Source organism: Mus musculus, chromosome X (assembly GCF_000001635.26).
Source record: "Mus musculus strain C57BL/6J chromosome X, GRCm38.p6 C57BL/6J".
NCBI classification, from domain to species: domain Eukaryota; kingdom Metazoa; phylum Chordata; class Mammalia; order Rodentia; family Muridae; genus Mus; species Mus musculus.
In genome coordinates this window covers 61,145,141-61,217,229 of record NC_000086.7, presented here as the reverse complement: position 1 = coordinate 61,217,229, position 72,089 = coordinate 61,145,141, and the positions used below count along the sequence as shown (strand labels likewise).

The window sequence follows — 72,089 nt, the reverse complement described above, 5'->3', positions numbered from 1 at the left end:
ATTAAAGAAGATCTCAGAAGATGGAAAGATCTCCCATGCTCTTGGATTGGCAGGATCAACATTGTAAAAATGGCTATCTTGCCAAAAGCAATCTACAGATTCAATGCAATCCCCATCAAAATTCCAACACAATTCTTCAACGAATTAGAAAGAGCAATCTGCAAATTCATCTGGAATAAGAAAAAACCTAGGATAGCAAAAACTCTTCTCAAGGATAAAAGAACCTCTGGTGGAATCACCATGCCTGACCTAAAGCTTTACTACAGAGCAATTGTGATAAAAACTGCATGGTACTGGTATAGTGACAGACAAGTAGACCAATGGAATAGAATTGAAGACCCAGAAATGAACCCACACACCTATGGTCACTTGATCTTTGACAAGGGAGCTAAAACCATCCAGTTGAAGAAAGACAGCATTTTCAACAAATGGTGCTGGCACAACTGGTGATTATCATGTAGAAGAATGCGAATTGATCCATTCCTATCTCCTTGTACTAAGGTCAAATCTAAGTGGATCAAGGAGCTCCACATAAAACCAGAGACACTGAAACTTATAGAGGAGAAAGTGGGATAAAGCATTGAAGGTATGGGCACAGGGGAAAAAATCCTGAATAGAACAGCAATGGCTTGTGCTGTAAGATCAAGAATTGACAAATGGGACCTCATGAAACTGCAAAGCTTCTGCAAGGCAAAATACACTGTCAATAAGACAAAAAGGCCACCAACAGATTGAGAAAGGATCTTTACCTATCCTAAATCAGATAGGGGACTAATATCCAGTATATATAAAGAACTCAAGAAGGTGGACTCCAGAAAATCAAATAACCCCATTAAAAATGGGGCTCAGAGCTAAACAAAGAATTCTCACCTGAGGAATATCGAATGGCTGAGAAACACCTGAAAAAATGTTCAACATCCTTAATCATCAGGGAAATGCAAATCAAAACAACCTTGAGATTCCACCTCACACCAGTCAGAATGGCTAAGATCAAAAATTCAGGTGACAGCAGATGCTGGTGAGGATGTGGAGAAGGAGGAAAACTCCTCCATTGTTGGTGGGATTGCAAGCTTGTACAACCACTCTGGAAATCAGTCTGGTGGTTCCTCAGAAAATTGGACATAGTACTACCAGAGGATCCCGCAATACCTCTCCTGGGCATATATCCAGAAGATGTTCCATCTAGTAAGAAAGACACATGCTCCACTATGTTCATAGCAGCCTTATTTATTATATCCAGAAGCTGGAATGAACCCAGATGCCCCTCAACAGAGGAATGGATACAGAAAATGTGGTACATTTACACAATGGTGTACTACTCAGCTATTAAAAAGAATGAATTTATGAAATTTCTAGGCAAATGGTTGGACCTTGAGGGCATTATCCTGAGTGAGGTAACCCAATCACAAAAGAACTTAAATGATATGTACTCACTGATAAGTGGATATTAGCCCAGAAACTTAGAATACGCAAGATAAAAGGTACAATTTGCAAAACACATGAAACTGTAGAAGAACGAAGACGAAAGTGTGGACACTTCACCCCTTCTTAGAATTGGGAACAAAACACCCATGGAAGGAGTTACAGAGACAAAGTTTGGAGCTGAGACAAAAGAATGGACCATCTAGAGACTGCCTTATCCAGGGATCCATCCCATAATCAGCGTCCAAACGCTGACACCATTGCATACACTAGCAAGATTTTGCTGAAAGGATTCTGATATAGCTGTCTCTTGTGAAACTATGCCGGGGCATAGCAAACACAGAAGTGGATGCTCACAGTCAGCTAATGGATGGATCACACGGCCCCCAATGGAGGAGCTAGAGAAAGTATCCAAGGAGCTAAAGGGATCTGCAACCCTATAGGTGGAACAACATTATGAACTAACCAGTACCCCGGAGCTCTTGACTCTAGCTGCATATGTATCAAAAGATGGCCTACCATTGGACTTGCAAACTTTATATGCCCCAGTACAGGGGAATACCAGGGCCAAAAAGGGGGAGTGGGTGGGCAGGGGAGTGGGGGTGGGTGGATATGGGGGACTTTTGGTATAGCATTGGAAATGTAAATGAGTTAAATACCTAATAAAAAATGGAAAAAAAAAAAAAAAAAGATGGCCTAGTCAGCCATCACTGGAAAGAGAGGCCCATTGGACTTGCAAACTGTATATGCCCCAGTACAGGGGAACGCCAGGGCCAAAAAGTGGGAGTGGGTGGGTAGGGGAGTGAGGGGGAAGGTAAGGGGGACTTTTGAGATATCATTGGAAATGTAAATGAGGAAAATACCTAATAAAAATATATTAAAAAAAAGAAAGTAATCGCAGGAGAGGGGGTGCAGAGGGAGGGAAAGACCTAGGTGGGAGAGGGGACAGGGAGGGGAAGAGAGGAAAATGATCAGGTATTGGGGAGAGGGAAGGGGACTGAAGCTCTGAGGGACAGCAAAATAAACAGAAACTGGCAACCTCAGGAGATGGAAGGTGGGAGACCCTCTAGAATGTACCAGAGACCTAGGAAGTGAAAGACTCCCAGGACTCAAAAGGAGGGACCTTAAATGAAATGCCCTACAGTGGGGAGAGGGAACTTGTAGTAGAGTCCACCTCCAGCAGAAAGGCAGTGCATCAAGTGGATGGATTGGGTTTCCATCCCATAGTCAAAACCTCTGATTCAGAATTGTCCCTGTCTGAAAGAACTGCAGGGACAAAAATGGAGAAGAGACTGAGGAAAAGGAGGTCCAGTGACAGACCCAAATTCGGATTCAGCTCAAGGTTAGGCCCCAAGGCCTGACACTATTACTGATGCTGCAGTGAGCTTTCAGACTGGAGCCTAAGCATGGCTGTCCTCTGAGAGGCCCAACAAGCAACTGAAAAAGTCAGTAGCAGATACTTACACCCAACCATTGGACTGAAGTCGGGGACCCCTGTGGTTGAATTAGGGAAAGGCTTGGAGACACTGCGGAGGAGGGAACCCCATGAGAAGACCAGCAGTCGCAACTAACCTGGACCCCTGAGATCTCTCAGACACTGAGCCACCAAGCAGGCAGCATAAACCAGCTGATATGAGGCTCCAGACACATACACAGCAGAGGACTGCCAGGTCTGGTCTCAGTGAGGGAAGATGTGACTAACCCTGGAGAGACTTGAGGCACCAGGGAGTAGGGAGGTCTGGTGGCGTAGTGGGTGTTGGGGACATCTGTCCTGGAGACAGGGGAGGGGTTCTGGAGGAAGAATGGGATGAGGAACTGTGGGAGGGAGACTGGGAGGGGAATAACAACTGGACTGTAAAAACATTAAATAATAATAATAAAAGAATAGAAACCAAATTTGTTCTCTCTCTCTCTCTTACTCTCATTAAATCACAAGATTAATACCCATTATACATTCAAATGCCATATCTTTAGTAGTCAAATAAGCTCTAACTATTGAAAGAACAACCCTAAGGCAATTTGATTTCTTGCACTAACACTTTAAAAGATCTTTCTCTAATGGCTGACTCAAATGGTAATTTAATTATAATTGTTATTTCCCATATCAGAAAGTCTGCCTCCTTTTAGCTTTATACTTCAAATATTAAATTATTATGAATTTATCCAGCACAGAAATTGCACATGGAAACCAGCTTTGAGGCAATGAAGTGTAAAACTAGAAACTGCTTCTTAATTCATTTGTCAATTAAAGAAAAATAAAAATAAGTGAAGATCACGGCCTTGCCATTTTAAAAGATGTTTCCGAAAATGAGGGTTGTAGATCAATATGCTGTGCTCCATACACTCAGGAAGGACGTGGAGCATCTATCTACTGGAGTAAAACAGAAATTGTCAAGGTTTCTCTTAAAACTACTACACTGCTGATTTACATGTAATTTTTATATTTATCACGGATAAGAAAAAGTGAATTAATATTTTTTAACAATTTTTATTAGATATTTTCTTCATTTACATTTCAAATGCTATCCCAAAAGTCCCCTATACCCTCCCCCTGCCCTACTCCCCAACCCACCCACTCCCATTTCCTGGCCCTGGTGTTCCCCTGTACTGAGGCATATAAAGTTTGCTAGACCAAGGGTCCTCTCTTCCCAATGATGGCCGACTAGGCCATCTTCTGCTACATATACAGCTAGAGATATGAGCTCCAGGGGTACTGGTTAGTTCATATTGTTGTTCCTCCTATAGGGCTGCAAACCCCTTCAGCTCCTTGGGTGCTTTCTCTAGCTCCTCCATTGGGGGCCCAGTGTTCCATCCAATAGATGACTGTGAGCATATTTTAAAGATGAAATATTCAAGAGCAAATTCATCAGTCCAAGCCTATTTTGTACTTCCATCTTTAATATAAGTATCTTCTTGCAATAAAGCAACCATCAGTGCTTCCCAGAAATTCACAATTGAGCAAATAATACATTTCCTATTATAGCTTTACTTAATCTCAATACTTGACACTAGGGTAATGAATAATTATAATTCAACAGATAGCAATGGGACAGTATAAATAAGTATTAGCATTCTCAAGAATTAACCAGAAAAATCAGTTAATGACTCACAACACATGATGTAAATCTTAGATTCAGTCTATTATAACTAAAATACCCTCAGACTATGTAGTTAACATCCCATAGCTCAAAAGCAAAGAGCAGCTCACACCCAGGAGTTAAGTGTTACAGAAAATGAGTCTTCTACATTCTTGGCAGTTGCTTGTCTGCTTTTGAACTTCATCAAAAATATTGTCAGAAAAATTTGGTTAATTCCAATATTTTTTTCTTAAGCAAGTCATAATCTACAGTAGGTTTCACTGAGAAAATGTTCAATTCATGAATATTAATGTTCATGATTATTAATTTATACTATCTATTCATCCATTACACATGTATATTTGGAAGAAATATAACCTGGGAGAACTGACATATTACAGGAATTTTCAACTATTTATAAACACATTCTTTTTTAATATCTTCTTAAAGATAAATCAATCTATCTCTTTCTCCTCTCACTCCTCTCTCTCTCTCCTCTCTCTCTCTCTCTCTCTCTCTCTCTCTCTCTCTCTCTCTCTCTCTCTCTCTCTCTCCTTGTTTTTTAGAGACAGGATTTCTCTGTGTCGCCCTGGCTATCCTGAAACTCTGTAGACCAAGCTGGCCTCAAATTCAGAGAGGTCACCCTACCTCTGCCTCCTGAGTGCTGGGACTAAAGGTGTGTGTCACCACTGCCTAGTTTCCCATGCTTGCTAAAGGTAATTATACCAACTAATTTATCCTAGGAAAACTAAGTCACTACTTAAGCAAATCAAAAAAATTATTTTTTAATCATTCCAAAGGATTTTTATTAGATGTTTTCTTCATTTACATTTCAAATGCTATCCCGAAAGCCCCCTATACCCTCCCCCCACCCTGCTCCCCAACCCACCCACTCCTGCTTCCTGGCCCTGGCATTCCCCTGTACTGGGGCATGTACCCAAGGGTCTGAAACCCTATAGGAGGAACAACAATATGAACTAACCAGTACCCCCAAGAGCTGTGTCTCTAGTTGCATATGTATTGCAGAGGTGTGTCTCTAGTTGCAGAGTCTCTAGTTGCCTAGTCTCTAGTCTCTAGTTGCCTAGTCAGCCATCAATGGGAGGAGAAGCCCTTGGTCTTGCAAAAAAAAAAATACTTTTAAAATGTAATTTCATAGCAATGCCAGGGACAAGGAACTTTTCAGTGACTTGAGTGATTGACACTATAAAAGCTTTCTAAACTTTTCAGAGCAGGTAATACAAGCATATAGTGACCAGTCAAGCAGTTTTCTTCTGGATTTAGCAGCAATTCTGGTACAGTGATTTCCTTGAAGGCCACCTCAGCCTTCTATAATCCTTCATTAAAGTGTTTGCATGGTGCTCAGTACACCGAGGCCAAGCACTTCACCAGCATCAGCAGGGCCACTCACTGCTACTTCTCTGCTTCAGCTGCATGTTTGCTCAAATAAGCTGACTCGTTTGTCTGTTCAGTAGATTCTATCTAGGACTATATCATAGAACTGACTGTTCTATGTTGGTTTCATTAGGGGAAAGCTATAAAGCTGCTTAGCCATGATGTTTATCCACCACTAATATAGCCTGTTATCCTGCTCTGCTTGTTTGGGTATCCTGAGGGAAAAGCAAACTGGAGAGCTCATACTATATTGATCTTCCTTTTGCTACTCATGCATTATATTACCACGGCAATGCATTATGATAAAAACATCACCTACATTCTAAGAGACTGGACCTCACAGTCAGGCAAAGTTAATAATATACCCTGAAGGTTCACTTAAAACTTAAGACTGTTATCTTACTTTGTAATCAGCCTGTTTGTTTAACCTGTCTTTCAGAGAACAATGTAACAGCTAACCTTACTTGTTTTGAATTTCCCATGTGATCAATTTTTATAACCTAAGCTAATGCATTGTTGTAATCTTCCACCACTTCCCCGACCCAAGAGTAATGCAAGTGTGCTTGCATGTGTGGTATGACACTCATTTGCTAGAAACTTGAAATAGTCTGAAAGCAGCCTTATAAACACTAAAAGTGGCATTCAAGGGTTGCCAGAGAGTGTGTGTTTATGTGGTTCAGCTGGGATCAAGACGAGTCAGAGTCTTACCCTTACAAAATTCTGTTAAAGATTTCTATAAAATTCCTGTCTGATATAGGGTTTCCATTGCTGAGAAGAGACACCATGACCAAGGCTCTTATAGGGGACAATGCTGGCATATTTGGGGCTGGCTTACAGTTTAGCAGTTCAGTCCATTATCAGCATGGCAGAAAGCATGGCAGCGTCCAGGAAGACAAGATGCAGAAGGAGCCGAGAGTTCTATATCTTGATCCAGTCAGGAGAAGACTGTCTCATGGGCAACTAGGAGGAGGGTCTCTTCCACAATGGGCTGAGCATAGGACCTCAAAGCCCTCCTACCTAGTGACATACTTCCTCCAACAAGCCCACACCCATTCCAACAAGGCCACACCTCCTAATAGTGCTGTTTCCCATGAGCCAAGCACATTCAAACCACCATAGCACCCCTCATTCCCTCCCCATATGATGCTTTCTTTGCCGTTCAATAAAAGAGACAGCAAAGCCTTTTGTTGTGGACACACACACATAGGCACAGATATATAGTGACCCATAGACTCCTAAGATGGCATTCAGGCAGGCACAGATTCAGACTCAAACAACAAAATGGCAAGGACAGCAGAAAACAACGAGCAAAGTAGAGAATTCACATCTGGGCTGGTTCTTGGAAAAATGACAACAAAGTATATGCTTTTATTCCTTTCCTTAATGCATCATTGATGCATTATTAGTGCCTCAAAGTTTATTAGTAATCCATGCAAACTTACAAATATTGTCTGAATCTCCCTTTGCTACTGGAGTTATAGTTTCTTTGTTTTAATTTTTACCAAGCAAATCTGTAAGGCTACTTGAGATAAAAAATTAGTGGTAAACATATGAAGCTCCTGAAGCAAACCAGCTGAGTTTATAAGCTGTCTGCTATGGTTTTAAACCTTGTTACCTCCAAAACACATGATCACAGTTAACAGCACTGTGTCTGTGTTGGCATTGAGGGGAGAGAAAAACACAAGGACTGTTATCAAACGGGGAGGTCAGGTTCCTTTCTTTCCCCTTTGACCTTCTGTTACTAGTTAGCTATCTGAGCTCTTTTGTCTCTACCAAGACAGAAGTCACAGGTAGACAGTGAACGTCTTCAAAAGGTCTGAGCACTCAGCATTTGGCATAATTGAGCAAAAAGAGCTGGCTCTTTCTGGAGCAGTAGTAGGTAGGATTCTGTAGCATTACAATATTTCAGTACTTGGGTAGGCTTCAGAGTGAGACCCCTGGATATACTTGTTTCAGCTATTCTTGTCTAGGTGTAAGTCCGCCATTGTAATCTAGGCATAGGAAGTTGCCATTCTTTAGCCCTTAGCAGTAATCAGTGTCATGAATCCTGTGTTGTCCTAGGCCTGTGTTGTCAGAGACCCAATTCCTAAAGAATTGACAGTCCCTTGAAGCCATCCCAGCAACCATGACCTGCTGTTTTTCTTCTCTACTTCCCTATACAGGCTATCCTTATATGTTGGTAGACCACCAGAGCATTCCCCCTGTCCTAGCTGGAAATGAATATATAGTTACCTATAGCTCACCAAAGCACATAAGAAAACATCAGCACAAATTGTGGCTGAAGCTTTAACTTCAGGAGCTGAAGTAATCAGTTGTATTTATTGGGTAGTTTTTTTCAAGGAACCTGTGGCATTTCCAAAATAGTCACTGTTGTCATTAGGTTAGTTTTACTGGCTGTCTAGCTGACGTTCTTTTTACTTTACTAAGGCAGCAAAGGAGACTCTTATAGCTGCCAATTATGAAGTCAAACTACTCCATCCATAATGTTTTTCTTACTTACAGGAAAATGAACATAAGAATAAACACAATACAGTATTAAAGAACTAGACATTAACATGAATATCAAATTTTGCCAATGCTTTAACAATTGTCAAATACCTACCCTGTGCCTCAGATAGAGGTGGGACACCCTCTTCTATTTTAATTTCACCATGCACTTTATGCTGATCCAGCATGAAGGCCTTTACCTGATTGCCAGCATCCTGATCTGAGACATATTGCTTTCTAGAACTGTGATATGGTAAGTTTCTATCAACTATAAACCACTCTTCAAAATATCAAATATTCCAGAGTACCACACAAAACAAATTAAGACACCAACTTACAAGCTGGGTGATTTGAGGCAAAGTACATATAAACACTCAATATTGATTTCTACATATTATCCGATATTGACTAAGCCTCCATGAACACTAAGACAATGTTTGCTTAATCAAAAAGCAGTCCAATCAATGTCATGAGATTAACTACACATATTTATTGGCTATTGTACTTCAGAAAATACAGATAATACAAAAAATTTAAAATGAAACCTTTCCCCATCTAACTACCTAGCTGGAAGTAGTTAACTGAAAAAGATGTCTTCAAAGAATCATATGCTTTTCAGTGATTAATTTAATCTGTACTCAGAATGTGAATCTATCCTATGTATCATAATTTAATCTGCAATGTTACAGCAGAACAATAGCTTTTTTGCTATCTCAGAAGAAAATCCACCATCCCATATTTAAAAAGAAAGAGTTATTTTACTACCCATATTATTACAATGGCATGAGTCCAGAAGTAAACTAACTCTCCCTTGTTTAAAGAGAAAACCAATAATGTCAGATAGCAATACTATCATGGTAATCATAATTACAAAACATAGTTTGCAAGTCTTATGGTTTCTGCTTAGGAAATATGCTCTCATTAAAGAAAGTTAAATGATATATAAAAGAGTTTCAAAAACTATTCTAGCTTGTGATAAAATACCATGACCAAAAGCAACTTGGAGAAGAAAGTGTTTATTTGGTTTATATATTCCAACCACAGTTAGTCATTGAGGGAAGCCAACACAAAAACAAAGGGAGGAACCTGGAAGCAGACACTGAAGCAGAGGCCATGAAGGAGTAATTTTTAATACAACACAGTACCTTGTTCCCAGCAGTAGTACTACCCACAGTGGGCTGAGCCCTCTCTTAACCATAAATCAAGAAAATGCCACACAGATTTGCCTATGAACACTCTAATGAAGACAGTTCTTCAATTGAATTTCTCTTCTTCTTCTTCTTCTTCTTCTTCTTCTTCTTCTTCTTCTTCTTCTTCTTCTTCTTCTTCTTCTTCTTCTTCTTCCTCTTCCTCTTCCTCTTCCTCTTCCTCTTCCCCTTCTCCTTCTCCTTCTCCTTCTTCTTTTCTTCTCCCTCCCTCTCCCTCTCCCTCTCACTCTCACTCTCCCTCTCCCTCTCCCTCTCCCTCTCCCTCTTTCCCTCTCCTTTTCCTCCTCCTCCTCCTCCTCCTCCTCCTTCTTCTTCTTCTCCTTCTTTTTCTTCTTCTCCTCCTTCTTATTCCTCCTCCTCCTCTTTTTTCTTCTAAGATGGCTCTAGCTTGAGTAACCATGCTACATGCCATAGATCCAAAAATAAAGCTGAGTAACAAGGAGGGCCCAAGGGAGGATTCTTGAGTCTTACTCAGAAAGGGAAATAAAACAGACACCCAAGGTCAATGAATGAAGGGAAGTGTGTGCAAGAGTGGGTGGGAGAAAAAAGAAAAGGATCAGGTGTGGGGATGGAAAGAAGGTAGGGAGAGAAAATGGAAATTGGTGGGGGACATCTGTGGGAAAAGCTTGAGACCTGGTATTGGGGAGGCTCCTAGGAGTCTATGGGGATGACCCTATCTCAGACTCCTAACAACTGGGGGTATGGAGACTAAAGTGGCTATCTCCTGTAGTCATGTAGGACATTCAGTAGAAGAATGGGGAGAGCAACCTACCCACAAAACTTTTGACCCAAAATTTGTCCTACCTGAAGATGTGCAGGCATAAAGATGGAACAGAGATTAAGGGAATGACCAAGCAATGGCTGGACAATTAAAATTCACCCAATGGGAGAAAGCCAACCCTTGACGGTATTAATGATACTCTGCTATGTTTACAGACAAGAGCCTAGCATAACTGTTATCTGAGAGGCTTCATCCAGCAGCAGATGGAAACAAATGCAGAGACCCACAGCCAAACTTTAGGAAGAGCTCAGGTAGTCTTGAGTGGGCAGAAGGATTGAGGGAGCTGATTTGTCAAGGACCAAAGAAGACCTATACTCCCAACTAACCTGGACCCATGGGAGTTCACAGAGATGAAACCATAGCTCCCCTACACATCTGTAGATGTATAGCTTTGTCTTCACATGAGTCCCCTAACAATTAGAGAGGGGATTCTCTGAGATTCCTTCCCCCTAGTCGTGCTGCTTTGTCTGGCCTCTGTGTGAAAGGATGTGCTTAGTCTTGATGGGATTTGATGTGCCAGAGTGGATTGGTACCCATGCAGAGCTTCCCCTTCTCTAGTGAGGGTAATGGGAGGAAGTTGTGAGGGTAAGACTGAGAGGATAGGAGTGAAGGGCCTGTCACGGGATTTAAGGGTGAATAAATTAATGAAAAAGGCAAAATAAAAAATAGTGCAAAAACTAACTATATAACCAAGACTACCTTTAAGATTGGATCTCTCAGCTGGAGATAGTGGTTTCCTGAGTTCAATTCCCAGCAATTACATTGTGGCTCACAGTCATCTATCCTGGAATCTGATGCCCTCTTCTGGTATGCAGGTGTATATGCAGATAGAGCATGTATATAATATATTTTAAAATATTTGGGCCTTTAATCACAGCACTTATGAGGAAGAAGCAGGTGGCATAATACATGCTCTATATCCTATATAATTTGCAAAAATAATTAAAATAGGCTTTAAATTATTCCCAATCATAAGTAATGTTCCATCGATATTTACTACTATCAAATAAAAACAGAAACACCTTTCATCAAACTTATAACACATGTTTGAATATAGGTTGCATGGAATGCATGAGATTTGTCTTGTGGATAAGATAGGAAACACTGGCAAAGTAGACTCCATAGAAGCTGCAGCTGAGATCAAACAGGATGCCTACACAGTTGCTAATTGAGAAAGTTCCATCATATCCATAAAACAACCACGGAGGGGAAAAAAAAAACAAGCAGTACTCCACAGGATCCCCCTTTTCAAACTCATAAAGTCAGACACCACAAATTGCAAAAGTACTGCCTTTCTATTTAATTTTTTCTGTAATAATGTGGTATTGTACAATAACAGTATAAATAATACTTAAGTTTAGGTCATTGGAAATTGACTTTAGCAAAGCTAAAGGAAAATAACCACAAACCACCTGAAGGCAATGAGCAAGATGAAAAGCAACGCAAAACTCAATAGAGGGACAAACCTCAAAGGATAAATGAAGAATAAGAAAGACTCAAGAGAATACTGTTTCCATGAAAGAATAAAATGGGTTACTGTGAAAGAAGATGTAATTGCCAAAAAAAACAGTTTGTAGATAGCATAATATATAATACAATTATAAATACAGATGCTATATTACAAAAGATAAGTTTCCTCTGAAGCATAACTAAGCAAAAGAAACACAGCTGGAAAGCAAAAGAGACGTTCCAAAGGTCATTCCAAAGTATGCCTTTAGAAGGATTTGCAAAAAATGAGAAGAAAATTTCTAAAGAATCTTTGGTGAAGTATAGCAAATTATGAGTAGTCAATATCTGCTTAATACAAACTGTCCATGATGAAAATCAAAAAGAAGAGCTAAGAAAATGTAATTAAAGGAGTAAAATCAAATGTGCTCCCCTGCTTAAAGAATATTGCTCTGAAGCAAAATGCTGTAAAAAGCACATATGTTGCTTACAAGAAAGGCTATAATTATTCCCCCCAGATTAAGCAGCCCATAGAAAGTAGAATCCATTTCACTACCTTTGGTATCAAAATGTAGGTACAAGGAAAATGGTGCCAGTTTAAGAGATCTCTCAAGAGACTTTACATGCTTCTATGATTACATAAAACCCTATGATTTAACCAAGCCTTGGTTAGTCTGGGGGGTTCAAAGTCATGGAGAGCATCAGAAACCATCACATTGGAGCCTCTCCTATCACCCAGCAGATCAACCAGGTGGTTATCAACACATAAATGGCCAAAGGCTAAACCAAAATAGTCATCTAGTTGAACTCACAGATTTGAAGAAGCCATATGAGCTCTCTACACATATATACAATGAATGGAATATTTCCTGGGAAAGGATGAGTATATGTAAATGCCTTAGGGTAAGAGCCTTCAGTTTCTGAGGAAAAATAAAGATAGTTTGGACAGAGAGAGAATTAGGGGATGAAGTGTTGAGAAAGTCTGTAGTGGACTATGAAGATGGCCACTCATCCTTCCTCTTTTTAACTTCATGCCATAGACTCCCATCAAAGATGCTCTAGTTCTGCCCTCCATGCACATGAGTTGCTAAGAAACATGACATACTTTGGCCAACTGATACTAGAAAATGTGTTGCATTAGCTGGACATGATGGTGTATAGCTTCAATCTCAGCATTCAGGATGCAGAGGCAAGTAAATCTCTATGAGTTGTAGGCTACTGTGGTATACCTAGAGAGTTCTAGGCTAGCTAGAGCTACACAGTAAGATTATCTAAAAAAGATGAGCTACAGGCAGAATAATAAAAACACTGGTCAATCAAAGTTCACTCTCTTCATTATTTGTCAGAAGTCTGCTATGTCATAAATATAGACAAGTGTGTTTCTTTCCACAATATAAGAATTTATTGAGTAACAATAAATGAACAAGGTTTAGCAGTTTCAATGACAATAATTTATCATAAAGTTCCCCTGCCTTGGTACCCTAGCTAAGGCAAATGAAAGTTGTTGTAAAATTAATTACTAATAGTAACTCTCAAATTTATATACATATTACATTAGTTACTTTTCTATTGCTATGGTGAGACATCATTACTGAGAAAATATATAGAGTCTATAATAAAGAAGATCTTACTTGGAATTTACAGTTTCAGAGGAGGAGTCCATGATCACTATGGCGAAGATCTTGGCAGGAATGATATTGAAGCAGCTGAGAGCTCACATCCTGATTCACAAACAGAAAGCAGAATAGGAATTAGAGATGACAGGAGGCTTCTAAATTCTCAAAGCCTACATCCAGAACACACTCCATCCAACAAGGCCAAACTCCCTAACCCTTCCCAAATAGTTCTATCAATTGGGAAAACAAGTTTTCAAACATATGTGCCTCTGGGAGTCCTTCTCATCTAAACATATATCCAAAGCAAGACCATAACCCAGCAAACAAACATCAAGTCCTGTGGCTCCATGTCCAGTGTCAAAGGGCTTAGAAGGCTCTGCCCTCCAGCTTTACATCCTGAGTTTGGTTTACTCTCTGCAGATCTTCCTGGAAATTGTCTCATGGTTCCAGCATCTCCAACATCTTGTAGTTTCCATTGCAACCAAGGCTTCACCTACATAGCTTTATAGAATGGCCTCTTAGGGCGTCTTGGCCCATTAATTTTTCATTTGGGGATTCCCGTGCCACAAGCTGAAACTACAAAAGAAGAGCCCAGAGCCCCTTCATGTCTGTAGTCTTTGTGCCCCTAAAGTCATCATCAGAAAGATGATACTGCTAACTTGTGGTAGACTCTTGCTCCCTTGAACCACATTAATTGCAACCTTTGTTTGCAATTGCCTAGGAGTAGAAAAGTCCATAGGGCCTTTTTACACAAGTTGAGAGCTTAGCTATTATATGAGGATATAGAATGTTACCAGTAATTCAGAGATTCTACTTGAAAATATCCTCAAATCAAAACTGTATAAATTAATATTATACAGTTGTATTAGTTGTCAGGCCTTCTGTAACAAAATCCTAACAATGATATATCTGAAGCAGTAAAATTTTACTTTCCCACAGTCATAGAAAATAGATGTTTATGTCTCATGTCAGAAGGTTTGGTTTCTTTTTTTCCCCTTGCCCCCCCCCCGAATTCTTGCTTCTTTCCCTTTTTATATTCAGGCCCTTGCTGTGCAGGTAAGACTATGCTGAAACTTTCATTCATCTTTTTTTCTTGCCTCATCTTCCTAATGTAGACATTACAGGTGTACATCACTACACCTGTGTTAGGATGTCCTTTTTTCACTGTATCTTCCATGGTCTACTTTTGTGCATGAATACCCTTAGTATTCCTCTGTGCATCTCTATTGCTTCTTTTAAGGATGCCAGTCACATTGGGTATAGACCCTCTAATGGTATCATTTTAATTTAATTACATCTTTAAGGTCCTGATTTTAAAATAAAGCAACATTCAGAGGTACTGTAATTAAGCCTTCAAAATATGAATTGGAGGAATGTAATTTATCTCATAACAGTATTCTCCTTAAATGATGATATGATGCTTATGGATAAAAGGAGGATAATTTGGGAATACTTAAGTATCTCATGTCTTACACAATTCTCCCCAGTATGGACAATGCTAATAGCAACTGTACTCCTACAAAAAAAAAAAAAAAAAAAGAAAAGAAAAAAAGACTCTAAAGCCAATAGATGCATATCTTACCCTTCTTAAATTGATTTTAGTATAGTAAGATTGTCTTTGTATATAAGGTAATCATGAATATAACAGATTGAATATATATAATCATGACTTGAATGTGTCCCACAAAAGTTCATTTTGCTGGAAGCTTAATGGGTTCCCAGTGTAGTGGTATTGAAATGGTGCTGCTTTTATGCAGTGGGGCCTAATGGAAGATAATTAAGTCATTGGGGGCTCTCTCTTCATGAATGCATTGATGTTGGACTCCTGGAATGAGATGAATCTTTCAGAAATGATTTAGTTTCCATGAGAACAGGTTATTATAAAAAAAAATAGGTCAGATCCCTACCCAGTTTCTTGTTTCTTGTCCTGCCACGTGATCTCTCCTTTTGCTTGCACTACCACTACAATACCATGCATGATGTTGCAAAATGCCAGAAAGTCCTCACCAGAGCCAAGTACATATTGTGAGAATGCATTTGGAACTCGGAATTTGTAAGTTAAATAGACCTCCTTTCTGTATAGTGTCCAGTTTCCAGTTATTTTGATACAGGGACAGAAAACATACTATTATATCTAATCCTAGTGTGTAGGTGGTGTACATGGGTGCATTGTATGTCTTCCCACCAATCCTTACACCTGAGATTCTGAATTGATATTAAAGCTGGGTCTGAACGACTAAAACATCCCACTGCCAGTGCTAAATTTGGAAAGAAGTTAGAAAAATTAAAGAACAACTGCTGATCTGAGATAAACTGTATAGAAATTCAATACTCCACGGCATGAGGCTGTTAAATCATTCTGGGTTTTCTTCAGAGGGACAAGCTATGTAATCATGCATTTAACCATTTCCTTAGATGGAATCAGTTCGTTCCAAATAATGAAGTGTGCATAGGAATTGGTAGATAGAAAAGGTGAGAGTGTAGCAAGGAAAGATTTTAATTGAAAGTGAAAAATCTAATTTTGTGCATTTAAAAGATCTGAGGATATTATGCTTCAATGTATGAAACAGTTGTTTTGCAGCAGCAATCAGAACAAGACCCATAGATATGGGCTACAGTAATTCGTACAAATAATAAGCGATCATCGTGTTTTCTACTTAAAGAATTCAGAATAAAATGTTTTCTGTGAAATAAAGAGTATTTCTATATGCAAAAGTAGTTATCTTGAAACAATTCAGATGAAGAATTAAATAGCCAACTACTGTGTTTCAGACATAATTTTTTTAACAGTAAGGCTTCTATGATGGTTAACAGTTGTTTCAAATAAAAAGAAAACAGTTGTTGAGATGCCCAGAAATTTTTTTCAGACTTTCACGTCATGGTTAGAAGCCTTTGTGGGATTTACCCCTTTCCTTTTGTGTCACGTTAAAATGCTGGCCTGATGTTCTGGCATCTGTGGCAACTTACACATGTACAAAGTAAGTATGTAGCAGGAATACACTGAAAAGCACTCTGCCTTTCTTTAAAAAAAAAATGCTTTTTAAGAAACCTAAATGTTAAAAGTGGTTTTTGATTTGGGAAAAATTCCCAACAGATATTATGAATTGACTTTTATACAAAGGTATTTCTGGGGAAAGACAATGAAAAATAGAAGAGAAGGTCAGCTAATAGCAGGGAAATTGTACTGAAAGCTTCCTCTCGCCCAGGTTTAATGATGCATATAGAGAACAGCAGAGAGAGAGACATGTGACATGAGAAACTTCACAGAAAATCAAGGGCTGGAAAGACAATTACCAAGTAAAGCCACACTGGAAGGCAGAATGAGATTGGGGCCAAAACCTGACCTACTCCATGGGATGGGTGGCAGTGAAGAAGAGTCATTCTAAATGGAAAGTTAAAAACAAATGACTGACCTTGTCCATGTCCTAGCACTAAGACCAGAGCCTGACAAGCCTGTCTGAATTTTCAGTGAAATCATACACAGTAGTGCTTTGTGGATTTTCTTGACTGCTTTGCTGGCCCCTGTTAATGTACATGTCTTGAAATGTGACTTTGCAGTTCCTCTCATCAGAAAGTGACTTTTGATTCTTCAACCTTGAATAAGAATTGGCCCTGTGAATTGTTTTAGTCACTAGTATGTGAACAAATGATAGTATTCCAATCCTATCTGTAGGCATAATGAGAACTTGGTCATTTCTACACCCTCTCTGGGGTGTCCTGAGGGTAAACCTAGGCTAATAAGGAACATGTGGAACAAAAATTAGATTATACAGATGTAACTGACTGAGGCCAACCTAGAGACATATAATCTCTCTCTCTTTCTCTCTCCCTCTTCCTTTCTTCTCCCTCCCTCCCATGTTCTTTTCCTTCCCCCTCTCTCTCCATATATATGTATACATACATACATACATACATACTCACACACATATGTATATATATATATATATATATATATATATATATATATATATATACATCATATACATATACATGAGTGTGATGTAGATATATAAGTATAGCTAAGCCATCCTGATTTACAAAGTAGAGGCATAAGTCCAGCAGCTAAGATTACAAACTATTCCCTACCAATCTCCATACCTTCTTCATGCAGCAATAAATGGCTATTTAATGACAGTATGTTCTGGGATGATTACATAACAACTAATAACTGATACAGAGTTTGGTAATTTTATGTTGGGTACAGCCAAACAAAAATATGAATTATGTGACAATGTACTGTTGCATAGAATAGTTTAATTCTGAAGATTATTTGGAAAAATATTGTATGGATGTCGTATTTGTTTGCTATAAAGGTGTATTAAGTCACCCACTGTTATTGCTCTAAATTCATGTCACACTTTATATCCAATGTTTGTTTGTTGTATACTATAGTATCAATCAATTATAATTGCTATATTTTCCAGTTGGATTTAACCATTGAAAATTATGTAACAACTTTGTCTCTTTTTAAAGTTTTTGTCTCTTAATCTGTCTGATATAAAAGTAGTTACTTAAGGTCAGTTTTGATTTATACTTGTATAAATATCATATTTATCCATTCCTCTTTCTGTCCACATGTGTCTTTATTGTTGATTGTTTTTTGCAGGCCATGAAAAAGAATTAGCCATTTCATTCACATATTTAAAAAAGGATTTAAACCAACTAGAGAAATTATGCTAAGTGAATTAATTCACACAAAAATCCAGCCATCATATTCCTTTCTTATAGTGGGAGTTAATAGCTAAACAAGTCTTTCTCCGTGTATAAAGTAATGATTAGAGTTTCAAATTTTTATTGGGAGGTAAATAAGCACTGGATTTTATTGGTAGACACTGTATGCATGTATTGAAATATACTGAACTCCATTAATATGTACATTTGATACATGCTAGTCAATGGTAAAAAAAAATACTGTAAAGCATTATCTCTGGGACATGAGAGCAGGTAGTGACTAGAAAAATAACACCAACGTCTAAAGTGTGGTGGTACAATTGTCTTTATGCATGTATCAACCTGTATTTCAGCACACTAAAAGTCTAGAGGAGCTGCAGTTTGGGGCAAGCTTAGGAGATGGAAAACTTTTCTAATGAAATTCTCACTTTGCCTCAGGAGCTCTTCATGCAGCACTTTGCATTTTTTAAATTGGATATTCCTAGCTGTGTAAGATAAATTACAGCAAGTTGAATATGAGCTGAGAAAACAACTGGCCAGTTCACAAGCAAAATTTGGAGATGCTATAAAAGATCTAAAGCTTACTAGGTTGAAAATAAAAGGGCTGGAGAAATGGCTCACCAGTTAAGAGCATTGACTGACCTTTCAGAATACCCAGGTTTGTTTCTCAGAACCCACATGGTAGCTCACAAGTCTGTAACTCCAATTACAGAAGATCTGACGCCCTCTTCTGACTTCTTTGGACACTAGGCATGCATGTGGTACACAGACATATGTGCAGATAAAACATACTAAGACATTGATAAAAGTGTTACCTAGACACTAGACTTAGACTAAGTCAGAATAAGGAATTCAAAACGTAAAAAATACAATTGGTTCTCAACTTTCCATGAATCAATTGCAAGGCTAAGAAAGGCTCAACATCTGCTTTGGAAATGGTCAAAGACAATAGACAAGACAATATCTTTGATGTTCTTAGATGGCAGAACCAAGAAGAGCGATGAGCAGTGGGGCCTCTTACAGTTGTTACAACTATACTGTAATTAAGGGGTCTATTTGTTCCCCACTATCTTAAATTTGAATTATTAATGTAAGTAACTGCTATCTGATTTACACTCTTCTTTCTGGATGTTAAACGTTTATTGTGGTTGCTTTTTTCCCATTTTGTTCTTGAGAAGGGAACAGAATACTCTGCATGTGGAACAGACAAACAAGGTCAACTGGAAAGGGAAGGCTAACTGTAGTGGATTAATTGTAATGTTGGCCACCATTTATGGACTCTCTGTGTTTGTTCCTGTTGCAATGTGACTTTGTAGGCCCTCCACTTCCATTCTATTGACCTTAAGTCATATACCTGCCTCTTTTCCCTGTTAGAATTCTGCCATCCCTTGAGAACAAGCCTAGGCTAGCATGAGTAAGAAATATGAGTGCTGATTTCAAGCAAGCTCCTAGACATGCAAAACATGGGAAAGCCTAAGGCTTATCACCAGAATTCCCCACTTATCTATAGCTATATTCTGATATATAATGAGGTTAGCCAAGAAATGTGTCCAAGTGACTCACGGGCTCATGAAAATTAAAAGGTTGATTTAAGCCATTGAAATGTAAAGTGTATGCTATAGTACAATGATAGATAATACAAGTTCTAGCAATCACATAGTCTAGAATTAAGGGACTGTATTTGTTTTCTGGGGACACCATTAAGTTACCCAAGTCAAAATTGGATTCCTGCAGGTACTAGATAGTAACCAGAATGAAGAGTAAACTTTTATAGGAGTGATTTGGGTTGTTTTGTTTTGTTGTTCATAAAGAACCATGTATGCAAGTGGTGAGACATTTCAGTGGTTACAAATGCTTATAGCTCTTGAAGAGAACCTGAATTCAGTTACTCTAGTTTCAGGGATCTCACACCCTCTTCTAGCCTCTGACTGGTTCCTACATGCATGAGCACAAACTCACACACAGATCGTTTAAAAAAATAAATTAAATTAAATCTGAAAAACACATGCACACCACAATCTACATAGGTGGTAGATCGCAATCTACATTGGTAGGGGTGGTTTGAGAAGAAAATAAAGGCTACAGAATGAATGCCTTTGTTCCTCATCCATGCACAGACATTTAATCATCAATGTGATTATTAGGAACTATGACTTTTGTCATGTAATTAGGTCATGAAAGCAGATATCTCCATCTTCTTATGAGTGAGGACTTACAGATCTACCTTGCCCTTTTCACTGAATGAGGTGCATGCAATCAGAGTACCATCTTATAAACAGATAGCAGACCATTGCCATACACACACACACACACACACACACACACACACACACACAAATACTACCTTTTGAATTTCCAAGCCTCCATTATTTATAAGTGACTACGGCCATGTTATGTTGTTACAATAGACAATATGAAAGAAAACAGTGGGTATGTTTTCAACATAAAGCACCTATTGAAATGTGATTATCTAAAACTGATATTTTAGGATTTGGTGCTTATGTCAAACAAATGAGAGTGAAACATACAAGTGTTTGCAAATCTACCCACTCCTCATAGTGTATTCAAATCTTACCATAAAACACAGGCTGGACTCAAAAATCATCTCACCACTAGCTCTCAACAAGCAGGCTTTACAGGTATAAGTCACAACCCCTGGCCAAAATCATCTTAGGTTGTTGGGTTTAAAAAAAAAAAAAAACTAATGTCTGACAACTACAGTATTTAATTTTACTACATGTTCTGATATTTTAGTTACTAATTGACAAATATGAACTGGTATGACACTGAGATAAATGTATCTGCATTTTTCTAAATTAAGATATTGGAGTTAAAGGTTGAAGCTATTTTCGTGCAATTAAAATAGTAGTAGCTCCGTTTTAATGAAATACACAGAACTTTCAAAATGTATATATTCTTTTGAGGGGCCTATGTACTGTGTTTTTGAAAATGATTTATTTTGTGTGTATATGTCTGTCTATTTGGATATATCTCACACATATGGGGTGCCCAGGAAAGACAAAAGAGGGTATCAGGTCTCCCAGAGTTGAATTTCAGGGATTGTGAAATCTCCAACATGGGCATGTCTGATGGAAATCTTCAGATAAGCTCTGTATCAGGCCAGCAACAGGTGAGCATTAAATCACAACATACCTCCTCATCAAATGGCAAACTGGAACACATATATCACATAGAAACTTTAGCATTACCTCATCTTTCGTGATGCTGGTGAGGACAGGACTTAAGATGGTTCAAGATGGAGGGATGCACATTGAGTATGTTTTTTTTTTTTTTTTTGGAATGACAGGAAGTCCACATAGGTAAAGGTGAGTAACGGTACAACAGTGAGCTGAGATGTGTCTGAACTACATTCTGTTGAAACACTTGTAACTACATTCCCCCCAGGACCTTAGGCACCAAGAGAAGCTTTGCTGAGACAGGAAAATATAAACTTTGTGTTATTCTTTAGGGGAAAAACAAGTATGTCTACTAAAAATGGAAAACCTATGTTGGGAAAACAATGGAGTAATAATAGTGGTAATTAGGAAAATACATTGTTTAAATAATTTATCATAATGTGGCTATTAAGAAAACTATTAAACAGAAGTCCTAAAGCAGACACAAAGGGCTTATTATAAATCATTTTAACAGTAGGAAAAGAGAATTCAGCTTTGTTTATGAGAGTACTGTTTGGAACTCTACCTACCACCCCCATATTGTAGCAGATGACAGTGGGGAGCTGTAAAAGCCTAAACATGCTAGAGAATTTGTTTTATAGGAGTTAGGGCAAGTTAAAATTAACTTATGGTATTTTTCAGAAAATGTTTTTTTTTTCTTCTTCTTCTTAAGGCCCTGAATTCTTGGCTTCATTCCATGACAAGATGGATGACATGAACTGAAATCAGACCAGAGGCTCTGGTGAGCTCTTGCACTGGGATGGGGTGGCTGACAGAATATTTGGAAAGAACTTAAAGTCAGGAACTGAATACTGGCATGAACAAGCCACCTCTATTGGAGATGAAGGATGGATTTTTATGCTATGGAGCATAGCAGAGTAGAGAAATTGAGAAAAGATGTCAATGGAAGTAAAGAAAGTCAGCACTGTTACTCAGAGTAGAATAAAACCTTTATTTTAGGGTGAAGGACTACTTTTAGATATGGTCAAAATGTTTCTTTTTCAATATACATCAAATGCTTGAGTGCTTTCGGGGTAAAAAAAATTATATCACTTCCAATCATTTTGTGATCTAAATATTCTAGCTCTCCTGAAAACATAAATGTCCCCTTTTGGAAACTAGTAGGAAGGAATAAACAAAAATCCCTCAAGAGCACACACACACACACACACACACACATTCACACATACTCACACAGTCACTCACACACACAGTATACATACATACACAGCCTCTCTCTCTTTCTCTCTCTCTCTCTCACACACACACACATACACACACACACACACACAGCAGCCTCATAAAAAATATAGAACAAATGGATTAAATAGAGCAAGGAACAAATGCTGATGTTTGAGGTGGAAAGAAGCCAGGTTCCTGGCATAGATGAAGCATGGACTAGAACAGATGTGGGTATATGAAGAGGGTTACAGAAAACCTGGATGTTGGGAGTTCATTAGAAAACTGGTATTTAAAGGTCTTTACCCTTATGGAGTTTAATCTTGTACTTAATAAACAGAATATACAGTAGTGAGGGATCCAGAAATTGGTGATAGGATCTAAATTTTTCATTATGAGGTCTGATGGATGACTCAGTGGGTAAAGACACATATCTCAAAGTCTGATGACCTGAGTTCAAGTCTCAAAACTCACATGGTGGAAGGTAATAAGCAAAGTCCCCAAGTTGTCCTCTGATCTCCACCCTATCTGGGCAGTAAATAATTGTAAAGCATAAAATTTGTGTGATGAGAGCCCACAAAAGAAATTTAAAAAAAAACACTAGACACATTTAAAAGGAGATAGTTTTATTATAAACATCTTTAGTGTAAAAATTATAATATTAAGGTATATAAATAAACATATACATATATCAATATAATCACATTACAATAAAAGTGATACTTAAAACTTATAAATATAGATAAAAGAAATCCAGTACCAAATGGTCTGCCCTGAAAACTCATATACAAGTAACATATAGACTGAAGAGGTTGTATATAGGAATATACATTACATATATTCCCATATTATATATATTCCTATATTATATATTCCTATATTACATATATTCATATATACATATACACACATATACATATATATGTATGTGTATATATGTATATATATGTGTGTGTATATATGTGTGTATATATATATATATATATATATATGAAAAAACACACCATGAATTTGAAAGAGAGTGGGAGGGTTTGGATGAAGGAAAGGGAAGGAAGTAATTATAACTTCAAAAATAAAAGGTGTCATATACATTGACAGATGTAGAAAGGAAAAAATAGCAAAATTCCAAAATAAATTATGAGCAAATAGTATCAAGTAAAATTAATGTGAACTTTCAAATTATGAATCCAGTGACAAATATTCTCAGATGAAATAAAATCTCAGTTTCCTTTTTCCCCCAATACTAACAATTTTGATTACAAGTTTTTATGATGTGGACTATCAAGAGACATGACAAATCTAAGTCATACCTGTTATTCATTGTGTTAATTATCTATTAATAAAAGCTTAATTTTTCATAAGGTAAAAATACTGTATTATGTTTTATTTGAAAAGGGGACATTTAAAAGAGGAAATTTTGACAAAATAATTAAATAGAAGAGTTTACACTTATTTTATTTTAAATCAAGCAAACAAAAATAGAAAACTGAACAAATAATATGTTTGATTTACTATAGAGCAATATAAAATACTACCTTAACAAAAATAAAATACATCAATAGTCTATGGGAAAATTTATTACATATAAGATGCAAAGAAATTATCCATATTATATATTTATATTATATTATTTACAATTGAGATACTTTCTCCATATGTGAAATAGCATGAGTAGAAATTAGAGAAATTTTTTAAAGGACGGAAAAAGAAAACCCCAACCGAAAGCTAACTGAGATAAAATAGCTATCTTTGTAATATAATTCGAGGGAATGAGTATGTGACTCAGGAGGCAGAACGTATATTCCGCATACAGGAAGCTCTGGCCAGGCTCCATCCCAGCACTGCATTACACAAACACAGTGACATACAGATGGTGTGGTGAAAGGCAGAGTATGAAACTACTGCATATAGATGGGCTGTATGTATACTGGGATCTTAACTCCAAAGGCAGCAAGGCAATGCCCGGAAGACCAGTACTCTGATCCCTGCACAATCTTCTCTCTCCCCAGTGTGTTATGTTATGTTATAGGAAAGGGAAAGAGGTGCTTTCTATAAGCAGCTGTTCATATAGAGTTTTATCTTTTAAATGAAACAGAGACATACCAAAGTACTACTACCAAGTTAGATTTTTAGTCCTAGAATAGTAAAGTAGATCAGTTAATTACAGTAATTACATTAATAAATTAAAGAGAATAACTATACTTTATCCTGATAATCATTTGCAAAGACACCAGAAAAAATGGTATCATTCTATACATATTCCTAATAAATCAAAAGAATGGAAGGACATTTATATAACATGAAAAGAAGCATATATTGGAATCAATGGAAATTATTTCTGTAAATGAAACACTAACAAATTTCTATTAAGGTAAAAATAAAATAAAAGAGATTACTGTTCTTTATTCAACAATATAAGTGTGCACTATTCTAAGAGTCATAAAGTCTTTACTAATGTTGTAATAAGGAAACACCATATAAAAATATCAGGCTAAAGTTTCATTATTAAAATGTACATGATTATGTGCATCAGAATTAAAAATATTCAACTAAAGAAATACAATATTAGAAGAAGAAATAGCTAAATATGATGACTGAACATAAATGTTAAGACAATAAATAATAAATTTTTAAAATGCAACTGTAATACTACCAACAACAGTCACACAGAGTCAATCAGTATGTTCAAAAATAAGCATACACAGAACAGAAACCTGGCCAAAACAAAGAACTACTTGAGGAGATGATGATACTAATTATCCTGACTTTATAGTTACAAATTATATACATGCATAAAACTATTATGTATATAGTAAAAGATGTAGTATCATTCATTAGAATAACAGTTACGTATTTAGAGGAAAAAAAAAACAAAGAAAAGGCCTATTACTGTTTTGTGACTACAACAAAATTAGACAAACGGAGAAAGAAAATAAGTATCTGGATACAAATTCATGACTCTAAATGTGCCAACTTGTGCCATAACTTGAAAGCTCTCAGGCATTTCAAAAGTATGTTTCAATGGAAGTTGATGCTAAAATTCATCTAACATCACATATGCACAAAAAGGGGGAAATCAGAGAAAAGATGAATAATGAAGGAAACAACATTGGTGTCATACTTAAAAATATCAGGCTCCTGCAAATAAATCAATGAGGTCCTAACCTCAATAATAGTTAAATACTTTCCACAACAACAACAAAAAAAACCTCACCTATATATTTTATGATAGAATTTCAGTTCAGTGTAGAAATAATGACATTTGGAGATCTGGTTATCTTTTCTGAAAAAGAAAACTTAACTTCCTATTTCTCAGTAAACCCAGACACACAAAAGAAAGCAAAATTTAAGGAGTCTAAAGTATCAAGCAAGAAAGACATACAATTATTAGAAGGAAATATGAGAAAATAATTTTATAATCCTACTAAAATATAACACAAAACCAATAAAATAGAAAAGAATGAAATATTTGTCTATTTTATATAATAAAATTTACCTTTATGGAAACCAGTACCTCAAATACATACAGCAAATGTTAGGCATTTGCAGTGGCAATCTGTACCAGAAAAGAGGAAATCAACTATACTATCCAGAGATCTCTTAAAATTAAATTTTACAGAGACAAATGACACAACTAAAGTATAAGATGAGAAAATTTTCCAACAGAAGAAAAATGGATATATGAAAAAGCTGATTAACTTTATTAGTGAATGCAGGAAAATTATGTCAAGCTATTATTCCCATCAAAATTGTTGATATAAGCTAAATAGAATGGTAGTAGGCAGCATGCAAGACAGGCAATTCAATTCAAACGTTTTGATGTAGACCTTTCATTTCTAAGTTATTAGCTTATCAAAAAATAAAAACTTGTAAAAGTAGACAAAATAGATTCAAAAATACTCTTCATATTATTATCTATAAGTACAACAGAATGCGATAAGCCTAAATCCTAAACACACATCATGTGAAAAGAATGTAATAGGAATACAATTTGTACTAAGCAATGTACTGTAACTAAAATGGATTTCAGGCTGGCAAGATGCACAGCAGATAAAGAAAGGTTCTTACTGCTAAACTTGACATCCTGAGTTCAAACCCCTCATGATCTGTGGAGAAAACAGACTTAAGTATTTTCTTCTGACCTGTCATATACATAGGAACACACACACATGCACACATACCCACTAATACTAATAATTAATGCAATACAAAATGTTATTCTATTAATATATAACAATATGTAATAATTCTATTTGTGAAACACTCAACAAACGATAGACATTAATAGACAAACCATTTAAAAGGTCAAATCATTATAGCTAACTCTATGCAGTGATATTACGAAACAATGTTTTCAATTCTTACTGAATATATTACTACATTATTAATCATTTACCATAAACACGTATTTGTGTGTGAGGGTGTATATATGTTTGTGTGAGTATGTGCACATGTGCATGCAGATACACATTCACGTGTGCAAACTCGCATTTCAAGCATTCTTTATGATCAGGTTACATGTTACTTTTTAAATAAGGGTCTTTAAGACAGGGTCTCTTAATGAGCTGATAGAATCTGCTAGAATGACTGGCTAGAGTGAACCCCAAGGATCTGTCTATCTCTACTGCCTTTCAACAATTTGGTTTCAGATAGACACCGCCATTTTTATGTGGGTTCTGGGCATCTAAACTCAGGGCATTATGCTTTTATGGGCAGGTACTTTACAGACTGAGCTATTCTGTTTTTAAATAAATAAATAAATAAATAAATAAATAAATAAATAAATAAATAAATGCCTAGCCTGGCCTCCTTTTGGAACTTTTTCTACTAAAATTTTAGAGTGCATTGGGTTCCTTTTCCAAAGATATATATGTTGCTCTCTATCTATAAGACATATAGATATAGATATAGATATAGATATATATATATATAGAGAGAGAGAGAGAGAGAGAGAATTTTCCTCTTACTGTAAACAACTTGTGAACATAGTACCATTTTAGTAAATGTTCTTCCTGGTATAAACCAGCACCACTGGAAAGTATCTATCATATACTGTACCAGGAATTTCTTTTAACAATCTCCAATGTTTGGCATCTGTATGGCTTGTAATTTTTTCTGTGTTAAAGCACGATGAGGCTAACAACATTTGACTCAGTAACTTCTCATTTTAGTTATTTATTTTAAATATTATCTAAACAAGTTTTCAAATAAGTATAAACTTGACTACATGTAATATGATACAATGTGGGTTCTACACAACTTGTACTGTGCATATGTTTACCATAGCATGTTTTAATAGTACTAAAATGTTTTAAGGAACTTAATGTATGCCAAATTGAGACAAAATAAATATATCATTTATTGAAGTCATAACACATTTTGAAGTCATAACACAGTTTACTGTTGTGAAAATTTACAACTTCCATTAATTCAAAAAATAGATTGCAGAGTGGTCAAATCATTTCATTCTGGAAAAATACATAAACACTGAAAATTATGGAAGAATATACACCAAAATCTTTATAAAGATTTTCTGTGAGATTTCGATAATTTGAGGATATACTTTTTTTTTACTTTGTTTCTTTATATTTTGAAATTTTGCAATAATACTTAGTTACATATATTTTTAATATTTAAGTAAGTAATAAACTTTGAATACAACTGTTTAAATGTTTTTCTTCAATATAAGGTTTATTTGGATGGTAAGAACTTTGGGGGAAACAGAAAAAATATAAAAAAAGAATCACATATACTTCTTATACTATGATAACCATATCATATTTTCTAATGGTCATTTGTCTCTGATCATATATTTAAGAAGAGCTGCAGCCACACTTTATATCATTAAGCTGATTTTAAAACTAGAATTAGAATTACCTAATTCACAAACCATAAATATTTTAATGACAAATATTATATATAATCAACATGTTTACTTATTCTTTTCCCTTAAAGCTAGAGCCAGTGACCAGGGAGATAACTCAGCCAATAATGTACATGTCTTACAAACATGGTTATAATTTTAAATGGCTAGATCTAGTGGTGTGCCCTTAAAATTCCAGCACTGGTGAGACAAAGACATATGAACACATAATTAAAAAACTCTAGACCAATGAGAGATGTTGGATCAAAACAAAGAAACAAAATTAAAGCAGATGGCTTCTGAAAAATGAGATTCAAAGTCATCTCTAATTTCCACAGGTATACACATGTGTATGTGCACTCACAAACAATAGTGTAACTGCACATATATGCGCGTGCACGCGTGCACACACACAATCTAATGAGTTTTTCCCATTTTTATAATATCCATTAAATATGAGGACCATCATTACATATGAATTATCTACTTTTTTCGGAGTCCAATGCATCTAACCACCTGGCCATCACTGACTTATGAAAATTATCTGGCTTTCCTTGAAAAAAGATCTTGTGCCGGGTGGTGGTGGTGCACGCCTATAATCCCAGCACTTGGAAGGCAGAGACAGGTGGATTTCTGAGTTCAAGGCCAGCCTGGTCTACAAAGTGAGTTCCAGGACAGCCAGGGCTCTACAGAGAAATCCTGTCTCAAAGCCAAAAAAAAAATCTTGTTAGGTAAGCCAATCTGGCCTTGGATTCTTGAATTCTTAATCTGTCTGCTTTAGACCATAGAATACTGAGATTATAGGTATGTATTACCACACCCAGCTTGCATTAATCATATCCAACCAAATTTGGATAAATGCTTTGGATAAATGTTAAAATTCCCTATGTTCCTGATTAAGGAAGAATGGACTAATGAAGGTAAAAGAAGCTCAAACAATACCTCAATGCCATAGCTATTCCCCTTATTATGCAAAATGGATATAAAACTTCTCTACATCACAAGCTTATTGTAACAACCAAATAAAGCTTCTTCAGTATCCGTGAACTTTACTTCTATAGGAATGTTCTGTGTGACTTTGAAAACTCTCACAGCATCTTCTGTTTACTTTTTCTATATGCCCTTACCACAACTGATAATTATCTGTACTTTATATGAATCCCCAATTAATTGTAAGCTCCATTAAAAATGCCTGGCACAAATCTGGTGCTCAATAAATTTTATTAAATGAATGGATGAATAAATGAAGTGATAATACTTTGTCAACTCTATTTCAAAAGTTACTGCTATTTCATTTGTTATTGTTGTTACTTTTTATTATCACACAGATGACTGCAAATCTTCAGATACTACTTGTATAACTATAAATTTAGTATATGGCTTTTATTTTTTTCATACCAGCCAGAGTCTTTAGCAGCCACATTGCTAGAAATGCCTGAGGAGAGCTGAGACTTACAGAACCAAAAAGAGCTAGCTCTCTAGCTCACCATCCTGGGATTTAAGTTGTAGTTACCATTAGGCGGATACAAGGCAGTAGTCAGGAACTCAGGGAATCAGTGATATTTGGAGAAACAGGAATATCCTGGAGGTCAAAACAAACTAATAGTAAGTGATCTAGATAATAACTAGAGAATGGTGATTGACAAGGTATTAAAATGAAAGGGAAAGTTAAATGTGCAAGCATTAAAATTCAAAGCATGAAGTTGTGACTGTGATTCTAAAATGAGATGTATTTGAACTCAGTACTTCACAGTCTCCTTACTCTCAAACCTAGTATTAGGAAATACTTGAACCAACTTTCATATACATGAGCAAGGGATGAAACAGTAGTAGCTTGTTGAAGGATGAGTCTAATAAAATAAGATTCTGACAGTGACAGGTTAAATTATGAGTGTGTGTATACAGATTTTTTAAAATATTTTATACACAGTATGGAAACCATCAAACTTTTTAGCCTCACACTCATCTTGGTTTTGATTGTCAGATATAATAAAGAACAGAGTGGTAGAATGGTAGATTCTGGAAATGAACAAGCTTGGTTCAATCCTAGCTCTTTTATTTACTTTTGTGGCCTTTGGACAAGTTACTTCACCATTATATATCAGTTCCTTCATCTGTAAAACAAAGATAATAAAAACTCCTATATCAATGTTTTGTGAAGTTTAAATGAGTTGATTCATGTAATGATCTTAGAACAGTGCCTGGACAAAGTAAATGTTATGCATTATTGTTATCATTATTGTTATTATTGTTATTATTATTATTATCACATAATGACAAATATTAAAAGAGACAAAATAGACAAATAGGTATTGTTATCTTTACCTGTATTGTAAAAACATAGTGTCTAAGTATGGAATTTTCTCATTAAAAGAAAATTTTCATTTGTGCTTGAGCATAACTGACTACCAAAATATAATCATTAACAAAATTATAAAAGTACTGCATCAATTTTATCCTTTTTTCTTAATATAATCCCTAAAAGTTAAGGAATATACATTTCTCAATATCAAACAATCACAAATACTACTACTGTTGGCCCACAAAACCTTTTCTGTAAGAGGTAATGTGCTATTAAATATTTTGAAACTAATTCTACTAAAAGCAGAAATAGTTGACAGGTTAGTCTTAAAATATCTGCACTCCAAAAAGGCATAGATGGAAAAGACTGGATTTGAAAGATCCCAAAACTAGGGAAATACTGGGAAAAAATAAACTATGAAACAATTTTCAATACCTGGATACGGCAGACACCAGAAAACCTGAATGTCAAAACGCCGATACACTGGAGACACTGCGCAGTTGTTGGAAGACATAAAGATGCTGGAAGATGTGGAGATGTTGGAAGACAGGCAGATGCTGGAAGCCCTGGAGATGCTGGAAGACTTGGAGGTGAAGGAAGACACATGTACTCCTTGGAAGACATGGATTTTTTCCGAAGACATGGATTTTGGGAAGATGTGGATTTTCAGGAAGATGTAGATTTGTGGAAGGCGTAGATTTTTAGGAAGACTTGGATTGTTAGGAGGACATGGATTTGTGGAAGGCATAGATTTTCAGGAAGACATGGATTTTCCAGAAGACTTGGATTTCTGGGAAGACTGGGATTTATGGAAGATGTGGATTTTCAGGAAGATGTAGATTTTCAGGAAGATGTGGATTTTCAGGAAGATGTAGATTTATGGAAGGCATAGATTTTCAGGAAGACATGGATTTTTGGAAGGACATGGATTTCTGGGAAGACTTGGATTTTCAGGAAGACGTGGATATTCACGAAGACATGGATTTTTGGGAAGTCGTGGATTTTTGGGAAGATATGGATTTTTCAGGAAGATTTGGATTTTTGGGAAGTCATGGATTTTCAGGAAGACATGGGTTTCTGGGAAGACTTGGATTTTCAGGAAGACATTGATTTTCGGGAAGACTTGGATTTTCGGGAAAACACGGATTTCTGGAAAGACACAGATTACTGGGAAGAAGTGGATCTTTGGGAAGACTCGGATTTCTGGGAAGACTTGGACTTCTGGGAAGACTTGGACTTCTGGGAAGACTCGGATTTCTGGGAAGACTTGGATTTCTGGGAAGACTCGGATTTCTGGGAAGACTCGGATTTCTGGGAAGACTCGGATTTCTGGGAAGACTCGGACTTCTGGGAAGACTTGGATTTCTGGGAAGACTTGGATTTTCGGGAAGACTTGGATTTTCGGGAAGACTTGGACTTCTGGGAAGACTTGGATTTCTGGGAAGACTCGGATTTCTGGGAAGACTTGGATTTTTGGGAAGACTTGGATTTTCGGGAAGACTTGGATTTCTGGGAAGACTCGGATTTCTGGGAAGACTTCGATTTCTGGGAAGACTCGGATTTCTGGGAAGACTCGGATTTCTGGGAAGACTTGGATTTTCGGGAAGACTTGGATTTTCGGGAAGACTTGGACTTCTGGGAAGACTTGGATTTCTGGGAAGACTCGGATTTCTGGGAAGACTTGGACTTCTGGGAAGACTCGGATTTCTGGGAAGACTTGGACTTCTGGGAAGACTTGGATTTTCGGGAAGACTTGGATTTTCGGGAAGACTTGGATTTTCGGGAAGACTTGGACTTCTGGGAAGACTTGGACTTCTGGGAAGACTTGGATTTTCGGGAAGACTTGGATTTTCGGGAAGACTTGGATTTCTGGGAAGACTTGGACTTCTGGGAAGACTTGGATTTTCGGGAAGACTTGGATTTCTGGGAAGACTTGGATTTTCGGGAAGACTTGGATTTTCGGGAAGACTTGGATTTCTGGGAAGACTTGGATTTTCGGGAAGACTTGGATTTTCGGGAAGACTTGGATTTCTGGGAAGACTTGGATTTTCGGGAAGACTTGGATTTTCGGGAAGACTTGGATTTTCAGGAAGACTTGGACTTCTGGGAAGACTTGGATTTCTGGGAAGACTTGGATTTCTGGGAAAACGTAGATTTTCTGGAAGACTTAGATTTTCCGGAAGACTTAGATTTTCAGGAAGACTTGGATTTTCAGGAAGACTTGGATTTTCGGGAAGACTTGGATTTTCGGGAAGACTTCGATTTCTGGGAAGACTTCGATTTTCCGGAAGACTTGGATTTCTGGGAAGACTTCGATTTTCCAGAAGACTTGGATTTCTGGGAAGACTTCGATTTTCCAGAAGACGTGGATTTTCGGGAAGACATGGATCTTTGGGAAGACATGGACTTTTGGGAAGACTTGGATTTTCAGGAAGACTTAGATTTCTGGGAAGACTTGGATTTTTGGGAAGACATAGATTTTCATGAAGACGTAGATTTTTGGGAAGACATGGATTTTCGGGAAGACTTCGATTTCTGGGAAGACTTGGATTATTTGGAAGACGGTGGATTTTCAGGAAGACATGGATTTTGGGGAAGACGTTGATTTCCTGGAAGATGTGGATTTTTGGGAAGACATGGATTTTCTGGAAGATGTGGATTTAATGGAAGACAAAGATTTTCTGCTGGAAGATGTCAATCTTCAGGAAGACATTAATCTTCAGGAAGACATATCTTGGCTGGAAGACTTGGACATTATTGGAAGACGTTAATTTTCAGGAAGACATAGATCTATTGGAAGACCTAGATTTAATGGAAGACATGGGTATCTGGAAGACTTGAACTGATGGAAGACATAGATGAGCTGGAAGACCTGGATTTTTCTGGAAGACATAGACTGGTTGGAAGACCTGGATATTTTTCTGGAAGACCTGAATTTTGTGGAAGACGTTGATTATTCTGGAAGATGTAGATTGTTATGGAAGACATGGATTTTTCAGGAAGACTTAGATTCTTCTGGAAGACTTGGATTTTTCTGGAAGACATGGATTTTCCTGGAAGACATGAATTTTTCTGGAAGACGTGGATTTTTTTCTGGAAGACATGGATCCCTTGGAAGACAAAGATTTTCCTGGAAGACACAGATTTTCCTAGAAGATCTAGATATCACGGAAGATCTAGATACCATGGAAGACTGAATTTACTGGAAGACTCTGAGGTTGTTGGAAGACATATATCATCTGGAAGACATATTTTCTGGAAGATCACGATTGTCTGGAAGACCTTGACAGTGTTGGAAGACTTGCAGTTGCTGGAAGACCTGGAGATGTTGGAAGACCTTGGTACTGGCACCACTGGAAACCCTAGATATTGGAAACATTATAAGCACAGGATTTTTGGAGACACTGGAAGCCTTGGATTTTTGAAAACATTGGTTACTCTGGACATTAAAGATTTTGGAGTCCCTGAATTTTGGAATACTTGATACTAAAAGCCATATACTTGAAGTTTTTGATATTAGATATTGTAAATCTTGTATTTTCAAATCCCTCAACAATGGTATCCATGGATAACAAAAGACCTGGATATATTTATAAATTACAAATTCAAAAACCCACCTATTGAGAGATAACAAAAAGCCTGAATATTGCCATAGTCCTGTTAAAAACCAAATAATGTATAAGAATTATACATAAATGATACTGGTAACCCTAGAGATAAAGAGACCTAGATGCTAAAAGATCTAGTTATTCATGTTTTCAGAGTAATGGAGCATTTTGATGTGGAAAAAGAAAGTTCTTGAGGATGTTGAATGACTTGGGTCAGAGAAGAACTGGTAACAGAAAGATATTACAGGAGTTAAATGAATGTAAAAGCTGGGTGGTAAAGAAAAGGCCAATGAAATGCTATATTATGAAATCACAGATTTTTACTGAGCTTTACTGAGCTTGTTATAAACTGGGCTTGTTAATTACAGATGAGTAAAGGATTAGTAGGTTCCTGTCCTTCCTGGGGGAATTAGTGGCTACTGATTGATAATAGAAGGAGAATCACGGTCTATGGATGAGGCTCTTGTGAGCCTCTCATACTTCAAAGTATCATTGTACACCCGTGGACATATGAATGGCTCTGGTTAAACTAAGTGGATCACAAAATAAAAAGTTTTGAATGTAGAGAAAGGACTTATAGTGGGGATGAATACTGACAGGGATAAGGAGATTAGAAAGGATAAGTACTAGAGTGAAAATAAAATATTATATATTCATGTATGAAATAGTCAAATAATAACTTTGATTTTAAAAGGTACTGTGAAAATCAAGATTTAGAAGACATTTATAGATATAACTGAAAATGCAGTACAAGAGACTGGAAAAGCTACAGTTGACTGCCATGAAATAAAGGACTCTAGAAGTCCTACAGGTAGGAAATACTGAATGATTGGGACTGCAAAAGATCTGAAATTTGTAACTCTGGACTGTGAATTACAAGGCTTAACTTTAAGTAGTGTCTAAAATATCAGAAGATTTAAGACACTTAAAACTCTAATATAGTGGATAGATTAGAAAACACAAGCACTAGAGATTATTCAGGTCAGAGACTAGAAAATAAGGGAAACTCTAGTAATTAAAGATATTGTCATTTGTGGAACCTAGAAGACCTGAGTTAGAGACCCTGAAAAACAGAAAGGCCTGATCTTAGAAAATAGAAGGCCATGTTTAGAAACAAGGAAATATTGAAACACTTCCATACTATGGTATAGATTTTATATTCAAAAATAATCAGACCATAGCACAGACTTTTATGACATTAGTATCTCTTCTACAAAAAAAGCAAGAACAAGGACATTTAAAGTACATAGCAAATAGGAAGCAGGAAGTTCCAATAAAAAAGAAGTAATTTGAATGTGTTAGAACCTATCTTCACAGTCTCAAAGAACTGACCTGTTTAAACATTTACAGGATGGCAGAATGAATGGTAACAGGATAGAAATTATCAAAGAATATATAGTACCTTCATTAGAAATATTACTTGGTTCTAGATCAGGTTTCAGCCAAGATGTTCTGAAAAGGATTAGGTTGTTAATATTTTATGGTCTCTATTGAAACTACTCAATCACACTATTATTGTAAATGTAGATAAGAAAAATAACATCTATGCTTATATTCCATTGAGACTTAATTTATTTTAAATAAAGTATGGGTGGGTGGATTTATCCCAAAGGGTATAATTTGCAAAGTCCAGCTCTAGATACTAAATCTAAAGTATAATACATTTAAGCACATCCAAGTTTAGCTGTTGCATGAGGAGTACAGATACAACATTTTGAAGCCTAGTAGCAAATAAAAGATATTGTATAACACACTGATACACAAGAGTTGAAGCTGCTAATTGTTCAGGTTCCCTTATATTCAGAGACAAAATAAAATGGGATGCACCTAAAGTCCCAATAAAGGAGGATGATAGTCAGAGGCTAGAGGATTACACATATAAAAAAAAAAAACCACAGAGACGAAATCTACCCTTGTATTCTGAAAACACATGGAGACAGGTAAAATGAAGATTATAATTTGATAGGGCCATCTCATGGATAAAAATATATATGTAAAGTTTTGACCTCACTCACTAGAACTTAAGTACTAGCCATAAGAGACGAGAACTCAGTTATAGTCTAAAGTTCCTTATAACTTAAATAAGGCTTAAGAGAACAGGAATTGGCACATGTATTAAATACAAGAGAACTCAAGCAGTCAAAACTAGTACGGCATACTGGGAATGGTCAGTGAGTTAAAAGTCAAAAGGCTGACAAGGAGATAATGGGCAGTTATTGTGACTCTTCTGACAAGGTAATATTTGACTCTAAGACGATGATAAGATGATGATAGTTGTGTATAGAGATTCTAAGTAGCAAAGGCTACTAAGCATACACAGCTACACATGTAAAGACTGGTATACTAACCATTCTGAGTTAAAACCGGGTTATGATGTAAAGCCACTGCAGTAATACTGGGAGGCAGTATTGTAAAATTGAACTGAGGCAATGAAAGATGTGTAACTTGAAAAACACAGTACCAGAGTCTTATTTGTACCCAACTTTCTGACTATCACTTTTTAAAAATTCCTGAATGCCATGATAAATGCATAAAATACTGAAGAGTTCAGAAGTCAGTTGTGGAGAATCTTCCTTGCCTAGTAAGAACACTTTGACTAGCACAGTTCTTTGAAAGGGAACTTTGCTAAAAAGTTAGTGATTAAGAGTACATTCTATGCATATTTATCATCCCTCTCTATATCAGAGTGTCTTAATTATCTTTAAGCTGGAATTAAGTAAATTGATTATTTTTAAGAGAACAGGAACACAGTCATATCAAAAAGTCACTACCTCTAATCACCAGGCAAATAAACATCATACAACATTAATAAGTACAGTGTGAAAGAATCACTAAAGGAAAAATGGATGTGTTTCTGGTATCCCTTATAAGCAAACAAGGAAAAATTTTAAAATATGCTTTTAATTCTTTTTTTAAATCATCATATATATCATATTTTGAAGGAAACGTTATCATGTTTTAATACACAAAACTTATTTATATAGTAATAATGATAATGATAATAATAATAATAATAATAATAATAATAATAATAATAATAGCAATGATTTATTGAGCACTTACTATGTGCCAGGCACTGTACTAGGCATCTTGTGTAATCTCCATTTGCCACCTAATAATACAGGCATTTTCACCCCATTTTACAGATTAGATAATGAAGTCCAGAACAGTTAACAGACATGCCCACGGTCACACAGCATGAGAAACTGGCATGAGAAAATAGTAAAATTTGTCTGTCTAATTCTGAGGCCTAGGCTCTGTGATGACTTATCCTACCCTAAAAGGTGAAAGATTACCTTGCCAGGACAAAGCATCTCAAACCCAAAGATAGACAGTATCCCTGACCCAGAGCAGACAAAAAAAAAAAAATCAATGTCCAAATTTCCAAACCCTTAGTCAAAATCACTTGTATTTCTCATTATGATATGTATCATATCACCACCACGTAGTGATGCACCAACTCTGGGTACTTATAATGAAGAGCTAACTAGTAATGCAAGCAAAATCCATTGTCGCAGATACACTAGATTTATGCTTAACTTTGCCATATATGTTCATGCTAAAGAAATATTCTTCAGTCTCCTTTCTTGATTTTTACATTTCATCAAAATATTTTCTTACATTCGCAACATGGTGTTTTACAATACTGATACCAAAGACCATAATTAAAGGGTAAGTATCTTATGTAAAGTTCAGTGATCAATACATTTCATGTCAAAAGCATCATTCACAGATTTTTAAAAATAAACAATGGGACTTTTATTAACTTCTAGGTGGTGTCAGATGACCTAAATGTGTAAAATAGCTTCATGTTTTCAGCTTTCAAAAATTGTAAATGGAATAATCTTTTATTTTTTTAGATATTTTCTTTATTTTCATTTCAAATGCTATCCCCTTTCCTGGTTTACCCTCCGAAAATCTCCTATCCCCTCCCCCCTCCCCTGCTCCCCAACCCTCCCACTCTCACTCCTGGTCCTGGAATTCCCCTATACTGGGGCATAGAGCCTTCACAGGGCCAAGGGCCTCTCCTCCCATTGATGACTGACTAGGCCACCCTCTGCTACATATATAGCTAGAGCCACAAGTTCCACCACATGTTTTCTTTGATTGGTGGTACAGTTCCAAGGAGCTCTGGAGATACTGATTAGTTCATATTGATATTCCTCCTGTAGGGTTTCAGACCTCTTCAGCTCCCTGGGTACTTTCTCTGGCTCCTTCATTGGGGTCCTTGTGGAATAATCTTTTAAAATCAACTACTAACTTTCTAATACAGTCTCTATTTCAGCAGCTGAGCTACCCCATTCTCCCTATCCTCCTTGTTATTTTTTCATATTTCTTACAGTGATTAAGTATGCCTATAGAGAAGGAATTTTCTGTCTGTGTGCTTGTTTATATTGAGCTTAAGAACTTACCCAAACTGTTTGATGATAGAAATTCTCTAAAACCAATTAAAATAAATAAGACGAGAAGATGGCACAGTGGAGACAAGCTCTACACACATGAGAACCTGAATTTGATTCACCAGAACCCACATTTGAAAAATAAGCCAGACTGTAACCCCAGAGTAGGGAGATGATGTAGAAACAGTATAACTAACTGCCAGTATAGTTTCGGGTTCAGTGAGAGACCCTATCTCAAAGGAATTAGCTGGAAAGTGACAGAGCAAGACAACCAATGTCCTGCTGTGGCCTCCATGTCCACACACTGGTGTATGAACCAATACAAACCTGCATATACAACACACACACACATACACACATACACACACACACACACACACACACACACACACACACACATGCACACACCATACAGTAACACAAATATTCATTGATACAACAAAAATACAGGACCTAAATAGACAGAAACGTCTTAATTTGGGGGAGAATATTCATAATTAAAAAATAAGGATATTTATTTACTAGATGATGTTGTCATTAAATTCTACTTCTATCACTTAGTCTATACAAAACCACTACATCTTCCTATAAATTTGACTTGCTTTTGAACTGAACCGGATTAAAGTGTTCTAACAAAAGGCACACTGAAATCCATCATGTATCCTCACCAGTGATACTTCTGAGATTTTAACTGAATTTTGTCCTAAATATAAATTAGATTTATCTCAGCATTTTAATTCAAATTATCAGAGCCCTAATGAATTTATTCTATCATCCAAAGTCTATATAGTCCTACACAATTAAAAGAATATAATGTTTAATTTTTTTTTACTTTATTACGTTGACTTTCTAGTTGATGTAATTCAATTTAAAAACTGGTTTCTCTGAGTCTGATCAAATTAAGAAGAACAGTAGCCAAGGTGGTAATATCAATACATGGGAAAGTTATCAGAAAATTTCATTCTTTAAAGGCATATATAACCACTGATAATACTGGCAAAGATGGTGAATGACTTTAAAATACTTATCCATGGCCATGACTAAGAAGAAACTAGTTATTTATGGAAGCTTAAAACATTGACCATATAGATGTTTGCATTTATATCTATCAAAATGATAGGTATAAATTGTTTAAAATCATATGAAAGTGGTTTGAGTTATTTTTCCCAAGTGCTATTATATATAATAGAATAGAATATATACATATATGTGATATGTGTGTATATGTATATACACACATATATATACATACATATATACATACATGTGTATATATATATATATATATATATATATATATATATATATATATATACATACATACACACACACACATACTCATGGAAGGTGTTTTCTCATTAAGAAGTTGACCTCTTCATTCTATGTTACCTAATACCTAAATTTATTTTCTGGGAGGGTCTAAAATATATAAAGCTTGACTCACAACCACATTTTTACAATGCTGGAGAATGCACCCAGAGACTATAATTTGCCAAGCAAGGGCTCTACTGCATAACTATATCTGCAGTCCAAACACCCTCAAGTTTCAAATAACATGAATGAAATTTAACATTATTATTGACCCTGGCTTCTGTGTAAAGTCTAAGGTACTCACAAAGTTAACCAATAAGGTTGGTGTCATTTTGTCTGAATGTGGCAATACCAAAGTTAGAACACTTGGAGATAAAGATACTATACCCTCATTTGGAAACTAGGAAAAGTCTAGAGTGACTTTAGTGAGACTGCTCGTTGACCTAGTGCCAGAACAAACACTGAGATGATCATGTTAGCCTTGTTCCCTGAGCCCGACACTAGTTCACTTCTATTTTTCTATCTTAATTTTGTATCACCTAATAGCACAAGTATTCATCTAGAGATGTAGACAGAACCATTGAATTGGTTTCCAAATATATAGGCACTGGCCCTACTGCTGGGAACACATTCCAGAAATGCCATGTTTTCGGAGGTCCCCTCCCTGACTCCAAAATTCAGTCAATGCTGAGAACACCTGTGGGTTAGTGGAGAAGTGAGTGCTTGCTAAGAACTGTAACATTACTAGGGCCACACTATCTGACAGTGCACCTTCAACCTACATCTGCTTCTTCTGAGCCTTGAGAATGCCAGCCATCTTGCTTACTGTGTGAGCAAGGCCTGTTATTAACACTATGGCTCAAAAAAAAAAAAACAAAAACCCATTTACTTCATTACTGAATAAACTGCTTGCATTCCAGGATGTCTTTATGCAATTTAGGATATATGAAGTAATCTTTTTCCCAACTTCATATCAAGATTTACTCTTCCTTTCTCTCTTCAGGCAGTATCATATCATTATCCTATGCAATCAGGGTGCTCCTTCTATAATGTTGGCACAGTAGCAGTTAGGGCAAAAAGAGCAAGCAATGCTAGTCAGACTTCCTCTCTGTTCCCAGAAAAAGTACACAACTGAGTTCAAAATAGATAGCAGGTGAAAATATGTGTAAGTACTAAAAGACCAGGCAGGCTCATCATATGCCAGAAAAAAAAAATAATCATTTCTGAGTGTCTTACCTCTAGTTTTGTCATTTTCTCTCTTTGTTAAATCTGCATAGGAAATTTCAAACATTCAAAATTCACTTTAACAATACTTTAGTCAAATAATGAGATTACAAAAGTGAATTAAACACTCAAACTTCAACTAGAAGTGAGTTCTGCAGCACCTTTTGGGAACAGGAAATTTTAGCATTACCTTTTCTGGAGGAGGTTCAGCATCTCAGAAACACTTGGGTGAGGCAAACATGAGAACAAGAGGGAAGTATGGAAATTAACTATACTATCCTCCTCCTTGATTAGGTACCAATGCAAATCAAGGAATTTATGATAAATACTCTGCTACTCAGGATCAGGCAATACATAACTCAGATGACTACATACAACAAATGACCTTATGCCAAACTAATCAGAATTAAAGTAAACTTCAGGAATGAAGATGATAAAGCAGATAGCAGCCCCCCCCCCCCACTTTGCGAGGTTCTAGAATGTGTGCCAGAATCCCTCACACTATGCATGTCAAAGGACTTAAGGACCTTTGTGGTAAAGGGTGAGACATAGAAAAGAGTACTGTGAAAGTCCAAGACAATTGGTTTGTTCCCAGAAATAAAATACCAAAGCACATCTCAGTGGTATTTCCCAAAGTTTCTTATCAGCAGTTCTGGTTACTTGGCAACTATTTTTCATTTTTGTCTGCTCTCATGGCAAGGATAACAATGCACCTATGGGAAAAAATGCTGCTCATGACAACAGTGGTAAGGAAAGAACAGAGAACATCAGAGTTTGCTGCAGAGAAGTAGTCTTGCTCTTCTTCACTTTCTTCCTCCAGAGCATGGGTCACCAAACTTATTGTCAGAAGTGCCAGAGAAGGGTCTGAAGCCAAAGTTTCAACTATGGGTGAGGGATGTTGTTTGGAAGACTGGGTGGATGGTCCATGTTCCTTCTCCCCTGTCAAGAGTAGAGAGAACAGACTTAATGACCTTGTTTGATTACAGATTCATAGGTTATGTATTATCACATAATCCTCTTTGAACTGAACGATCTCTCCCTGTCCTATTATTTGATGTGCAGATCACATACCTCAATATTCTGTGAATTTTTGAATGCTAACCTGAGATGGCTTATTTTTAATCAACATTTGAGGCAATCCTATCTGTAAAATATTTGTCAGATATATTCTTAGGTTGGGAGTCAAAAGATTGGCAGCATCACTTAAACCCATCTCTTTAAACCCTCTATGACCACAATATTGTGCCCTATGGTACGTTTTCAATTTCTTCCATGACAGGAAGAAGACACTCAAAACCAGTAACAACCTCAGTGTAAGATTTCTGCCAGATTCCACTAGGGGTTTTTGAGATTTTTGTTTCTCTCACTTATTTTCCTACTATTGTTAGGATAAGTGAAGAGAATTCTCTGAGCTACTTTCTCAGAGCTGAATACGGTGCATCATGAACATTATGACTACTCCAAGGACCAATGTGGGGCTTGAAGGAGAAAAGCTGTTCTCAGCAAAATGGAGATGATTTGCACACGAGGACCAGCATTCACTATCACTTTTGCAGTTGTGACACTGTCCCAAATCAGCTGTACTTTCAAGCCAGTTTCATTTTCATGTGAGTATTGACTAACCTCAGTAGAAAATCCACTAGATAGCATTTCACAAAGAGTTTCTCAGCTTTAATTGATAGTTTTCATGCATGTAGACATAAAATCGTGTCTGGTACTCTCTCTTAAAGGATCAAAGATTCTGGAATTCTGTAGTAGCCAGAGTTTAACAGGGACAAGACGAGAAACACTGGAACAAAGCAGAACTTTGACAATATCGTTTCCAGGCGTTGGGGCACTGCTCTTTTTCTTGTCCTTTGTAATAGACATTCAAGTTGGCATGTACTTATGGAAGAACAGGATCACTTCATCTGCATTGCTCAAAAAAACCTGCCATCTCTTATAGTCATCTTGTTACCTCCTGACCTGTATCCTCCTCCTGCTACTTTTTTCCACGAAGCCCATAATGCCCTTAATGCTGATTTGACCACCCATCCCATTCAATGAGTAGTTTAAAGTTTCACCTTGCTACAAAGGTAAATTTGAATTTGGGTATGTTCATCGACTGTGCAAATGGCCTGTTCAATTGCTCTTTTAGAAATTACAACTACAAATCAATTCTGAGTTTCTGTATTTCGGCATTTTTATGTTATGTGTGATTTTTCTAGTCAGTCCAGTCTGTCCCTCACTGTACTAGCTGTGACAGTGCTCATTTCTCTTTACTTGGAAAATTGGATTTTCAGAAACGGCAAGCACCATCACAGAGTTTTTGCTTTTACCTTTATCAAACATTTCACAACACTCATTTTGGTTGCTCTCCATGCTACCTTTCTTTCCCTATTCAATTTTCATGCCTCTCTATCACCCATCCTTTTTGGGGGGAGGAGGTTGCTCAGAGGGGTCATTCTCACCCTAATTTAGACAAATTTACAGTGATTGAAAATTTCATTATCACTAAGACGTAAATGATACTAGTTTGTAATACTTAATAGCCAAATGGTAAAATTAACGACCCAGGTAAAGAGGGCTAAACCCTTTTTGATATATAAAACACAAGCACATGAGGAATGGCTGTGGAGAGAAGAGGCGGAAGTGCAGAGGGCTGAAGCAAGGAACTCAAAGGTTGATTTTTTTTTTTTTTGCACATGCACAATCAGCTAGGCAACTCAGCAGTGATGACTTGAACTTGCATAGTGTTCTAAAGATCACAAAGGTGCAGCAGACAAGGTAAGCCAAAATGTTGCATGAGAATGACTTGCAGTTGTATAGGGACCACAGAATTCAGGAGTCAAGGTCATGCTACCAGTTTGAGGTGGGAATGACAAATACCACCATCTAGAAGAAAGCAGACACAGAAATAGGAAAGTGCGTCAGAATGGGGGTAGTTGGAATGAGTAGATTATGAGGTAATGAGAATGACAGCTATTTGGAAGAATAATATTTGCTAGATCACGTTTGCAAAAGTTGAAGCAACTGCACACTCACCGGCAGTCGATTTGCGTGTCTTTCTTCAGTGTGCTGACCAACAGGACATGCTACTGACCTTTGGGATTTGTACCAAACAGATGAATAAGAAGACATTTCACTTTTTCCTTAATTTTCATTGGTTTAATCATCTGTCCATATGCCGAGAATCTCTGCTTATGTAGAGCACAGCGTAAGTGATCTAGCTCCATTTTATTCCACCCTAGTTTTATTTTTGAGGAAAAGATGAGTATTGACCAGAAATCCCTCTTCTGGCAGGCTAGCTGAAAATGATGAGATGTAAGATGACTGCCTGAATTTCCACTAGACAACTTTGAACTTCACTAATCATCCCATATGAATATTTAGACTGGAAAGGTAGCTCAATTGGAGAAGAGAATGAGTGTCCATCATTCAAAAAGCCCTGGGTTCAATCCCCAGCACTGCATAAACAGTAGACATGTTAGTACATGCTTGTAATTTTAGCACTCAAGAGAATGAAGCAGGATTAGAAGTCCAAGATTATCCTAGACTACATTGCAAGTTCCAGGTCATCCTAGGTAACATGAGACCAAGATGCTTTCTAGAAAGAAAGAAAGAAAGAAAGAAAGAAAGAAAGAAAGAAAGAAAGAAAGAAAGAAAGAAAGAGAAAAGGAAGAAGGAGGAAAGAAAGAAAGAGATAAAGAAAAGAAAGAAGAGCCATAAAAGTAAAAGATGGATGGAGGAGGGACAGAGAGGAGAGGAATCACATATGCAAGCTTAATGATATTCCCCACCCTGTGTCGTAACTATTGACAACAGCTATGATGATAATGACTTGAAAGAATCATAAAAGGCATAAAAAGAATTTCGAGAAATCTTTGTCATTCCCATAACAGATACACATACACAACCCCCCGCCATATAAACGTTATTTCTCTGTTTATGTGTCAGGCATTTAGGTGAACACACATGGAGTCTAGAGGCTGCCATCTGATATCTTTTTCTGCATTCTGCTTTATGTTTTCAGATAGTATTTATCACCCTCAATTGCTATTCATTTACCTTGTTTATGAGACATGATCTTCATACATTGTTATCATTCTCCATCTATTTTTTTTTTTGAAACAGAATTTTTCAAGAACCTGGTATTTACTGATTTAACTAGACCTGCTGGTCAACAAGTCCCAAGATTCCTGCCTTCATCTCTCTAATCTTGGTGTTACCGGCACACATCACCTCACCTGCCTTTATTTGAATGCTGTATATCCACACTCCAGTTCTCATACTGTACCTTCTACTCTACCCTCAGACATCTCTCTTAGTGAAGCTCCTCCTCTGAACTTCCTTAGGAGGATCCCTATAGTCTTAGAGCTTCAAGTCAGCACTGTGGTTTACCCTTCAATTTCTCAAGAGACTAGGAGAAAATGAGGAAAGAAGTATAATTATTACACAAGTTGTTGGTTTAACTATTACTCCTTTGCCATTCTACTATCTCTTGATGAAGGCTTCACTGAAAGGTAATAAATGATAGTAATGGTTTGGAAAAAACTGAAGCTATCTGAATAGAAGTTTGCTGTTTGAAATCATTATTTAAACACCTCTGACTCTATTGGGTATGATAATGAAACTATGATTACATAGGCTAATAGCCATTTCTTGGAAGCATACTGAAAAATATGTATACATGATCAGTAATTTATTCTATGAAAAACTGTTAATTTTGGAATTCATGTGATTGGTAGTTAGCTATTCAATGCCCTATTACTTTACTTTGTAGGTTTGAAAATTCTCATTAATATGTCTGTATGAAATAACAATTTCATTTTTCTTGGTTACATTTGTGGCAATATTATGTATCTGAGGCTTATGAAGCTAAATGCAAAATAAAAATAATAATCAAAGAACTAATAATTGGAAGAAAATAACTATGAAATCTTCATTCAGTAATTAGATGGCTAATGCTAAAGGAATTACTAACCTGAATGGATAGTACAGCTCAATAGTAGAATACTCACTCATTTAGATTATGTATGTACCTGGGTTCTGTCCCCAACACACACACACATACACACACACATAGATACACACACATAGACACAGACACACACACACACACACACACACACACACACACAACTATCAAAGTTTTAAAAACTCAATGTCCAAGCCATTAATCAGAAACAAGACTATCTGAACGTTGGAAGAGTTCCACTTCATTACAGTAATAACTGTTTTCTAATCCATATAGCAGAGACTTATAAAAGAGCATAACCAGGGTATATGGAATAAATGACTACTACATTTTAAACTATAGCACTGGATAAGACTCCATTCAACCGGTTTTCAAATGATGGGATATACTTTTATACATAAAAAGACCCACTTTCCAGTGGAGTTTCATCTCTGTCCTTGCAAAGAAAACGTCAGTGTTGTAGTAGGATGCTGGATCTGGCAGCATGAGGGCTAAGTGCTTTGAAATAAACTGCATATGTTACCATATTTCTGTACTGAAAGCTCCACTACAAAGAGCCTCCAAGTTGTGGGGATGTTAAGAAATAATGGTGTAATTAAGCACACTTGTTCTCAAGGCATTTCCCCCCAAGCACATTTAAATCTGCAAGAGTGAAAGCTTAAGGCCATTCTTGTGAGAACAGGAACCCTGGCGCCCTCAGGAAGGAGAAAGCGTGACTGGCTATTTTCTTCTGCCAGGAGTTAGAGCTCAGAAGGGCAAGAAAATAACAGGATGTTTTATTCCCGCCCCCCCCCCCCCTCCGTCCCGGACACTTCAAGAAAGAACAAGGTCTACTTTTTAAATCCCACTCCCTGGGAGGATTTGCATGGACAAATAGAACCGAGTTAATTGCAGCATCTGTACTGAAAGGACATTAAAGGATTTGCTTTTCTATAACTTTACTTTTCAAAAGTTTTAAAACTCAACCAACACCTAATTTGTAGCTTTCAAAACTATAGGCCCTTATGAATTAGTTCACATTTTAATACCCAGAAGTACTGACTGACAATGAGGTTTCCATAAAGAATCTTATTTTTCTCCAAAAATTAATGATATATCTACGGTGATGTATACTACTAATAATGATATATACTACTAATAAAGATTCCATTTTGCTGAGTTTTGAAACCACAGCAACCTTTATAAGATGAGGTTTAAATCCTGTACTCTTTTCTGACTCCCTAGGTCCTACTGAACCTTTTCCCAACACTTCCTCTAGGATGGACTCATCATCCACCAAGTCTTCCCTTTTTTCTTTTGTCAACATTTCAGTCACCCCAACTTCCCTTAACTTTTTTTTAGCCTTTATTCCGAGCACAAACCACGTCCAGGAAACTGGACTTAAACAGAAATTATCTGAGAAAACTGTAAGTGGATTGCTTTAGAAAAGAATGTAAAAACTGCAGAATCTGATAAGAAGTATACACCAAGAAGCAACAGCAGGCTTCATGATTTGGCTCTCTCTGGATTTCCAAACCTGCTACATGCCATCTTACTTCCTATTCATTCTGCCCTATTTCACAACAAGTAAATGGCAGTGCAGCCTTGAAAGATGATGCTTTCCCTTCTCAGAAAAACTTCCCTGGTTGCTTTCCACGAAATTCACAGGACCGTCTCTTACCCTTTACTCTGTTTCCTCAAAATGGTTATTGATACAATTTAATACTTTTTTTATTCTTTTTTTCCTACTCATAAGGACCATGAGACCCTTCTACCTATATGCCTAGAAGAATAGAACCCAAGCAACAGTTCCCATTGTCACATTAAACTACTCGAAAGAAGCTTTCCTCTAACTCATAGCAGGTCTCAAGCAAACAGGCTGAGGAGGAAGAAGGATGATGATAATGACCATGATAATAATGACGGAGGAAGAGAGAGGAAGAGGAGGGGAAGCAGCAGCAGGGACACCTATAAGCACATCCCACAGCAAATGCTGCTGCTTGTTTCTGCTTTCCTATTCTTGATGCTGCTTTAGAGAGTTCACCTTCCATCTCTACAAAGGCCCCTGACCCTATGGCATACGGCCACTGCCCAACAAATACTGATCCTAAATTCAACAGGTATGAGCATCATACAACCACACCAGCCATTCCTAAACTAGCTATTGGGGGAAGAGGGTTCCAAGAAACCACTGACTGTGAAATTATATCTGGACTGGGCTTTTGAGTTAATCAGAGGAAAAATATTTGAGAAAGATGGATATGTCAAAAGTATGGGCACACTTCCTTCTAAAGGAATCCTACCTTTGTCAGGTTGTATAGCATACCCTTCTTTCTTCTCATAATGCCACTACCTCAAAGAGCAGGTGAACATACTGAAGGGTAGGGCAAGGAGAAAGACTTTGCACTCAGCATTAGGAAGAGCTCACTAAATAGCAAGATCTAATACAAAATGGGCAAAGCTGCCTCCTGTAGTTACAAAGATCCCTAACTGTAAAAGTGTCAGATATCACAAATGTACCCTAACAGATTCCCCTTCAATCCTGGCATGGTGGTACACATATGTAATCTCAGAACTCAGGAGGCAAAGGCAGGAAGATAGTGAGCTTGAGTAAAACTTAGATTGCATGGACTATACAAAAAGCCCATCTCAAGAACAATACACTGAATCTGCAAAAGGGGTTCTTATTAGTGTGGTGTGATTGCAAACACCTATATTCTGAGCACCCAGGAGGTAGAAGATAAGGATCCTAAGATAGTAAAAGCCTGTCTCAAAGCAAACACTCACAGAGGTTAAGTCACCTAGTCATGGTCACAAACTCACTTATGTGACCCTCTAATATCTACTTGAATACTTAAGGTAAAGACCTTAGTGCCAAGGATAGAACCCAAGGCCAAGTACTCTTTCATCAAGCTGCAACCCCAGCCGTAAAGCCCACTATTGACACCCATGAAATCATGATCCAAACTCCACAGTTAACCATTAGTATACATGAAGCTAATGTCTTTCAGGTCTTTTCTTGTAATTAATTCTCTTTCTTTTAAGGGGGTAGAGGAGTGTTGAGTCAGGGTTCTAGGTAGGTCAGCCTGCCCCTCTCTCCAAAGTACTGAGATTACAGGCTTGTGGGCTGGCATAACCAGCAAGATCTTATAATTTTTAACTGCTATAAAACCATCCTAAGACATTAAGTTCTTGGTTAAATTTTAAAAGAAGGTTCGGGTCTGGAGATGCGGCTCAGTGGTTAGGAGGATATACTGTTCTTACAGAGGACCCAGTTTCACATGCTAGTACCCATGGTTGGTGGGTCACAGCTGCCTGTAGCTCTAGCTCCAGGGTGATTTGATGTCTCTGTCCTCTGTACACATATGCACTCACATACATAAACCACACACATAGCCATAACTAAAAATAAAATAAACATTTTTAAAAATGAAACAAACCTAAAGGAGCCTTGACTGTTAGAAAACATTTAAGCAACAAGCACAGTTGCACATACCCATAGTCTCTGCACTAGGGAGGAAGAATCAAGAGTTGGGAGTGCAGGGTCATCTTAAGCTACACAGTAACTTGAGATTAGCCTGAGATATATAAGACGTGGTGGCAAAAAAAAAAAATGAAATGAAAAAGATGTATACTGGCAATGTTATAACAACTGAAGTCATACCAAATACAATATGTGGAATAAATCCCTGGTTCCAATGCAAACTGGGTTTAAGTGTCTCCACCATATAGTTTATGAAAACTGTAACAAGTCATAATTATTAATCTAACATTCCACTAAATATTCACATATTAGCTACACATAATAAGTAGATTTCAATGTGACCCTATTCAGAATCCTATGCACTGTCTGTTATTTTATTTACAGAATGGTATTATAAATGTTTCACATTATCAGTTCTTAAACCGCAGTGCATTTAATATAATCCATTACTGGAGATGTCTGTGTGGCATCCTCAGTTGTAAATTAGAAAAATCACATAACTACTTACAATCTATTTTCATTCTTCCAAATAAATAATAGAAATTCACATTTTAACTTTAAAGTTTAAATGTCATCGTTATAGGCAAAACTCATATTTATATTCAAAATAAGCTAGAGCTTTAATGAGAATATTGATTCTTACTAATTCCCACACTGCTTGGTTGTTCTATTTCAAAATTTGATAATAAAGTCAGTTAAAAACTTATTTGCTTTTCTTCTATGGTTCAATAGATTATTCACAAAACAGACATCTTTAAGATGTTAATAATTATTTACTTTTTAAATTAAAATTTCATGGAAAGTCATTCATGATTCTTACTGGATAAAGCTACATTTTTGTATCTCTGAAAATTCTTTTTTCAATAAAGGTCTATGTAGTAACAGTGCCGCCTGCTGGCTAAAGTATGGAATTGCCAAATTTGGCCCCATAAAAGAAGAAGCTGTGATATACTGTGAGCCCAAGAGATGCCCACAGCAAATTCTCTCACCTACTTACTTCCCCTTTTAGCCTGAGTAGAATATTGACTTAAAATATCCTCCAGAAAAGGAAGACAAGGGCTTTTTAGCAGCCTGAAAATTGAGCAAATGACCCAGAAAATTTGATTCTCGTTTTATTGGAGGGCTGACCACACCTAAAGCTTCAAAAAAATTGATTTCAACTTCTTTTCTATTTCCAGTTCCTAGTTCCATTACTTTTTTTCTGGCAACCCAAGACAAAAGGCACTGGCAACCCATAGCCCACCTTAAATACCACCATGCTGTAGCTTAGTCATTTGCTACTTGGCAATTGTGGCCCCCTTCATGACAAACAGCACAAGACTTGCATAAAATTCCTCCTCTGGATAGTAAGACTGAAAAGAACAGCACCTAGTATAATATCCCACCATATATGTTCTGGGAGTGTTAAATGCAGTATGGGCAAAAGAAGTGTGGAATATATATATATATATATATATATATATATATATATATATATATATATCAGAAGATGCTTGGATAACTGCAAATCCGGATTGTGTTAGCATGTCACCAAATGCTTATGGACTACAAAAGAGCTATGTATCCTAAACACAGAGGGAGGCTATTTTCTCAAAAATTCTAAAGTTATTTTCTGCTACTTGTGGTCCCTTTAAAGTAGTGGTTCTCAACCTTCCTAATGTTGTGACTTTTTAATGCAGTTCTACATGTTGTGGTGACCCCCAACCATAAAATTGTTTCATTGCTGCTTCATAACTGTCATTTTGCTACTGTTATGACCTGTTATATGATATACAGGATGTCTGATATTGGACCCCTGTGAAAGGGTTGTGACTCACGGGTTGAGAGCCACTGCTTTAAAGCTTCTATATTTTATTCAAATGGGAAATGGTTCCCTAAGCCCTGATTATGAGGGCCAAATCCCCCACTTATACCTTGCTTCTTTGAGATGTGCAAAGTGGCAAAGCCAAGCATTGATTGCACAAGTTCCTGTAATCTCCATATTTTCCCTACTCACCCCCCAAAAGCAAAGCAGCCCTTGAGGCAGCAAGTGAGCAAGTGTCCGTTCCTGCTTTTTATCCTTCAGCTCTTGAGGGAAACATCATGAAAACTAGACTCAGCAAAGGCATGTCTGCAGAGATCCAGAACACAGCACATACTGGGTGTTCTTCCTTTTGGAGTTGTGTCTCAAAATCCAAAATATATAGTATAATATAAAGTATTTAAGTATAATATAAAGTATAGCAAGTGATATCAGACAAAAGTGCAGGATCCCACTCTGTCCATAGTACCTCATGAAATTTCTGGAGTTGGCTTTGAATTTTATAGAAATGGTATGGCTGATTACTTAATGCTTTCCTGTTTCCTTAAATCTGTACCTGGAGTGTGTTCCTCTCTATATTTACCCCAGTTCAAGCTCTCCAGAGATTTAAATAAAAGCACAAGGTTCAATATTTTGCAACTAAATTACTGGTAGACCTTCATAGGAACTGAAGCCAGGTGAGCAGGCCAGCCGTGGCTAGAGAGGAAGCTGAACATGTGGCTCCATGATCTATGCCAAGCCTACACAGAAACCAGTCGCCAAAGAGAACTGTCTTAAAGATGTCTGCTTGCCCTGTCAGGCTGTTGCCACAGTGTCCTCTTTTAACCACCCTGGGAATGATCTGCTCCCATCTGGGAGGATGTCATTCATCTGTACAGGATGCAGAGATTGCACAGCCCTTCACTGTGGCCGTCATCAGCTCTCTGCTTCTGGGAAAAACCACCCTCGTGTTTGGCAGTCGCACACCCAAGTCCACCCCTGCCTGACCTCCTGCCTGCTTGCTGTGGGGTCATCTCACTTCCCTCTTTGATAGTTAGGCTGGACCAGCTCAACTCCTCCAATGGTCAGAGGAGCTCCACATGCTGTCAAGTCCCACTTTCAATCCATTTTGGTGTATGCCCAGACATTTCTTCAGTTTCACCACTACATCACCAATACGTTCATTCACACACACACACACACACACACACACACACACACACACACACACACACCCATCAGTTCCAGAGAGTCACAGGAATAGTAATTCTGGATTTACTTTGTCAAGACAGGTGATAGGTGCCAACCCTCATGAGGGTTTGTTGGATTTTTTTTTTTTTAATGATGGTTAACAGGCTATCGGGAAATGGTAAGAAATTTTACAGCTGGAAGGAATGTATCAAATTAAATAGGATTAAGCATTCATTCAATGCCTTTAGTGAAATCACCTGATAGTTTAGATAGGGGTTAATATTCAGTGCCAGTGGTAAATCCTATTAGGCACACATATAAGAAACCTGCTAACTTGGGTAAGGCCATTCATCACCTATGCACACTGGTAACCTTCCATCATGAAGAAAGTTTAGAGAAAAGTAACATTTTTAGGGGAAGTGACCTGGGCATGCTGCCCTACACAGCACTGGTTGGGCAGGAGGTAGGGGGAGGGGAGTCTGGATTTGCTGTCCCCATCCAATCGCCTTATAAGACCTCCAATTTCTCTTAAGTTCTTTACAAGAGAAACAAATGAAAAAAAAAAATGCTTGCCACAGGCAAATTTGAGTTTGTTACACAGTGTTTAATAAGGCTTGTCCAACTGAACATTACAGCCCAGAATACTCATCCATAGAGAATAGACCTGAAACACCAATGTTTATGCCACACATGTTAAAGTGCACAAAGAGTGCCAAAGGATGGATTTCAATGGGGATTTGCTTAGTGTATGAAAATCCAACGCACTCGGTGCCATCTCCAATTGGGGAGGGAAGAATCTGACCTGAAAGCAATCATGGAATGAATGATGCATATTTCCTCCATATTCTCAACCCAAATTTTGCATCAGGAGTCTGCCTGCAGACCTTTTGATATTTAATAAGTGAGGATTAGGCAAAATCCATAAGCACAAAAACAAATGTCAGATCTAGCAAATAAAAATTAGGTCACCCACTTACAACTGCATCTCAGACAAGCAGCCAGTACTTTAAAAATTACACTAGTTCTCCCCTAATCTGCAGGATTTTAGTTGCCTATAAGAACCACAGCTTGACATTATTAAATGGAAAATTCCAGAAATAAGCAAGCCACAAATTTTTAAATTCTGAGCAGTTCTTACTAACCTGGTGAATCCCCATGTCTTCCTGTTCCAATTCATCCAGAACATGGAAGAACTTTCCCTATGTTAGGTCATCTTGGTACTAGATTGACTACCCCAGTGTAGCATGGCAGGTGTGCAAATAATAATAATAATAATAATAATAATAATTTCTGAGTTTGTTTAATAATGTCCCCAAAGCCAAAGACTTCAAACATTCCAAAGATAAGACATAAAAAGTAGCTTTCATATACAACAGAGAACTGCCTTGTCTGGCCTCAGTAAGAAAAGACACTTGAAGGCTTAGGGCCCCAGGGAGTGGAGAGGCCTGGTGGGGTGGGGTGGGGTGGGGTGGGGTGGGGTGGGGTGGGGTGGGGTGGGATGGGGTGGGAGGGGTCATCCTCTTGGAGATGGTGGGCATAAGGGGGTAGGAATGCAATGAGGAACTGTCTGTCAGAGGGTGGACCAGGAGGGGGATAATGACTGGATTGTAAAAAATGATTAAAGATAATATTTTTAAGTACCTTTTAAATAAATGTGAAAGTTCTAAACTAAGTATGGATATAAAAATGTGTATGCTGAGGATGCTAGTATTTCTAGTAAGAACAAATTCATACACAAAATTGTTAAATCAAAAGCAGTTTATTCAGGCTGTTTGTGGGGAAATGGATGAAACTGGCCTCGGTGGCTTTAAGTGAAATGAGCCAGACCCACAGAGCCCAACTTCCCCTGGTTCCTCTCATCCATGGATTCTAGAGATAGGTAGGACCTCCCATCCTAGCTCCACTAGGGCTGTGGAGGGGGCAAGATACGGGGCAGTAGAGGGGTGAGCATGATCAAAATTAACAAATGCATATATGGAAATGCATAAGAAAACTGTGTATCTCAAAAAGCAAATACAAAATAAAAGAACTCTTTGCTAGTTTTGCTGTCATGCCATAAACTGTAAAAGTACAGCTACCATGTATAGCAAATGCTTGGATCAGGTAAAGAAACATAAGTCAGGGGGAAAATCTCACAGAGCTCACCGATATTTATGGTTTCTCATATCAAATGGAGGACTCTTAGAACATATCCCCTAATGTGAGAACAGACTTGTGGATAAGAACTTCTATCCAAGCTTTGGAATACATTTAAACTAAGTTATCATTCCCATTTAACAGAAAACCAAATTTTAATTAGATATAGTTGCTTCTATCAACTTCATGAACTGCAAAGATTATTTGAATCTTTTTCCTATTGGCCTAAACTAGCCTACCTTTGCCAATAGCAGAGATAGGCAAAAATTCCAACTGGAATTTAATAATTTATATGTGTAAAAGGTCAGTGCACTGATGTATTCATAATAAAAGCTGTAGATATAGATACAGAAATAATAATGGGAGAGCCTGCCAGATAGATAGCTAAAATTTTAGAGTCTTTAACGTTAGTCTACAGGTCTGAAATGTATTGCCTATTAATCAAACAATCCTGGATATATTTTTGGAATCCTTTTCTAAAAATAGATCTACTTTATACTTTAAATTGTCCATTAAAAAAGAAGGATATTCTGTGACTAGTAAAATTGTGTAAGAATTGACATTTGGTGTCCACAAGTATAAAGTGATAACTCAACCATGCCCATTTTCTTATTGCCGCTGGTTGGGGATGGGAGTGGACAGGGGGATACACCTGCAAAGTTGAATGTTTTAAACAAAGACTGTGTGACTTCCAAAGGCACATATACTTTTCTCCTGGCTTGTAACAGTAATAGTTTGCAAACCCCCGATATTGACGAAGCCATTTCCTATGCAATGGTGTTACAAATAATTCTTAAACTCTTGTGTCAGTGTTTATTATGTGTGGACTACATTTTTTTTTCAGAAAGTATTTGCTTGACTCCGTTGCAATCAGATGAAAAAGCTAAGCTCCGAGAGATACAGAATTTTGGCCAACTGCACATCAGTGGTGTTTGAATAAGGTTTATTTATAAAATTCCCATTTGTCTTTGCTTCCTCCTTTGATGACTTCACTCTTTGTCCATTGTACCTCTGACACACAAATCAGAATAAGTGCTGTGGCCTTGAGATCCCATAGCCAGTTTGCATATTACTAAGGGGTTCACCTGCCATCTAGTGGAGACAGATGAGAGGTAATTTTACTTATTCTGACAAACCAGATAATAGCTAGCCAGAATCTACGACCTTTGACAATTCTGCTAATAACAGTAGCTCCTTATGTTTGAGTAGCACTTGGTAATGTCAAAAGCATTTCCAAAGTCACAGTATTTTATTGGCCATACCCTTAGCAGTGCCAAATCAATCCAAGCAAACCATTCCCTTATATTGCAAAGGACATGAATCTGGACTGGTCAAGGTCATAAAGTCTGCCTCTAACACAAATGCTACAACTATATCCCCTCTGATATTATACGTTCTCACACTTCTTCACCTCTGATTTTTTTGTTATGAAGGATTCTGAAAATCTCTATTTGCTACAAATACATCAGATCTAGGAAATCTTCATTTTTAGGTAAATATCCCCTCCTTGGGGAAAAAAAATACCTAAGGAAGCAAACACAGTTTTTACTAGTTAAAAAAATTAATTAATACTCACCAAAACAAGGTTATTTCAATCAATTTTCTGATTGAAGATGTATAAACTGAGCAAACAATACTCAAGGCCCAGCTCTCGGAGGGCTTTCTGACTACAGTCAGAACCCGTTATTTTTAAATTCTTAAGATCTTCAATAAGACTTCTTCCAAATCAATATGATTCCATACTTTGTATGTCATAAAAAAATATTTGCACAGAACTTGGGGGGGGGGGGCAAAAAGACATTCATTTTCATTGCTTAGTGTCTCGGAAAATTCTTGTGTCTTATAGTGAATCTGCAAATTGACCCCAGAGCACACTGTGCTAAAGCTCATTTGAGAAGGAAGGCTTGAGGCTCATCCATTACTTCCTATGACGCCTCTGCATCAGAACATCAGCTCATATGTCTAGGGATGATGGACCAGATTGAATGAACCAAAGGTTAAGGAACTTTAGAGAAAGATGTGCATTTGTGATGGCATCTATTTGATGGATCCACAGTTTAGCACACTGTGTACCAAAGCAGAGGACAGCTGCTACCTGTAGTTGTATTTGAGTTTGTCCAAAAACACAAGAGGGTCAGATCAACAAATGTCTTCAGGGATCATTGCTCCCAGATTTCTCCTGTTTGTCAACAAGTTCCCTGACTGAACACTTTAGAATTACTTGCAAACAGATTTGATTTCACATGAAAATGTCAACTTTGGGACTGGAGAGCCAACTCAGTGGCTAAAGTGTACACAAGCCTGACAACCTAAGTCGGATCCTTAAACTCACATTTAAAATAATAAATAGATAAATAAATAAAATGGGTGCGGCGCCATGCACCTGAAATCCTAGCACTCCTATGAAAAGATGGGGGAGTGGGGGTGAAAACAGAATTTTCCAGAAGCTGATGGGGCAGCTACCCTGGAAACACAGGGACCAACACAAACAGTAATATATAAACATAAACTAAAATAAAAATAAACTTTTTGTACCAAGTTGAGATTCAGGGTGGGCATCAGTATGAAATGGTTTAATCCTTAACCTTATGCACCGTGTTAATTTAAACACAGACGAAACCTACTAACCATCAAGAATATTAATGACATAATTTATATCATGGGTGGAAAAATGTCTGTGGCACTCTCTAGCTTGCACTTTACCCAGGCCCTATTTTATTGATTGCCCTCACCCCATGTCTTGGCTACAAATATTCTAGATGCTCACTCTTTATGTAGCTGTTGCATGCTCTACTCTGGTATACCTCAAGATTTGTATAGAAGATAGTACTACTCGTTTTTATAGACTCACTCTTTGTTTTCTATAAGGCTATCCCAAGTACATGCCTACATGTTCACAACATGGGAATTTCTTAAAACTTCTGGCACTTATGTATAACCGGTTCATTAATACTAATAACAACTAACAGCATTTATAAAATGATCTCTTGTTAAGCACCATTCTAAGACATTGGTATATGTGCTCATATCTGTAGGCCACACTATATTGTCACCCACCATGTGTCAGAGAGCCTGAGACTTTCTCAAGTTATTAAAGTTAGTATATAATGGAACAGCATCCTAAACCTGGGTAATCTACTAGTATAACAATGACTTTTAATTACTTTTGCCTCAAGTACAAAACACCAGCAGAAAAAGAAAAGATACATCATTCTACATGGTCTATTCAGTAATATCTGGTGACCAATCTTGGTGTTTGTACTTCCTGTATCACATATTTTTCAGCCTACCCATTATAGTTTGTATATGTTCAGACCAGGGAGTGGCACTATTAGAAGGTATGGCCTTGTTGGAGTAGATGTGTCACTGGGCGTGGTCTTTAAGAACCTCATCCTAGCTGCCTGGAAGCCAATATTCTGCTAGCAGCCTTCAGATGAACATGTAGAACTCTCAGTTCCTCCTACACCATGCCTGCCTGGATGCTGCTATGTTTCCACCATGATGATAATAGACCTGTAAGATGCCCCCAATTAAATGTTGTTCTTGTAAGAGTAGCCTTGGTCACAGTGTCTATTCACAGCAATAAAACCACAACTAGGACAGAAGTTGGTAGCAGGGACTGGGGTATTGGCTGTGATAGGTCTGACCATGCTTTTGATTGGAAGAATGTGGATTTTGGCACTTTGGATTTGGAAAGCAGTAGAGTGTTTTAAGTGGAGCTTAATGGGCCATCCTAGTTGGAATAAGGAAGACTTTGTTGCTGAGGGTGATTTGAACTGTGGAAGCCTCAAGAGGTTTCAGAGGAGGAAAATTTTAGTATGTGGCCGAGAGACTGTTTGTGATATTTTGGTGATGAATAATGTGGCTGCTTTTTGCCATTATCCAAAGAATCTGACTAAGGCTAAGACACTCATATTAATTGCATGGACAAAGGACCTCTCAGAAATGCCCATCCTAGACTTCGTTCTCTAGTTAAGTCTCACGAAGAGTGTTTTGAACAAGCATACCAAGCTTAGAAAGGAAAAATATAAAATATATGGTTTAAGTATTAAAGGGGCACCAGGAAGTGAAATAGAGAAAATTCCTTTGGTCTAGGGCATAACATATTAGGGAGTGGGACTTTGGTGGAAGATCCTACCAAGCTAAATTAGATTCAGGCATGGTGGTAGATACCTTTAATCCCTGAAGATAAAGCCAAACAGATATCTGAGTTCAAGGTCAGCCTAGGACAGAGCAAGTTCTGGGTCCAGGTGTGGTGGTACAAACCTTGAATCCCAGCATAAATAAAGTAAGAGAACAAGAGGGGAGGCATGTTCCAGCCCCAGCAAGTAGCAGAACTCAGCAGTTTTGGCCATTTTTCTCTGGTTTTAGAGTCAAGAATAGAAGGGACTACTGGGACAATTGATGGTGGTTAGCTGGAGCTAAGAAATTAGCAGTGATTAAGAAGAAACCAGCATCACTAAGGTGAAATCTTCTGGGAAGTGTTTTCTGAGAGCACAGAGGCTGTGTTTCAGAGATAGCCAAAGTTCTACCTCATGCTACAGCTGTAGTTGGTAATGTGTAAGAATCACCCAGGTGGTACTGGTTTTGAAGGCATGAAGGCATCATGAAGAACAGCTCAGGCTTGGCACTGTGAGAGTCCATGGAAGGCCATTAGTAAAGGTACAGCCTCAGTTGTAGTTGACAGCCCAGGACTGAAGGGGTCATGCAAATGAGTTGAGGCTTGGCACCATGAAGAGAGCCTATGACAGACTATTGATGAAGCCTAGTTGCAAGGGAAAACCCCAGTGTGTTGAAGATGATCACTAAGAACAGCAGCAGCAGTGGAGTGGATCAACCTGAGCTTAGAGTGCTACAGAGGGCAGAGCTGGAGAAGTAATGCCATGCTTTTGGAGGACCCTAGAAGATCATGTGTGGATCCCAGACATTGAAACAAGAAGTTGTGACATTGAAGTTACCTTAGAAGCTCCAAGATATTTGAGATGCCAAGGCTCTGAGATATCTGCAGAGGAAAGCTGATAACAGGGAATGAAACCAACCCAGGAGAAAGAACTTTGTTGCAGTAAAAAAAGATGAGAAAGGAGTTGGAGATCTGAAGACGGCTTTGACATCAGACATGGAGATGCAGAGTTTGGAGTTTGCCCAGCTGGTTTCCTGTCTTGCTTTGGGGATTACAGTTAAGTGATTGGATCAATATCAGAAGAGACTTTGAACTTTTAACATTGTTGAGACTGCTATAGACTATGGGGACACTTTGGAAATTGGACTAAATATATTTTTATTATGCTATAGCTAAGTATGGCCCCCATAGATTCATATGTTTGAACAAGTCTATGGGGGTCAGGAAGTGGAATGTGGTGGTTGTATATGCTCAGCCCAGAGAATAGCACTATTAGAAGATGTGGCCTTGTTGGAGTAGGTGTGTCACTGTGGGTATGGACTATATAAGACCATCACCCTAACTGCCTGAAAGCCAGTATTCTGTTAGCAGCCTTCAGATGAAGATGTAGAACTCTCAGTTCCTCCTGCACCATGCCTGCCTAGATGCTGCTATGTTCCAGCCTTGATGATAATGGACTGAACCTCTGAACCTATAGCCAGCCCCAATTAAATCTCCTTATAAAAGTTGCCTTGGTTATAGTGTCTGTTCACAAGAGTGGAACTCTAACTAAGACACTACCAAATCAATTCCATTCTAGTTTCTCCAAAACACTCATGCAAAGTTTCCATTTCTGTGTTCCTTCTGTTAAACTTCTACTCAACCTAGTAAGGCCCATCCACAACTCTAATTTTTTCTCTAGGAAGTCTGTACCTGAGATCCCAGCTAGAAATGGTTACACTTTTCCACATAGCCATCTGTACGAATTCCTCTTAGGGCACTTAGCATACTTTATCTGTTATGATAATATTTTATGTACACTGTACTCATAGTCTCTCAACTCTGCTTCAACCATGACTCCTTTCTAGATTTCCCCAAAAATAGAAATTCCAAGGCCCCTCAACACTTAGTTATGTGCAGTAAAGTTAATAATGTGGGGCCTGTGCCTACTGTTATGAAGTGAATACCCTTAACCTGTTTTGTCTCTGTACCTTTAGCCTGGCATAGTCTTTTGTTCATGTGCTTAGTGAATGAATGAATGAGCAAATTAAAGAATGAATGAATGAATGAATGAACGAATGGACAAGTAAAGTCTTTCCTGAATAACTTCAAGTAGAAGTAATCCTTTTCTGGGACAGGCAACAGCAATGTCCTTGTCCTTGTGGTCTTTGCTTTTCAATGTGTTACTGATTTATAGAAAAGTCTTAGACCCCTTGTCAAACCACTAGCTCTATAGTCCTGCCACTTTCCAGTAGACAAGGCTCAGAGGTGAATTCCATAAATATTTTATAAATAAGAGATTCATCACAATGAATATGGCTTCTTAATGGGCTAAGAGGAGCTCTGTGTGCTAGAAAAGATGTGGGCTCCATGGCCTGCCATTTGCTCCTTTACTGAGAAGCAGTCATCATTGATCACTGTCACTTATGACATGACAGGCAGTTCACTAGTTTTTGGTTTTGATTTGGTTTTATTTTCATTGCTATTGTTTGTGTTTTGTTTTAACCATAATGGAAATAAGCAGTATAAACATCAACTTCTAACATATTGGGACAGTTATAAGGATCTATAGCAAAGAAAGTATTTTCATGAAAACTGTTAGTCTCATACAATAACTGCATGTGTTCTGGAAAAATAAACTATATTAATTTGCTAGTATGAGTGTATCCCAACCATATCATTTCTTTTATAACAGGTTTAAATAATTAAAGATAATTACTTATCTTAACACCTGATTTAATAATAAAGAGGAATAAATTAAAAGGTTTGTGTAGAATGAGAGAAATGTTAAAAACATAAAAACTATATGGACCTACCAATTAATTGTCAATTCTTCCTGTATCATCAACTAATAAATAAGATAAAATTTCTCAGGAAGAAGAAATTTTCAACACTGAGTACTTTACAGAACACAAACCTAAAGTTGCAGGAAGCAACAGGACATTTCTACATCTACTTTGTGTCAAACTCTGTCCTGTCCCTAAGAAAGCATGCAAACAGGTTACAAAGCTAATAAGCACCTGAGTTCAGATTTGAGCTTACCTCTTTTGTGTCCTCTCTATCATACATACTAAAAAAATAAACGATCCATCACAAGTATACTACACGCTGAAAATCCTCATCACTACTGTTTGACTTTATCCTTCTTCCCCACAAAACATTCTAGGTACTATCTGAGCCAGATCTGTGGATTTCAAATCCTCATTAAACACAACATACTTCCAGCTGGTGTATCTTTGCAACTAGGCTACTGCACTGTTAATTATCACTGTGCATTTCACTTCACCTTACAGTTCAAACTTGTTAAGCTACACAAATCAGCCTTTGAATGTTTTTCATCTCTCCACAAATGCACAATGTTAATAGCCTGGTGGCAGAAATGCAGTAGTGACAATCCAAATTGGAGTAGATTCCCCTGGATCAATAACTCACTTGGTGGCCTGCTGCCAAGTCCCAAATCCCCATCAGAAAATATGGAGCTCAATTCTTCTCTTGTTCACAGTGATTAATTGGCCTTGTCATCACATTGTCAGAAATGCTATTTCTTGCCAATGGTGATAATCCCTTCTAAAGAACCAGCTATGACAGTGGGTGTGCAACCAGCATGCATGTACACAAGGAGTCACTGCAAACATCTCAAGACATTTGCAGACTTGGGAGAGCTTGTTAATCTGCGTGAAATATTTAAGTGAAAGAGTTTTCAATACCACTTTTAAAAACACTAAGCACTTGTCAAAACAGCACAGTTAATTCTTTTAGATTAAATGAAAATGAAGGACCAATAATGAGGCATGCAATTATCCCTTTAAAATGTTTTCAAAATTTGTAATTAGAGTTAATTGCTATAAAATACCATGTTGATTTAGAAAGTTGTTAACTAAAACAGAAAAGAAAGCAATGGAATTATGAATCCGTCTTTCCTTTGCTAGCCAGACACATAGGTTAGGGGAAAGCTCCACTTGATTTAGTGACCCAACCCACAGTAGCACCTGCTGGGCCAGCTGGGCATAACCTCCCATACTCTTGTTGCACCTGCTTTTCTTTCGCACATTGTCCTTACACATGTGAGAAATCCTATTATTCCCAGTGCCTCCCATTTCATAGAGCTCCTATGATGGAGATGCCTAAAGAAAACTATTCATGGGATTAAAAATCAATGAAATGAAGCTGTGGAGGTGATCCGACTCTCTAATTGGAATTCCATTGACACATGCCTGGGTGAATCACTCTACACTTGACCTAACTTCAAAGGATGTCACTTTTATTCACCATAGGCACAACTACATCTAAATACAAGAGCTTGCCAATTTTATTGTCTCTAGAACTTCATTGAAATGTGGTGTAGGTTATGACTATTGTAGGATAGTCTCTCAGAATATCAGTCCTGAGTATAAAGGGATGATATCTTTTAGAAACCTCACATTACAGAGAAAAATAGAAAAAAACAACCTCAATCATGGTTTGTGTAATGTTTCTTACATTACCATCATTAGTCTCTTACAGCTTTACCTTAAAGGAAAAGTTAGACTGTCATTAACATATATTTTATTTGGCAGAAGAGGTTATATACACTATTTAGAGAATAATTTTTTCCTCAAGGGTTTAAATGTATATGCATTTGATTAATTAATTAATGCATCATTAATATACAATAAATTGCCAACCTAGCATGTATTTCACCATTTAATGGTCATTTCAATTATATTTAAGATAATTATATATTGATCACATTTCAGGTTTGAATATAATCTGATCCTCTAAAATGTCTCTATAACAGAAAATATGTACCATGAGCAGTGTAAGACTAAATGGCAATTGGTATAAGATAATTTCTCTCGCTTTACTTCTCCTCATATATGTAAAAATGCCAAGAAACTAGAGACATAAAGCATCCAATAATTTGATATGGAAATTTAGACACTGACAATAACCTCCCAGACTAAATGATGATAACTTTTAGACAGATATGAAATGAAGGCACCACTGAAAGCTTGTACTTGCCTTGGCAGAAGTAAAGTATTTGCTCATTTATTCATTCCACAAACCTTTCTTCGGCTGCAATTCTCAGTACTTCACTGCAAGGTGCAGGAAATATGTAACTCATTAAATCCTCACAATCATAATATGTAACTGATACTAGTATGATTCCAATTTTACAGGGGGGGCTGAAAAAATTTGTCTAATGTCACATAGCAAGAACCAGCAGGGTCCTTTACAAAATAATTTGGATAGCATATACCCTTTAGCTAATTTTTTGCTCAGGGAAGGAGAATTCAATCAGAATTATCAGGCGAAAGTAAGTCTCAGGGTACTGAAGACACACCAGCTCAATTACTGGAACTTGAATTTGACATGCCATCACTATCGCTATAGGTGACATTCCCTTTATATATTCATAATCATTGTTATTTGGCACCTTTTCTTCAAGGATCTATAGAGACAGAAAGTTGTAGGATGATCAGAATTCCCAAGAAATGTTTTTAAGTCAGATTTTTGTCATCCCAGAGATTTTAGTTATTTTTAATATTAATTCTAAGTTGTTCATCACCAGGACCCCAAGCTTAGTTATTCACAAGACAGTGCAGCTCTGAGAATTATCAGAAAAGAGCAGCAGCTCGTGCCTTTGCCCGAGGCCTAGGACAAGTCCCAGCCTCCAGAAACTGAGATCTCCTGAGTAGAAAGTGATGGCAGATCTCAGAGAGAGTGTGGCCTTCAGGGGGAGGGGGAGTCTGGAAAATAAAACTGATGGCCGCTTGCTTTATTTCTTACATCAGTCCACTTCCAAAGAAACTTTACTTTCTGCCTTCACCTCCTTAGTTCTCATGTGGGGTCAAAAAGCCCTCCATTAACAAAAAGAAAAAAAAAATCAGGAAAAATCTGGTGAAAACAATCCCCTTAACTGCGAAGATAGTAACAATCCTTGTTACTATCCCCATTTTCCTTCCTGAAAACATATTAAGAAATGCCATCTATCTCACTGGCAATCCATATAAATATTGTAATCTGGTCAGACATTCAGACAAGAAACAGCAGCTAAGACAGAATGAATTCAAGTCTACTATCTGCTTGATTTAAAAGAAAAAATCAAGAACTAAGCCCAAAGCCTTTGCTCTCGAGATGTGATTAAGGTCAAGGTTAGTTCAATATTGTGTTTCCCATTCATTAAGCAGCTATGTAACTTGGGCTTAGGAGCACCTCTTTCATTCGTGTAACAGAATGTCATTTCTTTAATATGACAAAATTATGGCCTTATGAAGAAATTAATTCAATGGAAGATGGATAAAGAAAATATGGTTTGTACGCACAATGAGATTTCATTTAGCCATAAAGGAAAGTAACACTGTGCCATTTGCAGGAAAATGGATGAATTGGAAATCATTATGTGTGCCAGACTCGGAAAGCCATATGTGCAATCTAAGGTCTAAATTTATTATACATACATGCAAGACATTTTTACATATTCTTTATCACATCTTCTAGAGAACTTGTTGACTACCCCTATGAAATGGCATTGCCTACAGTGATAAAATTAAAAATGTTTCAAAGAGTTACAGATCTCCAATAGCATTTAACCAACTCCATTATGTGGTGGCTGAGAGCCTAGGGTGGAAGACTTGTCCCAGACTAGATTTATTGTTAGTGACAACACAAAGACTCTGGAATCTCAGGTCTCGACATCCTGAAAGGAACTGGTAGTTGAAAAGGTGTCATCTCTCCTAACTTTCTCTTCTCTTGATTAGTGAAAATTATTTCCCCAATGATGATTACAGCAAAGAAGCTGACTTTCTTTATAACAACAACAACAAAAAAATGTCAGTAGCAATATCATTCAGTCAAGTTTATCAGAGCAGATTTTCATTTTTTGTTGAAATAATTTTCAATTTTGCCTGTGTGTGTGTGTGTGTGTGTGTGTGTGTGTGTGTGTGTGTGTGTGTGGTGTGTGTATACTGGGCTTTGGACAAATTATTTGATGCCTCTTCAGCCATCAATTTCAGCACACAAAGAATGAGATGGCTAAAGAGGCAAATTAACTCAGGGGGTTTCTAGTTGAATGGAGTGAATAACTTCTGGAACAATCCACACATCGGCTAGGAACAATCAGATGCCTCATTAACAGCCTTATATTAAACAAAAGAGTATCTGGGGTGTTACAGACCACTGGTTGGTTATACAGCCTCTTTGGTCTATCATCTGTTTTCAGATAAAAGAGTCAGTAAAGGTCACTTAAATACAAATAGCCACCTGCCTGATACTCAGGAATGCATGGTAACTAAAAAGTCTACTTAAATGACTCTTAGTACCTATCAACATGTGTTTCCCTAACACAGAGCTGTATACATTAAAGAGAGCTTTGGGTCAATGTGCTTGCGTCCTTTTTATTTTCTTCAATTATCCTCCTCAGCCATTTGCTGGTGATGACCTGGAGATAATTCTGTTTCACTAAGTATTGGTTTATCTATTGTTTGTCATTGTCCCACCACATAACTGAGCAAACAGCCAACACACAGATACCTATCAACAAACACATACACACACAAACACACAATTTCATGCATTCATCAACTGAGAAGCCGCTCTCACATAGGTCACTGTGCCAAGACCCTCCAAGAAGGTAAGGCCTCTACTCTAAAAATACTCAGACACTTAAGGAAGAGAATGCATACATCACTGAAAGAAAAATCAAACTTTCAAAGGCATATTACAGAAAACCATTCATCTCATTATAGATTTCTATCTGTATAATTAATTTCTAGAACACTACAGTTTGAATTGTGGCAGAAATGAACATACAGGTTACAGGGGAAATCCACCAGTTCTGATACACTTGAATGTTTAGAATCAGGATATAAGGGTCTGGTCTGGTTTGAAGAAAAGACCTCATTCTGTACCTCAGACTCACTTAGAACTTACTATGAACCTCCAACCTATCTTCAGACTCACAGCAATCCTCCTGAATCAGTCTTCTGGCCGATGAGGTTATAGGCATGATTTACCATATCTAGCAAAGGATTTTTTATTTATTTTTTATTAGATATTTTCTTCACTTACATTTCAAATGCTATCCCCTTTCCTAGTTTCCTCTCCAAAAGTCCCCTATACCCTCTCCCCACCCTGCTCCCCAGCCCACCCACTCCTGCTTCCTGGCCCAGGCATTCCCCTGTATTGGGGCATATGATCTTCGCAAGACCAAGGGCCTCTCCTCCCAATGATGGCCAACTAGGCCATCCTCTGCTACATATGCAACTAGAGACTCAAGCTCTGCCCGGGGGGGGGGGGGTTACTGGTTAGTTCATATTGCTGTTCCTCCTATAGGATTGCAGACCCCTTTAGCTAGCAAAGGATTTTAACTTCCTTTTTTTTAAAGTTTTTTAATTCTACTTTAATTTCACAGGATTTCAAGAAATCCCCAACTACTCAAAATAGTGATGCATTTAGCTTATTAAACTATATACTATCCAGAATGGTTTGCTGTGAATTTCTGCAAAAGAAAAAAATTAAAAACTTCCTTCTGAATCTATGATACATTTAGAAATATTTAAATATTTGACACATCAATAAAATAATCTTAATCAAGGAGATCTCCCAGAGCTCAGAAAACCTTGCACTATCCATATAGCATATAATGAAGGTGACAAGCGAATGTCTGAACATAGTAGTTGGTCAAACAAGCACAGCCAAAGATTGATATCAGTGGTGGGAAGTAATTTCCCAATATAAGCTTGAGGGGCTTCATTCCGTCCCTATCTTCCTCTTCACCTTGGAACTGGCAGCCATTTGAGGTATTGCTATTGATCATGATGAGCTGAAACAGAAGAGATTACTGAAGTATTGGTTTCTTGATTATAGTGGATGGGATAACAGGTGTCTTAGTTAGGGTTTTACTGCAGTGAACAGACACCATGACCACGAAAACTCTTGTAAGCACAACACTTAATTGGGGGCTGGCTTACAGGTTAAGAGGTTCAGTCTACTATCATCACAGCAAGAGTATGGCAGTATCCAGGAAGAAATTATGTGGGCAGAGCTGAGTTCTACATCTTCATCTGAAAGTTGCTAGAAGACTCTTTTCTAGGCAGCTAGGGAGAGGTCTTAAAGCCCATGCCCACAGTGACACACCTACAAGGCCACTCCTAATAGTGACATTCCCTGGGACAAGCATATAGAAACCATCATATTCCTTTCCCTGGCTCCCATAGGCTTGTTGAAATACATGAGTCTATGGGGGCCATACCTAGCCATAGAATAATAAAAAATATATTTAGTCCAATTTCCAAAGTCTCCATAGTCTATAGCAGTTCCAACAATGTTAAAAGTTCAAAGTCTCTTCTGATCCAATCACTTAACTGTAATCCCCAAAGCAAGACAGGAAACCAGCTGGGCAAACTCCAAACTCTGCATCTCCATGTCTGATGTCAAAGCAGTCTTCAGATCTCCAACTCCTTTCTCATCTCTTTTGACTGCAACAAAGTTCTTTCTCCTGGGTTGGTTTCATTCCCTGTTATCAGCTTTCCTCTGCAGATATCTCAGAGCCTTGGCATCTCAAATTTCTTGGAGCTTCTAAGGCAACTTCAATGTCACAACTTCTTGTTTCAATGTCTGGGATCCACACATGATCTTCTAGGGTCCTCCAAAAGCATGGCATTACTTCTCCAGCTCTGCCCTCTGTAGCACTCTAAGCTCAGGTTGATCCACTCCACTGCTGCTGCTGTTCTTAGTGATCATCTCCAACACACTGGGGTCTTCCCTTGCAACTAGGCTTCATCAATAGTCTGTCATAGGCTCTCTTCATGGTGCCAAGCCTCAACTCATTTGCATGACCCCTTCAGTCCTGGGCTGTCAACTACAACTGAGGCTGTACCTTTACTAATGGCCTTCCATGGACTCTCACAGTGCCAAGCCTGAGCTGTTCTTCATGATGCCTTCATGCCTTCAAAACCAGTACCACCTGGGTGATTCTTACACATTACCAACTACAGCTGTAGCATGAGGTAGAACTTTGGCTATCTCTGAAACACAGCCTCTGTGCTCTCAGAAAACACTTCCCAGAAGATTTCACCTCAATGATGCTGGTCTCTTCTTAATCACAACTAATTTCTTAGCTCCAGCTAATCAGCATCAGTCCCTTCTATTCTTGACTGTAAAGCCAGAGCCACATGGCTGAAGCTGCCAATTTCTGCTACTTGCTGGGCTTGGAGTATGGCCCCCCTTATTCTATTACCAGCTTTCTGTTTTCCACCTCCCTCACTGCCTAAGCTTGGCTGTCCTGGAATTTGCTCTGTAGATGACATTGAACTCAGAAATCTTCATTGCTCTGTCTCCTGGGATTATAGGTGTGTACCACCACATTCAGATTTAGGCTTTCTTCACCTAGAATTTGCTCCGTCCCAGGCTGGCCTTGAACTCAGTAAATCAGCTGGGCTTTGTCTTCTGGGATTAAAGGTTTATACAATGACCATATCTGAACCCAAATTTTGCTGGGTGGGATCTTGCCCCAAGTTCACCACTCCCTTAATTCAATTTAATATCCTTCAACACAGGATTCAGTATCATGGTGCCCCTTTAATATTTGACCCACATATTTTATATTTTTCCTTTCTAAGCTTGGTACACTTATTCAAAACACCCTTCATGAGATTTAACCAGAGAACGAAGTCTCTGCTGGGATTTTTTTGAGACTTCCTTTGTCAATGCAATTAATATAAATCTCTTTACCTTAGCCTCAGGTAGACTCTTCAGACAAGGGAAAGAAACAGTCACATTCTTCACTAAAATACCACAAAACAGTCTTTATGCCACATCCTGAAATTCTTCTCCACTGAAACCCCTTGGACCATGTCTGCACAGCTCTAATCACTCACAGGAACAGAGTCTTCCATATTCCTACTAGGATGACCCATTAGACCCCACTTAAAGCATCCCATTGCTTTCCAAATTCAAAATCCACAAATCTACATCCTTCTAAACAAAAGTATGGTCAGGCCTATCACAGCAATTTCTGTCTTAGTTAGGGTTGTACTGCTATGTACAGACACCATGACCATGGTATTCTTGTAAGGACAACATTTAACTGGGACTGGTTCAGAGGTTCAGAGGTTCAGTCCATTATCATCAAGGCAGGACAGGTGCAGGAGCAGCTGAGAGTTCTACATCTTCATTTGAAGGCTGCTAGCAGAATACTGACTTCCAGGCAGCTAGGATGAGGGTATTAAGGCACAAGCCCACAGTGACATACTTCTTCCAACAAGGCCACACTTACTCCAACAAAGCCACGCCTCCTGATAGTGCCACTCCCTGGGCCAAACATATAGAAACCATCATAACAGGAGAGTAGTATTTGAGGTGAGTCTTGATGTAAGAAACACATTTTGAACCACTGAAGCAATGGTAAAGAGCACAGTGGACAAAGACAGCAGCACATGAAGTAGGTGCGAGAAAAACCTACAGAGCTAAAAGAGCCTGAGCAACAGAAAACATAGTTCCAGACCAGGATCCCTGGAAGGCCCAGAAGAGGACCTGGGTGAGAGCTCTCCTTTGGAGATTTCTTAAGTGTCCCTCTCTCTAAAGTAATCATCATCAAGGGATTCAGGAAAGGAGATAACAGAGAGTGAGGTACAAAGGCTAAGGAACATCTGCAAACACCATGCTTCCTGTTGGCCAATGCTGTTTCACTTCCCTTTGTCTTGCTAACAGCCCAGCCCTTGCCCAGGCTCCCAGTATGGGCAGACATGTAGGCAGCTAACTGAGTTCCCGCAGAGAAGCAGACCACACGGGGTTTGCAAGCAAGGCATCTAAATGTTCTTAATCCCTACAGTTGTCTTAAGAGTCACAAGCACAGGTTTCATTGAAAAACCTGAAAAGTAAAAATTGCCAGCGACATTAATCAAATGCATTAGCAGACTGTAATATGTTTGGACTTAATCTCCTTCTAGGAAGCTCTTAATACCCCGCATTAAATACACAGCTAATCTGTTGTTTACTCTGAAATCCTACCTCAGCAGATAGTTCATCCAGCCCTAGAGAGATACTGAAGCACCTTCAAATGTATTTTTACTGGCAAACCAGGAAGTTGTCAGGTCTTATACTGCAGAATATCTCTTCAATCAAGTCATTTTTAAGATGTTTTAAATTGAAGAAAATATTAAAGATATGTATTGTCTACATTTATTGTCTATAACATGACATCTTGAAAATGTATGTGGGAAGCGGGAGTGGGTGGGTTAGTGAGCAGGGGTAGCAGGGAGGGGATAGGGGTGGTTCGAAGGGCAAACCAGCAAAGGGTATAACATTTGAAATGTAAATAAAGAAAATATCTAATAAAAAAAAAGAAAAGAAAATGTATGGGGGACTGGACCACAAGCAAAGAGTACACATGGAGGGACCCATGGCTCCTGCTGGATATGTAGCAGAGGATGGCCTTGTCAGTCATCAATGGGAGGAGAGGCCCTTGGTCCTGGGAAGGCTCTATACCCTAGTATAGGGGAATGCCAGGGGCAGGGAGGCAGAAGTGTGTGGGTGGGGGAACACTCTCATAGAAGCAGGAGGAGGGGTGTGGGATAGGGGGTCTCCAGAAGGGAAATCGTGAAAGGGATAATATTTTAAATGTAAATAAATAAAATATCCCAACAAAAAAACAAAACAAAAAAGAAAATATATGCACTGTGAAATGACTATCATACCAATTTAACTGACATACTTATCAATTTTACAATAACACTTAAAAGGTAGCAATGTGCAATATATTATTAACTGTAGTTGTATAAGAGCTCTCCAGAATTTATACTTATTAACCAAAGACTTTACCCTTTGGACGTCTGCTCCCATCCCAGCCTTTGGTCAACACCATTTTACTCAATATGCCCTTGAGTTCAATACTTTTAGATGCTACCTGTGAGGTTATGTAATTTTGTGTCACTTAATGCTTCTTCCTCCATATTGTTACAAATGATAGGGTTTACTTCCTTTTTAAAGAGAGAGAGAGTGTACTCGTGTGTGTGTGTGTGTGTGTGTGTGTGTGTGTGTGTGTGTCTACACACACACACACACACACAAGCACGTGCACTCAGGGGCTTGCGCACATGTTTGTGGAGTCAGGGGACAATATGTAGGAATCAGTTCTCTCCTGTCACCATGTGGTTTCCATGTGAATTCAGCTCATCCCTACTGAGCTATCTTGCCTGCCCTAGGACATGGTTTGAAAGCAGCAAAACAAAATATCCTCCAAATAGTTACAAGTATCATCTTGTTTGTTTTATCATTCTTTCCTTTTGCCTTCTTCTTTCTGTAATTTGTAGGATTTCAT

At 37.6% G+C, this 72,089-nt stretch overlaps 1 protein-coding gene and 1 long non-coding RNA gene across 2 annotated transcripts; one reads left to right on the top strand and one right to left on the bottom strand.

The window, feature by feature from the left end:
• Window positions 1-23,064: 23,064 nt before the first annotated feature.
• C030023E24Rik (RIKEN cDNA C030023E24 gene) lies at window positions 23,065-25,937 on the bottom strand. The gene has a single exon (NR_033502.1). It is a non-coding gene; the product is annotated as an RIKEN cDNA C030023E24 gene (long non-coding RNA).
• A 5,734-nt stretch (window positions 25,938-31,671) lies between these two features.
• Cdr1 (cerebellar degeneration related antigen 1) lies at window positions 31,672-33,984 on the top strand. The gene has a single exon (NM_001166658.1). It carries the CDS (start codon window positions 31,672-31,674, stop codon window positions 33,223-33,225), a length of 1,554 nt encoding a protein of 517 aa, NP_001160130.1. The 3' UTR covers window positions 33,226-33,984.
• The last annotated feature ends 38,105 nt before the right edge of the window (window positions 33,985-72,089 follow it).

Excerpts from the sequence above, each read along its gene's own strand:
- Cdr1 (NM_001166658.1), top strand. The coding sequence starts at position 31,672 with ATGGATTTTCAGGAAGACATGGGTTTCTGGGAAGACTTGGATTTTCAG.